This window comes from Hibiscus syriacus, unplaced genomic scaffold, assembly GCF_006381635.1.
Source record: "Hibiscus syriacus cultivar Baekdansim isolate YM2019G1 unplaced genomic scaffold, ASM638163v2 tig00015426_pilon, whole genome shotgun sequence".
Taxonomy (NCBI): Eukaryota; Viridiplantae; Streptophyta; class Magnoliopsida; order Malvales; family Malvaceae; genus Hibiscus; species Hibiscus syriacus.
In genome coordinates this window covers 1,085,735-1,152,356 of record NW_024062362.1, presented here as the reverse complement: position 1 = coordinate 1,152,356, position 66,622 = coordinate 1,085,735, and the positions used below count along the sequence as shown (strand labels likewise).

At 35.6% G+C, this 66,622-nt stretch overlaps 4 protein-coding genes across 4 annotated transcripts in view; 1 reads left to right on the top strand and 3 right to left on the bottom strand.

Annotated features, from left to right (window-relative positions):
- Positions 1-10,041: 10,041 nt before the first annotated feature.
- On the bottom strand, positions 10,042-14,223 carry LOC120207832. The gene is made up of 5 exons (XM_039207252.1): positions 14,128-14,223; positions 13,705-13,815; positions 11,207-11,255; positions 11,042-11,135; positions 10,042-10,419 (listed from the first exon to the last, which is right to left on the bottom strand). Exons 1-4 carry the CDS (start codon positions 14,185-14,187, stop codon positions 11,077-11,079), a joined length of 279 nt encoding a protein of 92 aa, XP_039063183.1. The 5' UTR covers positions 14,188-14,223; the 3' UTR covers positions 10,042-10,419; positions 11,042-11,076.
- A 4,301-nt stretch (positions 14,224-18,524) lies between these two features.
- On the bottom strand, positions 18,525-21,423 carry LOC120207808 (single-stranded DNA-binding protein, mitochondrial-like). Its single transcript, XM_039207235.1, has 4 exons — positions 21,152-21,423; positions 20,574-20,800; positions 19,562-19,662; positions 18,525-18,690 (listed from the first exon to the last, which is right to left on the bottom strand). Exons 1-4 carry the CDS (start codon positions 21,398-21,400, stop codon positions 18,611-18,613), a joined length of 657 nt encoding a protein of 218 aa, XP_039063166.1. The 5' UTR covers positions 21,401-21,423; the 3' UTR covers positions 18,525-18,610.
- Positions 21,424-22,842: 1,419 nt separating this feature from the next.
- LOC120207870 lies at positions 22,843-47,671 on the bottom strand. The gene is made up of 8 exons (XM_039207283.1): positions 47,554-47,671; positions 47,216-47,429; positions 46,841-46,964; positions 46,401-46,741; positions 45,083-46,141; positions 44,890-44,989; positions 23,373-23,575; positions 22,843-23,129 (listed from the first exon to the last, which is right to left on the bottom strand). The coding sequence occupies exons 1-8, from the start codon at positions 47,622-47,624 to the stop codon at positions 23,046-23,048; spliced, it is 2,196 nt and encodes a 731-aa protein (XP_039063214.1). The 5' UTR covers positions 47,625-47,671; the 3' UTR covers positions 22,843-23,045.
- A 17,127-nt stretch (positions 47,672-64,798) lies between these two features.
- The window catches only part of LOC120207869 (polyadenylate-binding protein, cytoplasmic and nuclear-like), a 5,684-nt gene continuing 3,860 nt past the window's right edge, over positions 64,799-66,622 (top strand). The window contains exons 1-2 of the mRNA XM_039207282.1: positions 64,799-65,386; positions 66,298-66,622. The exon at positions 66,298-66,622 is cut by the window's right edge and continues 103 nt beyond it. Of these exons, the coding sequence (XP_039063213.1) occupies positions 64,900-65,386; positions 66,298-66,622 (812 nt within the window). The 5' untranslated portion in view covers positions 64,799-64,899. The remainder of the gene's footprint in view (positions 65,387-66,297) is intronic.

Genomic DNA, 66,622 nt, shown 5'->3' with positions numbered 1-66,622 from the left:
TGCATGGTTTCCTGGTGGACAACCGACGAATTTGATATTCAATGGCGTTCAGTTGTTTCAGAGTTCAACGTCGAAAAGCATCCATGGGTGATTGAGAAGGGAAATATTCAGCACTTATGGGCACAAGCATATCTAACCGGTCATTTCTTTGCTAATATTTGCTCAACACAAAGGTGCGAGTCTATGAATGCTTCACTCACAATTGCATTGAAACACTAGAAGACATATTTAGATGTTGTTCGTGCAATTGAAGATGGAATTAGTAGAATGCGTCTGAACGAGTTGAAAGCGTATTACTTAAGTTCCAGACGAAGCCCTTCCTGACCACAAAACTGGTTGAATTTGAAAGTCATGCTTCTGAGATTTATACGCGCGAATCTTTTTGTGCGTTCCAAGAAGAACTTCAACGGGAGACATTGTACCGGATTCAGGAAGAGATTGAGTCATTATCATGTGAATGTCAATATTTTTATTTGAAAAAGTACAAAGAAAAAAATAGGACATTTGAAATTAGTTTTTATTCTCGTACGGAAACCCTAAATTGCTCATACAGAAAATTTGAGACAATTGGACTTCCATGTCGCCATCAACTTCACGTTTTGAAGCACTTGGATTACACATATTTGCCCGGGTCTTTGATTCGAATTAGGTGGACTAATGATGCGAAGGCTTCTGCACCCAGTTTTGTTGATTTTAATGTGCCTCCAGAAATAATGCAAATGGCAAGGTTTGCTTCTCTACGTGCAACAACAAGTATGTTATGCTATGCTGCATCAATGACAAACGCGTCTTTCAAAACCGCAAGAGATAAGATGAAAAGATTAACAGAAGAATTTGAGAACTTGTTTGGTTTGAATGATTCAGTCAATCAGAGCAGTGTATTAAACAACGTTCGCGACCCTCAACGAAAACAACGCAAGCGAAAAGAAGTAACAAAGAACAAGGTCGAGAAGAAAATTAGGCGATGTGGGTTCTGCAACGGTGAGGGACATAACAAACTAATATGTCCTCAAGTCAAGCTGGGTTTGAATACAAGCACGCAGCCTACTTCAACTGATTTTTTTGAAGACGAAATGGACTGGTCATTCAGTCCCGCACATGATGTTAGAGACATTTGGAATAATGCTGACAACGATCTCCATATATCCTAAGTATCAACATGACTCCTACTGTGTATAGGAAACATGTACAACAACCTATTGTTATTGCAAATTAACCACATCATTCAATCATGTTTGAACATTACAACTATATTCGTATAAAATTAAAAACAATTCTTCAACAACTGAATACAACTATTATATGTAATGTTCAATCATGTACTCCTTATGTTGTAGGGATTCAGTCTCTAAACCCTTAAAAGAAAGCTTGTCTTACCAATTTGTAGCTTACCATTTGGACCCTGAAAGGGTGTTTTATTGGCTATGCAGTCAACATGATTTTGAGCTTCCTTTATCATTTTGCATTCAGTCAGACTGTAGAGATTTGAAATTTGTAATGAATTAAAAGATCTTAAACACTTGAATCCAATTACCATTTCAAGAACAATTACATGAATACATTGATACTTACTAGTCGCTTTCGATTTTCTTCAATGTTGATACGATGGGGCTCCATTTGAAGGTCATCACCGTCGGAGTGGAAGAGTTCTCTGCCTTTAGGGTTTTTTCGTTTTGGGTTTTGTATATATAAGAAAAAAACACGCGTAATTTTCAAAAGTATCGACACTAATTTAAAAAGTGTCGATACATTCTGTAGACCTATTTTCTCATAAAACCGGTAAATTTAAACCGGTTACATTGTAAAGTGACCCATTACATTATAATTACGGGTTTCGATGTTTTTAGGATCGACACTTTTTCTAAATGTATCGACACTTTTTCATGAACTTGTTTGGAAAATTTATTATGGACATAAAGTGTCGACACAAATGTATAAAGTATCGATACATTATGTATACCTTTTTTTAAATAACCAGTATATTTAGACCAGTTACATTGTTATGTTACCGATTACATTATAATTATGTGTTTCGATGTTTGTAGGATCGACACTTTTTATAAATGTATCGACACTTTGTTCGTGCACTTGGTTTGGAAATACACTCTGGACAACATGTATCGACACAAATGAATAAAGTGTCGACACATATTGTAGACCTATTTTCTCATAAAACCGGTAAATTTAAACCGGTTACATTGTAAAGTGACCTATTACATTATAGTTACGGTTTCGATGTTTTTGGGATCGACACTTGATATAAATGTGTCGACACTTATTTGTGACCTTGTTTTGTTTGGAAAACACATTATAGACACAAAGTATCGGTACAAATTTATAAAGTGTTGATACTTTATGAATACCTCTTTTCTCATAAACCGGTATATTTAGATCGGTTACATTGTTATTTTACCTATTATATTATAATTACGGATTTCGATGTTTTTGGGATCGATACTTTTTATAAATGTATCGACACTTTGTTCGTGCACTTGGTTTGGAAATACATTCTGGACAACATGTATCGACACAAATGAATAAAGTGTCGACACATATTGTAGACCTATTTTCTCATAAAACCAGTAAATTTAAACCGGTTACATTGTAAAGTGACCTATTACATTATAGTTACAGGTTTCAATGTTTTTGTATCGACACTTTCAATATATCCGGTATCTTTATACCGGTTTTATCATTTCAAGACCTCTTTTGTCATATTATTACCGTATATATTACTATGGATTGATATATTTGTATAAAGTATCGACACTTTTCAGGCGCTATAACTTCTTCTCTTTTAAATTACAAAAGTGTCGATACTTATATTAATTTATCGACACTTTCAATATATCCGGTAGCTTTTTACCGGATTTATCATTTCGAGACCTGTTTTGTCATATTATTATCTGTTATATTGCTATGGATCGACACATTTTTATAAAGTATCGACATCTTTTAGGCGCTATAACTTCTTCTCTTTTAAATTACAAAAGTGTCGACACTTATATTAATTTATCGACACTTTCAATATATCCGGTAGCGCTTTACCGGATTTATCATAATGACACCGGTTTTATCATATTTTTACATGTTATATTGCTATGGATCGATACATTTTTAATTTGTATCGACACAAACCGACAAGCTAAGTTTGCCGGTTGCCAAATTTTTTAATATTTTCTTCATGATTTCCACCTACAACATTGTTATTACTCGATATTTCAGGTAACGCTAAACTGAATTTTTTAAATATATTATAATGTATCCGGTAACGCCGTATATTAGTCCGCCTTTCCTAAGACAATCCCCATTTTTGGTTATTTATTTGTAGTTATATTTTTGTTTGTTTTGCAGTGTATAACAAAAGAGAAGGGGGAAGAATCAATGCATACAAAAATAGGGAGGATGACAGCTTGAAATGGGGCATGGGTGCCCCCCGAAGAGGATGGGCAATGTCAGTTGTAGGACTTATTTGAATGCTACTTTGATAACAGCTTTTTGTTACTATTTTCTAATTAAAATCTTCCTTCTTTGGGTCTCTTTTAGCCATGTAATACCCAAATATCGGGTCGATGACCACAGTGAAAGGATTGAAAATCTGGTGGGTTAATTTGAATAAATTGAAAAGTACAAAGATTTATTTAAGAAATTGTGTTTAAGACTTATTAGTAAGTATGAAAGAATAGAAGGACATTATGGTCCTCTAAAGGGAAATGAATTTAATATTCATTTTATTAATAGTTAAGTAAGGAAAAAGATGATAAGTCTGGGAATAGTTCTCTACTATTCTTCTTCTTCCCATCGCCCCTTGCCCACCATAGCTAAGGTAAGGATTCTTCAATGTTGGTTTTTCCTTTCATTTTTGGATTGGTTTTAAAACCCTAAGTGATATAGAGGCTTAAATAAAATTCAAGGAGGATTAAAACTAAGAGATGAAATTTTATTTAATATTTAATAAAATGGGTTTTTAAATGATTTGATGATATATGGTCAGTTATGGAAGTTTACAGGCATTTTTGACTTGTCAAAGAAGTGAATAAAAGATTTGGAGCCTTAGAAGTGATTAAAAACATGTTTGAAAAATTGGTGTGATTCTTAATTTTGAGTGTTCTTTGGAGATTTTAGATGTTATAAGAAGATTTATATATGTAAGTTAGTTGGATTAAGTAATGATGAGTTTAATGGTATGATTGGGGATGAAAATAAGAGATTTAGGCGAAAATGTGGTAAAAATCGAAGTGAAATATGTAAAATATGGGTAAAGATATCGGTACTGAAAGAACAATAACGATACTATAGGGTTAAATTTGAGGAAAAAGGATGAACACGATGAACAATATCAATACTTATGCAAGTAGTATGGTACTGAAGTGGGGTATCGATACTATTATTGAGAAATGGATTCCATAATGCAAAAATAGTATCGATTCTGAAGGGAGTATCGATACCATAATATAGAAGTATCGATACCATAGAATGGGTACCGATACTAATCAGCCTAGAATTTTAAGTTAGGATGAACTTTAATAGAATTCGAGAATAATAGTACTTTTGAGTATTACTATTTTGTATAAATGTTAGAAATTATACTAACATTTGTATTGTATGTGTGATTATGGATGCTTGTATAGATCGTAATCAAGCTCCAGAATCAATCAAGCAAAAAGACAAGGATAAAGTTGCTGAATAGTCGGACATCAGTAAGGCATAATAGTGAGGCTTACCAGGTGAGTGTATTTATTATGTACTTATATGTTATGATAGTCATAGATGCGTTTTGTTTAATGTATATGTTGAAATTTCCGTATTGGCACTATGTGTGCAACCTCACGAAATTCATAACGAGTTTATGAATTTCCATATTGGCACTATGTGTGCAACCCCACGTAATTCATAATGAGTTTGTGAATCATCGTATCAGCACTACGTGTGCAAAACCACGAAATTAATAATGAGTTGAAATATTCAATTTTTATTCGGATAGTTATGATATACGCATGTTTAAAATTTACCTCATTATTATTATGCCTCACTAGGTGATTACTTAGTGTGTGTTGATTTCACGCGTAGGTATTAGTACGAACAGAGTAAGGAGTGCATCTGATATTGTCAATCAAGGGTCGCCTCATCAGTAACTGTACGATAACTATGTCTACTTTTGATGTTGTTAGTTGGCATGTAATAGATTTATGATAATACTCTTAAAAATATTTGACTTATGATGATGTAAAATTAAATATGTTTGAACTTTAAGATTTGTTTACATATTATAAGTTAATGAACGTTTTATTTTTATTAAATTAAAATATTTTATGATTGGAAATAAATTTTTACTGTTTTTCAAAAAGAAAAGTTTTAAAAGTTATATGACATCTACGACTCGTGTATAGAAACATATACGGGAACTGGGTGTTACAGACCAAGTCTTCTGCTTGTCTGTGCATGAACAAGGAGACATGACCTCATGTTCTAACTAAAAGGATAGATTTCCACACCATGTAGGTTTAGGGTCACATATTAGGTGGCAGGGACGAAGCTACATAGTGACTTGGAGGAGCAGGGACGGAGTTAGGATCAAATGTTGAGGGGATAAAATTGTTTTATATTAAAAGAATAAGAATCTATTAAGTATTTAAATCTAAAAATAAGGGTAAAGACCTTATTTGACTAATGTTTAAATTAAAAAGGACCTAAAATGTTATTATACCAAAAATTTTGAGAGGGACAATAGGCCCTCCCAATCCTTATGTAGCTTCGTCTCTTTGGAGGACTACCGTCCCTCCTAAAATTTTTGATATACTTGCATTTTAGGTTTTTTTAAATTTAAAACTTGGTTAAATAAGACTTTTGCCCCTCCTAAATTTAAGATTTAAATACTGAATAGATTTTTATTATTTTGACATAAAATAACTTTACTTATTTAACATTTTTTTATATATGTTCATTGGTTGTTTCATGGTTTATGTTCCGTTAACATTCATGATTCGATTTTTTTCGAGATTGGATTGAGGACATTACACCATCGACTAATGTGCGTGTGCACACTTTCATAAACAATAACTCAATCATTGAGTCGTCAATTCAATTCAAGTGGAGACGATCTCATTTATTACTATATTACTTGTTTGATATGTATTCTTGTATAACCGTACATCTTATTTATGGGTAACAAGTTTTTAGCGCCATTGCAAGGGATCGACAATTGGTAACCATTTGGTTTTATTATTGTCTTTTCTTTTAAGTTTATTTGATTCATTTATTTTTATTTTTATAGGTTTGCTATTATTCATGTGCATAGAGGCACTTATGTAGTAGAAGAGTGTCCCTTGAACCAAAAATCGAAAAAAAAACATTCAAATGATAGAGACAAGAGACGACAATCGGTGTATTAACCAATCATGATGAGCGATGACCGAAATCTGAGTTCAAGAGTTAACCTAAAAAAAGGAAAGAAAACATAGCATTAGGGTGACAAAAATATAAAGTTCGAATCAAGCGACCTCAATGGTTAAAAGATTATTGTTATCTTCTCGGGTTCGAACATCACGTATGCAAGAGTATGAGCGTTCGATGTTAAATGATTTAGAGTATCGTGTTCACCCTAAACTAATAAAAAAATATCTTGCTAGTGAACTTCAGTGTGAATATGCTGACTTCAAAGTTGTAGCTAAACTAAAGTAAGGTCCACATGGATGTCTTAACTAAAGATGTTTCTGAATCTGTCCAAAACAAATCATGTACTTGAATACAACTTGTGGTTAAAATGGAAAGTGTGTTTTGGATAAAAGAAGAAGCAGTGAAGTGCCACTAGCTTAGCTGTTTACTAATAATTGTTGCAGTCTTGACCATGCATCCAATCCAACTAATTAGTGTGTTACCAAGTTTTTGACCCATTTCTTGTTATCATAAACGGACATAATATTTTATGTTAAAAAATAAATTTATAAAATTTTAAAAGAAAAAATAAATTATTAATAGAAAATATAAAAAAAATATCTAAATTATATAATGTTTTTAAAATTTTAGAAGACGAGATCATCCTCGCCAACTCTCTTGATCCATCCTCGCGCCACAATATTAAATTGACTATTTTACATTTAAAAGTGTAAATTTCAAGGGTTATTCATATGTATGGTATATCTTGCTATACAAATTGAGGATTAAAGATTATGATAAGTAAATAAAACCAATATCTCTAGATTCTTATTAAAATATTGTATCAAAAAAATTGAAATTCAAAAATAATTAAACATGGATCAAGTTACCTCAGTGGTTAAAATGATAGAAGTCTCGAATTTGAGCATAAACTACTATGGGATATTTAAACGTTTATCGTTAAATGATTGAGTGCCTCTAGAACAGATACTACTACTTATAATCATCCATGTAATTTTGAGTTCTTAAATTCAAATCATGCAATTTGGATACTTTAAAATTTATTAATATGTAGATATAGATATTAAATTGGTAGTCAAGTTATGATGGGAACAAACTTCTCTATTTAATTTGTTTCTATTTATAATGCTAAAATTCAAATATTTAACTTTACATAAAGAATTTACCACTCAAGGACAAAACTAAGATCAAACATTAGGATTAGGGGTGTTTAAAATTCGGTTTTAACCGAATTAACCGACCGAACCGAATTAGTTCGGTTAATTCGGTCGGTCACCAAATTAGTTCGGTCGGGGAACGGTTAAGGATTTTTTTGGAATTCAGTTAACGGTTAATTCGGTTCGAAATCGGTTAATTAACCGAATTAACCTTTAAATATAATTATATTAAGAGACTTAGCCGGCTCAATCCATTTAAAACCCAAATCAATATTAATTAATTAATATAATCTCAATACTAAATGTAAAATGTTTGAATCAAATTAATTGGATATTATTTGTAAAAAAAATTTTAATTAAAAAATATTAAATTATAAAATTATAAAAAAAATCGGTTAATTCGAAAATTAACCGAAATTTATTCGGTTAGGTTAATACTTTCAAAAAAAAGTTCGATTCGGTTAACGGTTAAAGAAAAAAAGTTCGAATAAGGGTATTTTGGTTTGGTCAGCCACCATTTTAACCGAATGAACACCCCTAATTAGGATGAACAAGAATCTACTAAATATTTAAATCAAAAGAATTAAAAGAGAAAAAAATTTTTATTTCATTAAATCAACATGTAAGAAAATGATGATTCCAATATAATTCGAGATAAATTACGCATTTAGTACTTGAATTATTAATTTTTTTTCAAAATCATACTTAAAGTTTAATTTTTGTTTCATTTTAGTATCTCATTCAAAATTTAATGTTAAATTTTGAAAAAGGTTGAAAGTTTAGGTACTAGAACAAACTAAAATTGATAGTTTAAATACTAAATGAATTAATTTTTTAACGGCAAGGCACTAAAACAAAACAAAAACTAAACATTAGATATGGTTTTGAAAAGATTGAAAGTTTATATACTAAAATGGACCAAAACTGATAGTTTAGATACTAAATATGTAGTTTAACATATAATTTTTACGTGAATTTGCACTAATTTAATTCGATCACTGATCGAATTAACCATTTGAACACGTTTGAACACCCCTAATAACAGAAACCACCCCAACTCCTAGTATGAGTTCAGTTATAACGGTACAACTATCAATATGTACACATGAAAATACAACACGATATATTTTTCTTCAGTAGCAGTATAACACTTCTCAAAGATCATATTTTCAAAAGAACAATGAATAAAAGCAGTCAAGGCCATGCACTATCATCATTTAGCGACCTTTGAAAGAGTTGTCCGTTCTAAATCCTCAATATCCCTTAATTAATCTTTCATTCTCTTGATTCCCATTCTGTATCTCAACATGTAAAACTGCATGGAACAAGAAAATACGACAGGTCATATGTCGTCAAAGAAATCTTGAAGAATTTTGGCAACCTACTTAGAGTGAATGACTGTTTGTCATCTCAATAAATTTCTACACTAGCATGCATCTTTCACGAGGAGCATTTCTTTTGATTGATATCAAAGCATTTCATGAACATCCCCGGAACATATCATTATATATCTTGTTGCTTCAGGGAAATCAATACAGTTGATACTTCTGTCAAGAACGGAGTTTACTTGTTAATTTTTTTATGGCAAAAGAGTAATTTTTACCCTTGTAGTAGACTTAATTTATCACTTACACTTTTATCGTATTTTCGCATCAATTTAGCCCTCAAAATTATTCAATTGCATCATTTTATACCCTATTCCTAACTTAAAACCCTAAATTAGGTTTAGAATTTAGGGTTTGTGGTTTAGATGTTATGTGATTTGGTTTAGGGTTTAGGTTTTAAGTTAGGGGTGAGGTATAGAATGATGCAAATGAGCAACTTTGAGGGCTAAATTGATACGAAAATACGATAGGGGCGAAAGTGATAAATTCGGTCTACTACAGGGCAAAACTTACCCTTTTGCCATTTTTTATCTATCTGTAATGCTCCCAAACAGAGACGAACACATGATTTTATGTTAGGGGACTCGAATTTATAAAATTTCAAGGGGACGAAAATAACTTTTTAATGGAAAAAGTCTAAAATTTATGATAATTTTGAATTTTCAAGGAAAACAATTGCCCCATCTGCCTCTTCGACTCTTCCCTGCTCCCAGTTTCTTATCTGAACTCTATATATTGAGGATACTATGGGAATTCTTTTCTCAAATACAACAGTTGTATATTTCTACTTTTCATTAATTTACTACGTTCCCTGATCCAATAACAAAAGGGGAGAAATGTATATCAATGTGGTGGCGATGGTGCTGTGGTATAAACACTGGCTTGTAAATAAAAAGTGACCACTAACAATCAGAGACGTATCGAGGGAGCGGATGAGCAGGGATGGACTTAGGCAGGGGCAGTCACTCCCTGAAAATTTTAAATTATTATATATTTTAGATTTTTTCTATGTATTTTCTATTGAAATTCTGTTTTCACCTGTCTAAAATTTTACAAGTTTAAGTTCGCTCTCCTAACATAAAACACTAGGTCCGTCCCTGATAATAGTAAACACCAGGAATCAAAAAGATGAAAGGAATAACATGTAGTCCAAACAACGGAGAGAAGGGAAAATCATGCATCTTCTTCTAATTTCTAATCATGTATGAAGCTAACTCTACAAGCACTGCCAATCCTTAAAATTGGAAGCTCAAACAAAAACAATGGGATACAGAGTATTACCAGTATTTGAAGTATAAAGGTCCTCAAGAACTTCTTCCACAAAAGCGGACATCGAATTTCTGAAAGCATTATTTTTCTTATCCAAGAGATGAATTTCTTTCTCAAGACGCTCTTTCTCTGACAGCAAACTCACCATCTCATTGTTTTCCCCATTGTCGATCTCCCTTTGAAATTCTAAGCACAGTTTGGTAAATCCTTCTCTGTAAAACGAATAGTAAGAATTTCATTATCTGAATAAATTATTACAATTAGCAAATCGAATTTTATATAAATATTTAATGCCTTAATCACAATTATAACATGTATATGACTCTATGAAGTTATGATATAAATACACTGATTGCCAAGTTTATAAATATATAGGAATGTATCCTACATTTATTCTTAATTACAATACCCCTTTTATTCTAGTTGCAAACTTGAAAATAATGTTAAGAAACTGCTAAAGATGATACATAAGGGATTTAAATAAAGGTCGAGTAGTGGAATAGCGGCTGCTATATAGTAATCGGGGCCTCAATTTAACGGGTAGTGACAATAGCAAGTTTCTGTTCTCGTTAATGTTTTGTCACGGTAAAACTAAAAAGAAATCCCAACATTTCATTGCGACAATTAAAATTATTATTTTTTACAATAAATTATGTGAAAATTTTAAAAAAGGTTCACATTGAGATACCTACAATGACCGTAACAACATTAATTATGTACGTAAATACGGTAAATGCAACCTAACCGAAAATGCAACCACAATTTAACTCCATCTGATATATTACATCATAAATTTATTCAGATCAATAACAAAGAAGATAACCCAATACATACCGTTTCTTTTCGATCCTCTGCAGCATCTCATCTCGTTACGTTGTTAGACAACTCAACTTATCCTCCACAAATTTTAGCGAATTCTTTGAACCGGCTATAACCCAGAGAATCATATTTCAACCGAATAATCAATGACAAAAAAAATGTAAAAAGTAGAAGAAATACCGGAGACGGAGAGCAAGCCATCGATTTCGAAGTGAGAAATGTAAAGCGACTTGGTAAGTGTTAGTTTTTGGCAAAAATTGGCCAAATCCCACATTGGAAATGAACAAATGATGAAAAAATTCTTAGCCTATAAATAGAACATTTCCCTTTGGTTAAATGTATGTCAATCACCAAAATACAAGTGGTGTACAAGAAAGCTATTAGCTATACTAGTAGAGAATTTAAAGGGAAATTCTCTTGGGGTGTACTTTAGCTTTTGGGCATGTGTGAGAGTTAAATATTTTGTAGTGTGATTGTAATAATTTTTCACATAGTAAATATTTTTTTTCTTGGTTGTCTTTTGACAACGCTTGTGGTTTTTCTCCATTTGGGAGTTTTCCACGTTAAATTATTGTGTTTTCTCTCTTTTATTTTTCAAGTATTTTTGTTAATGTTGTGATCTAAAGGGATTGTTGGATTACAAGGGGTCTATTTTCCCAACAATTGGTATCAGAGCAAATGGTTTGGTAAAAGATAAACTTCAAGGCAGGGTAAGAATTTCTTTAAAATTCTTAGTATGCTCTGTGGTTGCGGCTTTGTCCGATCTTCTACATCAGAAAAGATTTTTTAGAAATTGTTGTGGTCCAACTGGAGGTCCTTTAAATACGTTATTGTGTTTATTGAGTGTGGTATTGTGTAAGTGCAGCCAAGAAAGTTTTGTCACAAAGGCTATAATCGCCTAAGGAGGTTGGGACTTAAGCGGTACCATTTGTGTCCCCCCCAATCTTTCCTGGAAACTTTCTTAGTGCATTTTGTAGACACAATTGTTTTACTCATTATTCATGTGTGAGATCACTGGAGCATTGTTGAGCAAAAATGAGTTTCAGATTTGATATTGAGAAATTTGATGGGAGAATTAATTTTGGGTTGTGGCAAGTACAAGTCAAGGATATACTAATCCAGTCTGGATTGTATAAGGCCTTAAAGGGAAAGCCAACTTCTTTGTTCGAAGGAAATGAACCAGATAAACCAAGTGACAACAGTGGAGACAAGGGAAAATCCAAGATGAGTGAAGAAGAATGGGAGGAGTTAGACATGAGAGCAGCAAGTCAGATTCGTCTCTGTCTAGCAAAAAATGTTCTTGCTAATATTGCTAGATGGTCATCAACGAAGGAGCTTTGGGAAAAGCTTGAGGAAATGTACCAAGCTAAAAGTCTTTCAAATAGGTTATATTTGAAGGAGAAATTTCACAAATTGCAAATGGAGGAAGGTACAAAAATTTATGACCACCTTAGTGCACTCAATGGGATTGTTTCTGAACTGGAATCTATTGGAGTGGAGATTGATGATGAAGATAAAGCATTGAGACTTATTTGGTCTCTTCCATCTTCCTATGAGCACATGCAAACCGTTTTAATGTACGGGAAAGAGAATGTGAATTTTTCAGAAGTGACAAGTAAGCTGATTTCGGAAGAAAGAAGGCTGAAAAATGGAGAGAACAAATCTTCTGAAAGTGGAGCATTGTCGGTTTGTGGAAATAGGAAGAAGTATAAAGGCTCCAAAAAGAAAATTATCTGCTGGGGATGTGGGCAACCTGGACATCTAAAGAAGGATTGCAAACACGGTGGAGCTAATTCGGCTAATGGCTCCAAAAGTGATGCTACTAATGTAGTCGTCTTTGAAAATGAAGACGATGAATTTGTTTTTTAAAGTAAGATATATATCCTCATGGCATGATAGCTACCAATTGAGTTGCCATGGAAAAGGATGTATGAAAAAGTAGCATGTCTACATTTACACATGGGCATTGGTTGACAGTTGATGCAAGGTGTGTGGTGGAATTGATGTCGATGGCTAATGAACTTCCTAGAAAGTCAATATTGGAAGTTGCACCATAACTTATTAGCAGTTTTTCGACATGAACTGGTCGAGGTAAAAATTCTTGGAGTTAGTGAATTCCAAGTGTGTATACTCTTATGGTGGAGTATGACAATTCTTGTTTTTAGAATTGTGACTATCATAGCTGATGATGTTATTGAGGTAGCTGTTGTTTTTATGGTGAAGAATTGTATGGAATTTTTGCCAAGGTGGAGATTTGTTAGTTTTTGGCAAAAATTGGCCAAATCCCACATTGGAAATGAACAAAGGATGAAAAAATTCTTAGCCTATAAATAGAACATTTCCCTTTGGTTAAATGTATGTCAATCACCAAAATACAAGTGGTGTACAAGAAAGCTATTAGCTATACTAGTAGAGAATTTAAAGGGAAATTCTCTTGGGGTGTACTTTAGCTTTTGGGCATGTGTGAGAGTTAAATATTTTGTAGTGTGGTTGTAATAATTTTCCACATAGTAAATATTTTTTTTCTTGGTTGTCTTTTGACAACGCTTGTGGTTTTTCTCCATTTGGGAGTTTTCCACGTTAAATTATTGTGTTTTCTCTCTTTTATTTTTCAAGTATTTTTGTTAATGTTGTGATCTAAAGGGATTGTTGAATTACAAGGGGTCTATTTTCCCAACAGTAAGTTGAGATTCTCTGGTAGTAAGAGCAGCTTCGAACTCCGTACACTTGACCATATCTGATTCTATCTCCTGCGTTACTTGAATATTGGATTCGATTTCTTCATTCACCTAACGAATAATAACTGGCTAAATTAAAGAAAATCGTTGGATTCTTCACTAGAAATTCCAGTAAATTCGGTGCGGCCGATCCACAGCTCTAGAGGATGAGAACATACTAACTTTGAAATCCGATTTTTTTCCAGTTAATCATATATATATATTTTGATGATTTTAAAATTTTATTTTTGACTATTTCATTCAAAAATTGTGTTGTTAATATACGTGTTCATCCTCTAAAATATTTTTCGGATCCATCATTCATTCAAGAACGAAAAAAAAAAAACGTCACTAATTCGAAAGAGAGAAAGAAAGAGAGAGCACCTGATCGAGCATTTCCTTGAGGCATGAAATTTGGTAGAGAATTGCTCCGGTATCCTCCATCTCGATTTTCTTAATCCAAACTCCAAATTGTTGATTTGAGCTTGAGCAAGGCAAAAGTGACCTGAGAGCGCGCGCCAAGACCTCAAGTCTCCCAAACTGATTTTGAATTTGGCTCAATTTGAAATAAGTGTTTAAACTATACCGTTGTTCTCGAATAGGTGTCTAATTTTTTTTAAATCATCCAAGTGTCTAGCGTTACAAATTTTATTATTTTAGGTGTCCGGGATTTAATTTTCGATAATAAATTTAGAAAATATTATATTAAAAAACTTATTTTAAAAAAAAGTATAAAAAAACCCAAATCCCTAAACATTTCATATCCATAACCTTAACCTCTCTTGTCAAGCATGGTCACAATCACCAACACATCCCTTGCCATCTCTCTGGTTTGCCATCGGCTCTATTGTTGTCGTGTTCATTGTGGGATCACAATCACCAACACAATCACAATTAGGGGTGCATAAAAAATCCGAATATCCGATTTTGCGAAAAAAATATCCGAAACCGGATTTGGGAAAAACCGGTTTTTTTTTAACTGGATCGGATTTTTTTAAACCGGTTATTTTAACCGGTTTGGAGAAAAAAACCCAGACCGGTTTTTTTACCGGATAAAAAACCGGTTTGAAAAAAACCGGTTAAAAAACCGGTTTTTATCCGAAAAAAAAAACCCGGTCTGGGTTTAAAAAACTAGCCGTTAATATAGCCGTTTGTGCCCGTTTTTGACCTTTTTTTCTTTAAAAAATTACCATTTTACCACCCTAAACATGTATAAATATGTTGGGGATGTATTTGGTTGATTACAACTTTCTCAAATCTTATTACACAACACTTAAACATCTCTCAAATCTTAGTTTTGTAATTTTTTGTTCATCATGAGTAACACTGCTGAATCTTCCGTCGGGGGAAACCTTGAAGTCGTGAGAGTGATCGAACACACTCGAAACAAAGATATTTGGGATCACTACGATTTATGTGAGATGTCAAATGGCTCGAGGAGGGCGCGTTGTAAACTTTGTCTAAAGTTTCTTGCATCGGAAGGAAACACAACGTTGAAGAACCATTTGACAAAATCATGCAAGGCACTTCGCTCAAGATCGGATCCTAGTCAATCGAATCTTACACCGCAAGGTGGTGTTTTTGTTTACGACAACGAAAAATTACGAGAAGCGTTTACAAAGTTCGTGATTACAAAAGCATTGTCGTTCGACCACTTTGATGATGAAGATTTCACGACAACAATTCAACAACTAATGCAACCACGTTATACTCAAGTAAGTCGTACTACCCTTAGAAGAGATGCTATAAAAATGTGGCGTACGGCGAGGGAAAAAATGATTTTAGGATTCCAAGAACACCGTTATGGTGTGTCGCTTACATGTGACGTTTGGAGTTCCCCTCATAATACCGGAAATTCTTTTTTAGCCGTTACGTCACATTGGTTAGATCAAGATAATTGTCAACTGATGAAAAGAACAATCGTGTTTGAATTATTCGGTGAGCCGCATACCGGTGCTAATTTATTTACACTTTTAAAACGGGTAATTTGTCTTTATAAATTAGAAAATAAAGTTTTTTCTATATCCTTTGATAATGCATTGAATAATACAAACGCGGTTCCAAGATTGAAAATATTACTTTCACCGATTTTAGACGGTGCGTTTTTTCATACCCGTTGCGTTGCACACATAATTAATTTATCCGTGCAAGCCGGTTTGGAGGTTATTGAGCCAATTAGATTAGAATTTAAAACAATGATAAAATCGATTCTTTGTAACAACAACAAAAGACTAAATGATTATAAACGATTTTGTAAGTCTGTTAATAAAAAAGCTTTGGGTCCTAATTTGGATTGTCCAACTCGTTGGAACTCAACTTGGATGATGATGCATACTGCCTTAAGGCAAAGGGAAACATTGCAAACATTTCACGATCGGCTTTTCGAGAGGGGTCATGTCCCAAACATTTATCCGGATTCGAGTTGGGAAACTATAGCCAAAATAACCGATTTGCTTGAGGTTTTTAAAAATGCAACAACTTTTTTATCCGGTGTTTATTACCCTACTAGCCCGTTGGTTCTTAATCAAATATTTTTATTGGCTACCCGACTAAATGACTTTGAATTTGAAACCGAAGTTTTTCAAGAAATTGGCTTTGCAATGAAGGAAAAACTTTTAAAATATTTTAAGGAGATTCCCCCCATTTTTACTTGTGCCGCCGCTTTAAACCCAACGTTAAATGTTGGTGGGGTTGAAACACTAATTGAACAAATTGCGTTTGCTTTTAATCTAACCGATGATGAACCCAACTTTGTCCAAAACCAAATAAATTATTTTAACAAATGTTTTCGAGACATGTTTGCAATTTATTTAACTAAATACGGATCAAGTAGTGTAATACACGATCAAATGAGAATGAATGCGGAATCATCTAGTAGACGTCCAAGTAACATAAATTTGAATCTTTTTAACACTCTTGTAAATTCCCAATCCAAACGATCACGTACTACCACCCCAAGTAGCGAGTTGGGAAATTACATGTCATGCGATTTTCTATCAAAAATGACATTTGAAGAGTTTGAAAGTTTGGATATTTTGGCTTGGTGGAAAGAAAAGGAAGCACAATTTCCGATTCTAGCCGCCATGGCCCGTGATTTACTAACCGTCCAAGCTTCTACGGTAGCTTCGGAATCCGCTTTTTCTGTTAGTGGCAGGGTTATATCACAACGGAGATCAAGACTAAGTCCCGAGTCGGTGGAAGTATGCATTTGTTTAAAGGATTATTTGGATGGAGCGGCTCGTAAGCAACATATCACCACCCTAGAAGATGCAATTGATGCCGATTTGGAAGCAAACTTAGTCGAACTTGGAATATCCCCTCCAAACGAAGAAGGCGAAGATGATGAAGAAGAGATGGCAATGTAGTCTATTTTATAACTTTATTTCAATTATCGTAAACTTTGTTTCAATTATCGAACTTGAAGTTTTTAAGTATTTGAATTTATCGAACTTGGAAGTTTTTAAGTATTTGAATTTATCAAACTTGGAAGTATTTAAGTATTTCAATTATGCTGAGTTAATTAAGTATTTCAATTAAGTATTTGAATTTATCGAACTTGAGGTTTGATGCTTTCTCTTTGATTCTCTCTTGATTCTAGTTGCTTGATGTTTCTTGTCTTTGATCAATGGCTTCTAAGCTTGCTTAAATACACCTTGAATCACTTCTGAACGTTAGTGATAATTAATGAAGATAATATAGCCGTTTAAGTGTGAAAACATTTAATAAAAATGCTTGGAGCATGGGGGAATCGGTACCCTCTCATAGGGAATCGTTTCCTCTCATAGGGAATCGGTTCCCTAAGTGTAAAATTCAAATATTTCGACCGTTGAATAGGGGGGAATCGGTACCCCTATGGGGGAATCGGCTCCCTCCGAGCATTCTGGAAATCTCGGAGCCAAACCATTCAGTGAGGAATCGGTACCCCCTTGGGGGGGAATCGGTTCCCTATGAGCAATCTGGAATATTAAAATCGGTTTTTTTATAACCGGTTTTTTAAAAAAACCGGTTTTTTTAAAACCGAAACCGGTTACACCGGTTAGGATATCCGACCCTCCAAACCGGTTAGAAACCGAACCGGTTATTTTATAAACCGGTTTTTTTTTCTATGGGAAAAAACCGGATCGGATAAAAATCGATCCGGATCGGATTGAAATCCGAATTATGTGCAACCCTAGTCACAATCACCAACACATCCCTTGCCATCTCTCTGGTTTGCCATCGGCTCTATTGTTGTCGTGTTCATTGTGGGATCATCTGGGTGTCACAAATTTGGGGATTCAAATTCACCGGAGACATGATTTTGGGTCGTGATTTTACTGTTTCCTTCGTCACGAGATGTAATGATTATGGTCAAATTTGGCTTCGTTACGTGAGTTTAAGAATTGAAATTAGAGTTTTTAAAATTTTGAGTTTTTTTAAAAAGTTTTACAAAATAAATTATTTTTTTAAAAAAATATATAATTTTATTTTTTTAATTTAAATAAAACTTTCAAAAATACCATAATATGATACTAGTCACTTAACACTGAAATTTAACCGTCGTTACGGTGCCCAAACTTTTTTTTGAATATTTCATGTGCCTAACGTTTAATATAATACTCTTATCTTATTATATATATTTATATATTAAAACTTCTAAAAATTTAATGACAAAAAAATCATATTAACATAGTTTAATATAATACTCTTATCTTATTATATATTTATATCCGAATAAACCTAAAACAACAACTTATCAAAATCATATCAGCATAGTTTAAAACAATACTCGCATATGGTAGTAAACTCGGCTTCTCCAAATAACTACGTTAAAGCAATTCTTCCATCTCAAACAAAATTTCATTTCTTCAACTACCACTAATTCTTTCTAGTAAAAACCAGCACCTTTCATTTCTCCAGTAGTCGGTCCCTGGGCGTTATCGACATTTCCCAAAAACACAATCCGACCTGCAAATTTTGCGGCGAACGTGAGAAGTCATGTACGAGCTCATTTTGTTAACTGGCCATCACCCCAACCACGAAAAAGACAACTAAATCCTCTCATTTCATCCATGAAGCAAAACCCGAGACCAGGAAAAATAAGGACTACCAGTAAGCCAGAAGATAATCAGTTCCACCCATGCATGGACACACCATTCATAAAAAAAAACAGAAAATTTCAAGCAAGAGAACATATTGTTCTTATAAGCACTACCTATGACCTTTTTCAATCTTATACAGGTTGATGGCGGTCTGGCACAAATCGGTTTGTTCTAATGTGGTACCTCTACTTTCAAATTGTCTAATTTGGTACCTGAGGTTTAATTCCGGTTATCAATGTGGTACTTGTCCCTAACGCCCTTAAAATTTTAGCTAACATGGCATGTTAACAAAATAGGTAATGGCATGTTGCAAAGTCAGAAGCATAAAATCCTAAAATATATAATATCAAGATACTAAACCAAAAAAAACGACTATTAATCATAAAGTCCTACCTTGCTTGGACTCGGGTATGAGTCTAGATGTCAGACTCAAGGTTACAGCACAAAAAGGTTCGAGAGGATGTTGCGAATGCACATAAAGATAAAATCACTCACCCATTTGACCATATAGACAGATTTGAATTTTTGGTTTTGTCACATAAGGAACAAAACGCGGCATGAAATATTAATCAAAATTGCATCCATATCACTCATGTCAAAACATGTAGCACTAAAAATATGTATGAACAAAATATTGGCAGGACATGATGGTGCCTTCATTTTTTTTAGTTCAGTAGAGCTAGTAAAATACTAAAGCATGTAGCTAGTATAGAACAAAAGAAAAGTAATATGCTTACCTTTTCGACGAATGGAAACCTCTCTCAATCGTCGAACCAGACCACTGATAGGATCAACAAAGATTTTTGTCTCCAGATTTCCCTCCAAATATACAATTGTACTACATCACCCAAAAGGAGAAAAAAGAAAAGATTATTACTACAAAGATCAAGAATGAAGAAAATCAACAGTTGATATAATCAAGATGAGGAATTGCAGTTAAAAGGCATCAGAACATGCTAAAAAGCAAGATTACTATAGCATTAAATATCCCACTCCAACCATTCCAAGAGAGAGATTAGACACCTCATTTTGAATTTCATGCATAACGTAACTAATCACCCTATGTTTATGTACTGCAAACAATTCTATCTGAAAAGCTGCTATTCATAGAAACGACCAAACTATAGTTCCCTCACCCAATGGCCAATATCATGGAATACACAAAAAAGCCAAAAGCTATCTAGAATTCATAGGTTAATTAGTGGTTCATTCAGTCCTTCAAACTATAAATAGATCATCAATTGAACCATCTTCCAAGACACTTTTATGGCTAACCTTTCTAATGAGCATCTCTGCAGTCTTTAAATATACAGCATGTAGCATTTTTAGTTATTTTCTAAATCTTAGAGCTGTGCTGGAAAAGAAAGATCTGCAAATGAAAACCTTGCAATGGAATAGAGGTTGCAATGAGATCATGCATCATAAAAACAGCATCCATTAAAGATGGCTCATTAGCAATTCTAAATGTAATACGTTACAGGAGCATCAATAAAATTGCCTAATAACTTTAAGGATTTACTCATATTAGGGCATTCACTCTTACTCTTTCACAGCATGTTTATGCTTCCAAAACAAAAGAAATAACATTAATTAACCCTTTCGGTACCTTTTTACAAAAATACAAAGGGCCAATACTAGAAATGGCAACAAGGAACAAAATTAAAGGATAGGAAAATGGGATAATCTGAAAATCAGAAGCAGCATTTCCGAATATCAGGTAGACGAAATATGCTTCGAATAAAACGTTACCCAGGAAGAGCATGCTTCAGGACAAGACCTCCCAATCCCTCTTGGTAAACACAAACTCGATGCCACTGAATAGCACAGCGATTAGCATACTCTGCAGGTTCCTCATTCTCATGAGGCCTCCTGTTGTTTCGAATCCCACCTGTCCCCACAGAAAACATTGTAACCGCCATACCATTCTTCAGCTTCTTCTGAACTGGGGTTTGGCCCACCTGCCCAACCAAAATTGCCTACAAACAGGAAGACCACCCAAAAGCCCAAGAACCATTTCCAGTTAAATTTCAAAATAGAGTTCCAATACTAAAGATTTCTACGCATAAATTGCTTACAAACAGAAAAACCGGTCAAAATCCCAAGAACCATTTCCAGTTAAATTTCAAAACAGAGTTCCAATACTAAAGATTTCTACAGTTAAAAGTCCATCCCAAAAGCAACCTAATACGAAATTTCATCTTCTACTTTTACTTTTAACTTCTAAGTTAGCTAATGCTCAGAATTCTCTAAACAGAAACATTGAAATTTGAAGAATATCTTTTAAAAGAAGACAAGATGCAAAGCCATTAGAGTGAAAATGAATGGACCTTGTAAATGCCCATATCGAGTCCATTCTCAAGCGGGCGGTCGTATAAACGACTCTGATTGAGAGAGTTCTTGGCAGATTCAGAGGGCGTTGAGTTGGGAAATGGATCAGAGTCGGAGCCGGAGTCGGAAGTTTCAGCCGAGGAAGAAAAGGTAGTGGTGCATAGGGGCATTGAAAGTTTAGGAGTTTTGGGTTTAGCGAGAAGAGATCGATAAACACTTCTAGATAAATTTGCTATTGAATTCGCCATTTTGGAGTTGGGTTCCTGTTGAAAATGCGAGGGTGGGTTTTAAACCAAACTTAAACCCTAACACTACTAGTATAATTTGTTTTGTTACTATAATTTATGTGATTATAATTAGGGTGCGTTTGATTTACTGAATGTAAAATTATTAGGGGAATAAAAGATTATTGAGGAATAAGATTACTAAGAACGTTGTATTTTGTGTTTGGTTGGTTTAGCAAGAACGTAAGATTATAGTATTTGGTTAAAAAAATAAAAGATTATTCGAATGTATATTTTACGAAATTATCCTTGTTATATATTTGTTTTTTAACAAGTTGAATTCTACTATAATATTACTATAATTAATTTATATATTTTCTTTAAAAATTTTAAATTTATAAAATTTATATAATTTTTTTTACAACATTGAAAAATTAATAGGTTTAATGAAAGGATAAAATTTTATTTTAACCCCTGAACTTCATATAAAATTTTAATTATAGATTTTTAAATCTAAAATAGTTTAAGGATAAATTTGTTGGATAACCTTCGTAGAATTTTTATTATTCAGCGACAGAAGAAGAATATTTTTGAAGAAAAAAAATTTAAGGGCATTTTAATTCAAAACATCGGTAATTCAACAATACCTAAAGGAAGGGGTAATCACATTCCTGATAATATATCCCAAAAAATTCACTATTGGTAAAAAGATTACCGGGAATAGGATTACTGGCCAACCAAACGGGGAATGAGAATTCCATTCCCCTGGTAATTTCTTATGTCGTGAACCAAACGACCCCATAGGGTAATATATACAAATAGTCTCCCGATTATGTTATGTTACTTTGTTGAGACTCCGACTACCAAATTCATCATTTTCCGTTAAAAAATTGATGGCACTGTGAGTTGAATTAGTATGTTGTTTGAGATATGATAAAATATGATCCTATAATCTCAAACAACTATAATATATCAGACAGTAGATTAACATCTCAGACTGTCGTTAATTTTTTAACGAAAGATGACGAGTTTAGAACATAATGAATAATCAACTAATCATTTTGTAACATTTAATAGTTAAGAGACTTAACAAAGCAAAATCATATAATCATGGGACCATTTGTATACTTTACCCTTATAATTATTTTATCATTATTTTATGCAATAATTAATGATAATAAGTTAAGAGTTATCCACTTACACAATATAAAATATTTTTAATTTTACTTATTTTTATTTTTTTAAATGAATATCCTATTATTTCTTATTGTCAATCTTAACTGTCCATTTTTACTCATTTAATAATCGTCATATATTTTAGTTTAGAAGTAATTATCGATATCCAATCTATCGAAAAGTTTTTGATTTCCTTCTTTTTATTTTAACTTTCTCTAAATCAAATAGGTCTTATAAAATAGATGTTAGACAAGAGATGCCAATTTTCTTATAATATCCTCCTACCATCTTAAATTTCAATCCCTCAAAATTGACTTCTAAATATCATTTTCATTCAATTTCATCTTTGCTCTCACCAATCATTTGGCTGTAAACTGGACTACCATTTCACAAAGCCTGAAAATGAATACAACCAGTCTATATATCTATGTTTGAGATGGTACAAATTTCTATATTTGCCTCGACTCTTTTCACCATAAAAACGCCGGCAGGTTTAGCCTGGTTCTCGGCTGATCTTCATCCTTTTGGCCACAGGAGACGAGAAAAGCTTTCTAACCGAGGCAACGGGATCGTTAACCTGCAGAATAAAATCTAGGATGATTACTATCCTCTAAAGATGATAAAACTAAGGGTGTTAGTCCAGCAAAAACAAGAGCCTACAAATTTTCTTTTCATTATCATGGATAAGAAACAGTTCCTCAACGAATTGCTTTATGGATTTCGAAACCTTAATGCCATCAACAGATTCGGAAATTAAGTAAAACTGAGGATATACTTCCATTTCAGATCCATTACTTGGATAAGTAACATTTTGAATTACCTTAATCATGGAGGCAAATGGAGGAGGAGAACGCGCCGGTGAAGAACGAGGACAATCATTCCCACATAGCAAAGCAGATAATGTTTGTTGCCATCCGGGTGCCCCGCCACTCATCGATGCAATCCATGGACAAAAATGCCTGTGCTGCCTGATTGGATCAAACTCTGATGTTTTATCCATGTGCAGTTGCTTTAGATCCTTTCCTGGAAAATGGAGGAACATTAGTTGATCACCCCTTGTAGTTCAACTGACAAAACTCGTGAAATCGGAGACAGGAATATAAAAAATGCAAATACCACAGAGCCATAAACCAGATATAACTTACATATCAAGAAGATATATTTTTATTACCAATCAGCTAGATGACAAAGTCCTACTGAGGAATTAAGAGAAGGGGAATAAAAGACCAGTAGCACTGAGAAAAATCGAAAAGCTCCGAGCTGCTCCAAAAAAAGGTTTAAAGTACAACAAACATACTTGGGACATTATTACGGAAGCAAAAGAAAAAGAAAAAGAAAAAAATATTGAATTCTAACTTGTGGCAACATTATACAAAAGGACACTATTGCAGGTTAAAACTATCAAGAGAGGTTAATGTCAACGAATATAAATGTGCCATCCCAGTGGCTATGAAGTGTTTTGAGTGCAAACATGGTTCATTATTGCCTAATTATCCTTGGATCCCTGTCCTCTATCAGTCCATTATGGACTTTAAACCCTTATGTTGCAAATTCCAAGATGAAAATAAAATAAATAGAAATGATATTAAACCCCATCACCATAATCTGAAAGCAACTCCAGAAGATAGTCTAAACTACCGACATCAACATGATTATTCCTTCCATGTAAGAACATTGTTGCTCACTTTGGGCCTTAGTGTACTAGGAAAGTTGAGTATGGAAACAAGAAGGCTTATATAACAAATATGTATCAAAAGTACATCATCTTTTTAATTGAAGTACCTAAAGTATTTTTGGTCAAAATAAGTATCTAAAGTTATATTTTTTGTCAAAATAGGCACCTAAAGTATTTTATGTCAAAATAGGTACCTAAACTATTCAATCTTTGTCATCGAAGTTCTAAAAAAGTTGACATGTGGCATTAATTAATGAATACTTTAGGCATTTAGATGAAAACAATTGAATACTTTAGGTACTTAAGTTAAAAAGATGATATCCTTTAAGTACTTATTTGTTGTATAAGCCAAACAAGAATCACTTAATCACACTAACAGAAAAATAGAATTTTCACAGAAAAGATACCGTTAAGGCAAAAATATAAATTAACATCCTAATTTAACTTCTGAACATAAGATAAGAAGCATATTCCTCCAATCGAAAAAGCGTATGTAATTTGACTTCATAATCAAAAAACAATAATCGGTTAAAAGCATAGCAGCATAACCCTAAACAAAGGGAACTATTTAACAACATAGAAAATATTAGGGGGAAAAACAGGCATATTGACAGTATAACTTTCATTTTTTTTTATAAGAAATGGAGGTCTCGTTAAAACCCCCTTCATAATTTCTAGAACACCATAGGGTATTCCAGTAAACAACAGAAGGAGGAAAAGAATGCCTCAAATTTTATTAATTAAAAGAACAATACAAAGCATATAAGTACAACCAAACTTTTAACCCAATACAGTAAACATAAAACAAAAGATGAGAAAAAACAAAACCCAATCAAAACTCCCTATCTTAACCTATTCCTGCCTTAGCTAAAACGTCTGCCTCTAAATTTGCTGGCCTAGCTATCCAACATCACCATGACGCTTGAATAGTTCCCAAATAGCTCTTCTAGAAACCCTTCTGCTGAGATTATCGACAAAAACCACCTATTCTGAACCACTAGAAAGTGCAAAGACTCTATGACTTTTTGCTTCAGTGGGGAGCGAATCGACTCTAGACATTTTTTCATCATCCTTATTTCTATTGATTTGCTCCTGCTTTCTGTCTCAACAGCATAACTTTCATTTTATTTTTAATTTCTTGGTTTGATAATTTTTGTTACAAGGCCATCATCAAACTAAAATTGAGGGTATTTTAATTTAAATGATTTTGTTGAGGCTTATTGATCTTGTTAAGCATATTTATGAACCAATTGATAAATAAATGGAAAGGATGGAAACATAGTTGGATGGTACCTGTCATGAGAGAAAGCGCGAGAGTAAGTGAAAGAGAGAGAGAGAGAGCAAGAGAATTCGAAAGGACAATCTCCCTCCGGCGAGGAATGGACAATATTCGTGGATAATCTGAGCAAGAGTGTTACAAGGAAAGTGTTAAGAGAACTCTTCCATTACCATGGTCCAACCGTGAGGGTTTTTATTCCGAGTGTTATGAACAAACCAAAGTACAAAGCTTATACTTTCGTTTTTGTCCAGTTTGCTAATGAGTCTGGTATGAGGAATGCTATTGCGAATGTCAATGGTTCGTGGATTGATGGGAGGAAAGTCTCTGTGGGGGTTGCTAAGAATCAGAAGGTTCGGAAAGTAGTGGCCAACGCAGGTAATGTCCAGGTGGAAGCAAGAAAGTCATCTGAAGGTGGAAGGTTGATCAGAAAGAGAGTAGAGTCTCCGAGGAGTTTAAGGGATGATAGATCTTACAAAGAAGTGGTGGTCTCGGAAAAAAGGTTGGGGGGTGAATCTGGGACAGTGGTGGACAAAGGGGATAATCGGTAGGTTGCTTCAGGGTTGAGGAATGTTTGGGAGATGTGTATCCCTCCAAAAGAGTCGAGTTGGATGAAACATTCTTTAACAGGGATCATAAAATCTTCCTTTGAGCTGGAACTGGTGCAGAAGGCTCTTTCCAGTGATGGTCTCGAAGCAAGGGTCGCTAGTTGGGGCTACGCGTGGAATTAATGTATTATCACCTTCAGATCGATGGAAGTATTATCGGAGACGTGGGAAAAGAAGATGAGTTGTCTTTCTGGTTTGAATGGCTGGCTTCACTTCTGAATGATGGAGTTCCATTAGCGTACTGCTCGATTGAACTTCATGGAATCCCTCTATTGTGCTGGCATGAGTCATTCTTGGAGAGGCTTGCTGGAAAGTGGGGGTCGCTAGTATGCATTCAAGAGTCTACCAAGTATAGAGAGGACTTGTCGACGGCACGATTGCTGGTGAGAGTGGCAAGTCCATTCGACGTTCCGAGTGTGATTACTCTAGGTTCTTATGGGAGATCATTCAAGGTGAGAATTAAGTTGGGTTCGGTTTTTAAAAAGCCATGTGATGTCATGGGGAAGTCGTCGGAAAGAGTTTCAGATGATGGATGGTATGAAGGTTCATCGTCGGAAGATCTAGGCGGCAATCGAAACGAGCTGTTTGAAGTGGAAAATGAACAGTCACTCGAGGAGCCAACAAACAAGGTGGACATGTTGCTTAAATAAAGGAGAAATGCTATTGAGGAGGATGCTTTGGGTCAATAATCATTGCTGCCGGAGAAAGGAAATGGTGATATTAATGACCAGGGGACAATCATCCTCAGTAATATAAGAGAATTTATATGTGAATATGCGGGTTTGGGTTTGAGGAAGGTGGTGGATTCGAAATATAATGAACAGCCCCAATCAGTTGATTCAGATGAGCCCATTACTCCTAATTTTAGGATTTGTCCTAAAGGGTCTGTAGTAAACATAACCCAATATGGGTTTCCTAAGGAAAATGATATTGGGGCCCATTCACAAGTGGACCTGGAGCCAGATGGACGTGGGAAAAGTCTAGTGAAGCCATCTTTAGTGAGGAAATTAGGTGGGAGATCTTTGAGGGATTTTGTTGCGTCCCTTTCTAAAGGAGTGGCAGGTGGTATTCTCAGCCTTTGGGCTGAGAGTTGGTTTGAGATGAAGGAACAATTTATATTTAGTAGGTTTATAGTAGTGAATGGGAAGTTTAAAGACAATCTTGGGGACTGTTGCTTTGTTAATAAGTATGGCCCGGCTGTGGAATCAGAGAAGGAGGCTTTATTTGAAGTGTTAGATTTTTTAGGACAAGTGGATTGCCCAGTTTGTGTGGGAGGGGATTTTAACGCATATTTGAACGAGGATGAGAAGGAGGGGAAGTCACAAAATTGGAACTTGATGAGGTTATTTACAGATTTTGTGTTTCTGGTGAAGTTGGTCAATTTACCTTTAGCTGGAGGTAGCTTTACGTGGTGTAACAACAGGAACTCTCATTCCTACGTTAGACTGGATCGTTTTCTGATGGATTCCAATTTCTTAGTAGCTTTTTGGGACATTATTCAAATATTACTTCAGAAGTCGTTATCAGACCATAATGTTATTTTACTGGAAAGCTGCGAGACTAATTGGGGGCCAAAACCGTTCAAATTGTTCAATTATTTGATGGAAGAGAAGGATTTTCAAGAAATGGTGGTGTCGTCGATCAGTGAGTTGAAGAAGGATAAAGAGAGGATGGGAATTGTGAATATGCTAAAAGAAGTTAAGCAAAGGATTAAGAGCTTGTCTAATAACAATCACTTGAAGCTGATGAAAATGATTTCAAAGTTGGAGAAGGCCATCTCGGAAATGGAGCTAGCTGTTTAGCAAGGATCTAATTCTGTTTCGATGGAATCAATGGTGAGAGAAAAGTAGAGAGAGAAAAGTTGAAAAGGAAAATAGATTTCGGCGAGGTCTGGAAGGCGTTTGTCGATAATCTTAGCAGGAGAGTTTCTCGACGAGAGCTTAGGGATATTTTTTCGTCCCATGGAATTGTGGAGAGAGTTTTCATTCCGAAAGAAACCAAAAATCCAAAATACAGATTTTCCACTTTCGCCTTTGTTCAGTTTGAGAGGGAATCTTGTTTGAAGAGGGCAATCGATATGTTGAATGGTTCACTGATAGATGGGAGAAGGATTTCTATTGGAGTTGCAAAATACAATGATGTTCGTCCAAGGAATGTGGTAAAGAAGAGTCCAGTTAAATTGGTTCAAGATTTGTCCACAGCAGGACCCTCTAAGTTGAAAGAGGCAGATTTATCCAGTAGGAGTGTTAGAGATGACAGAAAGTACAAAGAGGCTTTACTTACTGAGGATACGAGGATGAATGCATTGGAGTTTAGGGAGAAATATTCCGAAGGGAGTCTTAGGGAGAAACCTAGGAAGAGTGTTATGGAAATGTATATCCCATCCGAGGGTCAGAGTTGGGTCAGAAGATCTTTAACGGGGATTATTAAGCTCTCTCTTGATTTTAAGTCAGTTAAAGAGTTTTTCATTAGGAACTGTTATGAAGTTCAGATTGCTGGTTGGGGTTATTCCCGTAATTCCTGTGCTATCATCTTCAAATCTCAAGAGGTGATGACGGAGGCATGGACAAAGAAGAGAGATGAAATAGGCTTTTGGTTTGATAGATTAGCCCCTTTACTGAATGAAGGAGTGCCAATGGCTTTCTGCCAACTCAAGTTAACTGGGGTTCCTCTGTTATGCTGGGATGAATCATTCTTGGTACGAGTTGCTAGGAAATGGGGGAATATGGTAGAAATCCATGAGTCCACTAAGAACAGGGACGATCTCACGTCTGCAAGAATTCTTATGAGTTGTTATTCCTTTTGATGTTCCAGAATTCATTACTCTTGGTTCCTATGGTAGATCGTATAGAGTTACCATCAAAGTAGGATCGCCCAGTGAAGATTCAAATCCTTTTTTCAAATTTTCTCCGATGGCCGGAGTAGTCGGGGAACAGTTTAGTGAGATGGGGTCTGAGGAAGGCGATAATAGGGAAAAGTCAGATTATGAGGAAAGTTCAGTCAAATCAACTGAGATATTCAGACAAAAGGTTGACTTGTGGATTGATTAGGGCATGTCTTTTGGCTCAATAGGTACTGATGGGGAAAAGCACTTTCCAAGACTTTCTAAACATGGGAAAAGCATTAATAAAGGAGTGTCAGATGATCAGAACGTTGGGAATATCAGAGGTGACTTTGCAGGTCTGGGTATCAGATTTTCAAATAGTTCGGCTGATGGGCCGGAGGCCCAATCTGATGACATTGCACTGGCTGGATTGGAGGCTTCTAACATAATTCCTTCTGGGCCAGCTTATACAATCAATAAATTTGGTAAATTGGTTCAGAATAGGGGAATTGCAGAAGCTAGCTGTGCTAGAAAACAATATAAGGGGTACTGTTCTATTCCAGGTTCGTCAGGCAGCACAGATTGTGAGGTTAAAAAAGCTAACTCTAAGCTGATAGTCCCTAATTCAGAATTATCAAAGAGTTTCTCTAGGGGTAAAAAGATGGTTGTGCATAGAAGTTCCCTTTCTACAAAAAGTGAGCCTTTTCAGAGGAAAATGGCCAGCTTCAGAAGAGTATACAGAAGATGTAAGGAGAGGAACTACTGGTATAGGAATGACCAAAAAAGGAAATAATGGTACAGAGGATGATCTAGGTCCAAAGCAGTCTAACGATCAGGTTTGCAAGAAGGTTCAACAGATTTCTACAACAACAGAGACTAATTTACAGGGCAGTGAGGATCCAAATTCTGTGGATAAAGTTGGTGTCAGTAGATTGGTTGGAGAGCCTGAGGGTTGTGCTATGAATAAACATTTGTCTAACTACAATTCTGGCATTTCTAAGAGAAGGGCAAAAAGAATTCTAGTCAGAGAAGCTCTAGAACATGTCAGTATTTGTACAGCTTCTTCTTCAGGTTTCTCGGAGCTTTGGATGAAGCAGTAACTACATGGCAAGTTAGTCAGATTCTGGGGGTTTCTTTTACACAGGGGAAGGAACCTTTCTTTGATAAAATCATTGAGTTAGAGAAAGGGCTGAAGATGGCAAATTGAGTTGCCTTTTTGGGAAATCATATTCTTCATCAGTTAGTATGAAGGACAAACTAGCCATAATTTCATGGAATGTTAAGGGTTTAGGAAAAAGAGAAACAGAGAGCAGTTCAGAGATTAGTCTCTAACTCTCATCCTTCTTTTCTTTGGTTACAAGAAACTAAAGCAAAGAAGATACAAAGGTCTTTTTTTAGAAGGAATGGATTGAATACTTTTTTTATAGGAAGTTAAGGCCTCGTTAAAAACTCCCTTCATGATTAACGGAACACCAATTGGTGTTCCATAATCAGCGGAAGGAGGAAAAGAGTGCCTCATAATTCATTAATAAGTAAAAGATTACATAATGTTTAAAACAAAGAAGCCCCTTACAAAAACAACCCGAAACACACCAAAGAACACATCTTTCACTCGATTAAACAATATCCCAACCCAACAAACAATAACTACCCAATACCAGCCTTAGCTAAGCTATCAGCTTCTTTGTTTGCCGTTCTGTCAACCCATCTGATAGCTCCTTCCAAAACTCTTATCATGGCAACAATATCTTTGACTAGATGAAGGAAAACACCAGGACAACTATATAAATTCTTAACCCAATCCACAACAAGTTTGCTATCAGATTCAACAATCCATCGATTCTTAAACCTCTGAAGAATATGCTCAAAGATAAGTACACCCCTCTTGATGGCAACAAGCTCCAGAAAAGTTGGAGGGCCTGGATCTACAGATTCTTTAAAAGAACCCATAATCTTACCAGCCTCATCTCTTAGTAAACCACCCACACCGCTCTTTCGCCAATCATTGCAAACTGCTGCATCTACATTCAGTTTTAGAAAACCCTTTGGAGGAGGAATCCAACACACAATTTTAGTACCCGAATTTCTGGAAGAAGAACAAAAATCTGCAATAGATGGATCACTTATCAGGGAGTCTTTAGTAATAGTAACCTCGTTGAACTTAGCTAAGAACCAAGAAGCAAGCCTTAGCCTAGCCATGAAAAATAACTCAATGTGATCCAAAGACCTTCCTTCAAACACCACGACATTCCTAAATTTCCAAATGGTCCAAAGCACTACCCCCGGAATTAAGGACCAAATAGAAGAAGAAAACATCATGTCATTCCAAGCAAGTAAAAATCCTTGTGCATTTCCATGAAGGATCAAACTAATATTCCAAAAATTCAAAAACTTATTCCATAGGGACCATGCCACCGTACTAGAGAAAAATAGAAGAGGAATAGATTCAATCTCTCTTTTACACAACGGACAAGAAACATCAACAATCCCCGAAACCCCTCTTTTTTGAAGCTTAAACTTAACTGCCAATTTCTGATGGGCTACTTGCCACATAAAATTTTCTATTTTAGAAGGCACCAACCCCTTCCAAATACATTTCTCCCAGAAACTATCTTTTACCGATTCAACAAAACAAGTCTTCATACAAGAATTAACAGTAAAAATACCTTCCCCATTCCCTCTCCAAATCAGACCATCTCTTGAATCTTGGGATGGGCTGAAATTATGAATGATGGCTAGAAAATTAGAAAACTGTTCTAACTCCCAATCACATAGGCTTCTTCTCAACTGGACATACCAAAACCACCCCAATGAATTGAACTCACCAAATTCCTTAATTATCCCAAACTGATTCAATGAAAGAGCATATATCCTCGGGAAAATAGTCTTCAAAGGATGATCAAGAGCCCAAATATCTACCAAGAACCTGATTCTCTCCCCATTACCCACTTTGACTTGGAACATGCTACGTATCTTGGCACCAAACTCATCCTCTTTAAAATGATTATTAACCACCGATTTCCAAATCCAAGAAGCATTTGTAGGATATTTTTTAGAGAAAGAAATCAGATTATTGTCCTGATTATATTTGGAACTTATCAACCTCTTCCAAATTGATTCACTGTCATTAGCAAACTTCCAAAACCATTTTTCTAATAAGGCCCTATTCATAAAATTAAGATTCGGCACACCCAAACCACCACAACTTCTTGATTTACACACTGTTATCCAGTTGACCCGGTGTATTTTCTTATATTATGCCCCTCCTCCCCACAAAAAATTGGCCATGATGGATTGCAACTTAGTATTCACTGCTGCTGGAATTTTAAACATAGACAAATAATATGTAGGCAAGGAACATAATACTGATTTTAATAAAATCAGTCTCCCTGCCAAAGAAAGAGTTTTTTCCTTCCAACCCGACAGTTTCTTGAAGAATTTCAGCACAACCGGATCCCACAGAGCTGAAGAGTTCTTTTTTGCTCCAAGCGGCAGCCCTAAATAATCAGAAGGGAAAGTACCAATTGCACACCCAAGATCCCCCGCCCACTCCTTGACCTCTTCATCGGTAATATTAATGCCAAATAACTTACTTTTGCTTAGATTAAGCTGTAGACTGGACATAATTTCAAAAACCCTTAGAACTCTCTTAACATTTAAAATATCCGTCTTAGAGGCATTACAAAAAATAATAAGATCGTCTGCAAATTGCAAATGGGATAGCATGTAAGAACCTTCTTCTTTGCCGACAACCAAACCATTAAACAACCCCGAAGATACCGCCTTGAGAAGCAATTGATTAAGTAGCTCTCCTATAAAATTAAACAATAATGGGGAAAGTGAACAACCCTGTCTATGACCTCTTAACATTGAAAATTCCTTTGTAGGCACACCATTAACCAACACTGAAACTGATGTTGTGGTCACACACTTTCTTATCCAGCTGCACCATTTTATGCCAAAACCCATTTTGTCCCTTACTTTGAAAAGAACATCCCAATCCACTGTATCATAAGCCTTCCGAAAATCTACCTTAAACACACAACCCTTCAAGCCTTTCTTTCTCCAAAAATCTATTCCTTCATTAGCTATAAAAGAACAATCCAAGATTTGTCGACCAGGAGTAAAAGCAAATTGTGAAGCACTAATGACATCGTTCATGCAACATCTCAACCTTCTTGATAGACATTTCGAAAGGATCTTATACAATCCACATACTAAACTAATAGGTCTGAAATCATCTAAGCCCCCAATGTTTGAACCCTTAGGGATGAGGGATATGAATGTGTGATTAATGCCATGCTCCCAATTTTTTCTCAAGTAAAAATTATGAAAAAATTTCAGAATATCAAATTTCAATGTGGACCAAAACCTTTTGAAAAATCCCATGTTAAACCCATCCGGCCCTAGTGCTTTGTTGCTATCACATGAATTCAAGGCCTCCCAAACTACTTCTTCCGTAAACCTCTTCTCTAAGCTTGTACTCTGCTCTAAAGTTCTTCTCGAAAAATTCAGCTTGATATCTTCCACTTCCAGGGTAGACTTGAAATTAAAAGTTTCAACAAAATGATCACGAACACTTGCCTTGATGAGAGTCGGGTCATAAATGATTTCATCTTTCACTTTGAGAGCATTTAAAGAATTCAACCTCCTCCTAATTGAAGCACAAGTATGGAAAATTTTGGTATTTCGATCACCTTCTTTTATCCATTTCACTCTTGAATTTTGAATCCAAACTTGCTCCTCAATCCTGTATAACTTCCACAATTCTGATCTTAAATACCGCAATTCTTCAACATTGTCTGTACCCCTTACTACCTGTTGTGACTGAGGATTCTGCTCTAATTGGTGAATCTTCCCTTCTAAAGCAGAAATGGTTGAAGCTGGAAACTGATCTCTCCTTCCAGACCAACTTTTAATAGCTGATTTTGAACTTCTAATGATGCTCAGAATACCTGCTTTTCTATTAACTCTCTTACAATCTTTAATAGCTGTAACAACCTGCTCATCAAACCCATCCTCATTCATCAAATAGTTGAACAACCTGAAAGGTTTTTTACCCAAATTATCACCCCCTGTCTGAAGCAATATTGCATTATGGTCAGAAATAGATCTCGGAAGTAGGAGCTGGGTGATATCCGAGAATGCAGATGAAAAATTAATACTCAGCAGAAACCTATCCAATCTGACAACAGTAAGATCTTCCCAATTGTTACCCCAAGTAAATCTTCCCCCCGTTAATGGAAAATCAATTAAGCCCGAATGATGAACAAATTGCCTAAAAATCTCCATCGAATTTCTGTTTTGTGCTTTTCCATCCTTCTCATCTTTTGTTAAATAAGCATTAAAATCCCCTCCTACACAAAAAGGAATACTAATACCATTAAAAAACAAGCTGAACTCTTTAAAAAATCTGCTTTTTCTTCCTCCACCGAAGGTCCATATACATTAATAAACCCGCACTGAAATTGATTCATTTTGAACTTTCCTAAAATAGCAATAAATCTCCTATGAATCTGCCCATCTTCTACCTCAAAAACATTGTCATCCCAACAACTAAGTAATCCCCCTGAAGAACCTTCTGCTGGCGATTCAACATACCCTTGAAGATTGTTCAGTCCACTTCTTCTCAAAAAAGACCTTGGACATGCCTCCAATTTTGTTTCTTGCAAAAAGAGAAAGGATGGTTTCTTCTCGGAAACTATATTTTGAACAGCTCGCTGCTTTCTTTTTTCCCCAAACCCCTGACATTCCATGACAATATTACTATCTTTGTTTTCATGGTAATATGCTAATACCAATCTCCTCCCCAGCTTGACAACCTACTCAACTGACCCCACTCAAACCTTCCTCTAATTTCATGATTTTATCCAAGAAAGCTTCCTTCCCTTCCTTAAATGATATACCCAACATCTTGCTAACTTCCCAAGTTGTAAGAGCTTCTTTTAAAATCGAAGTAAAAGCAGTGGATGAAATAGGGGAAACACTAACCTTTTCTAAGGCATCCTTAATCAAAAATCTTTGAATTCTCCTTTTAGATCTTCTAATCCCCACATCTTCACAATTCTCTTCTGAGTTTTGATCATCCTCTGGAAATTCAGATTGTGCATATCTTAAAATGACAGCATTTTCATTCTGTTTGATTGAACCACCCTCTGTTTGAGATAAGAAATCCTGCTCACTACTTCGCCAAATGTTCCTCACCCGAGATCTTTTTTTTTGATAGAATAAGGCCTCATTAAAACCCCCCTTCTTATCCTACGTGTTACAAACATAACATGAAGGACATTGGAAGGAGGGAAAGAGTGCCTCTAACTTTTATTAATGAGAACAATAATACACCTCCTCACCTAACAACAACTTACAAAACAGAACAACCATGATACTGAAAGCAAAACACCCTAATACACCCTAAATAGTAACAACCGAGACATAACACCTTAACAATTACACAATCCTAAAGTCAACCTATGCCAGCTTTAGCTAATTCATCCGCTTCCCAATTAGCTGCTCTCGAGATGTGCCTTGTGATAATACCCTTCCTCTCCACAGTAGAAGCTATATCCTTCTTCCCACCGGAGCACTTTTCATAGAAATATTCTCTGTTGGACGATTCTGAAAAACACCCCCCACAATTAACAAATTATTACATTCTGCAGACCTCACATTAGCTGAATTCAATGTTGTAAAATTAGAACCACCCTCCACTATTATTTTACTAGATTGAATCCCCTTATTTGCTGCTTCCTTCGGACTGCTTGGATGAATGAAACACTGATTATTTAATGGAAACTGAAGTCCAGATATGAGAACTGTTGGACCCTTAGGAATTAACTTTTTTATTGGGGAAATGGGCTCACTACTATCATCTGTTTGGGCCTGAGAATTACCATTTGAATTATTCAAATTTCTTAAACCCAAACCTGCAAACTCTCCCTTTTTAAAACTCCCAATACTGTGCAAATCTGACATCCCTTCATTAATGCTTATCCCATCCTTGCTTCTTCTAGGAAACTGATATCCTCTGTCAAATTCAACAAAAGCGGAAGTAGTTCCCTGCTCCATCCAGCTATCAACTCTCTTACGTGCTTTCTCAACCAACCGAACAATACATGTCTTATCAGTTGACTTTGAGCTGTCAACTTTCATCTCCGACGACTCTGATGCAGTTTCACTTTCATAGGAAAAATTTTCCGTCATGGAACTGGAGAAAAAACCAGAATAGATAGAAGTCGAACCCAGCTTAATTTTCACCTTGTAGGACCTTCCATACGAACCTAAAGTGATAACTTCCAGAACATCAAAAGGGCTTGCCACCCTAATCAGAATTTTCACAGCCGAGAGATCCTCCATGTTTTTTGTCGAGTTCTGAATACCATCTACGATCCCCCACCTCCCCGCTAGCTTTTCTAAAAAATCTTCTTGCCAACATAGTAATGGAACACCATAGAGCTCCACCAAACAAAAAGCCATTGGCATACCTCCTTCATTCAACAGAAGTTCCAGTCTATCAAACCAGAAGCATAATAGCTCACTCCTTTTCATCCAAGCCTCCTTCATCTCCTCGTCTGACTTAAATATAATGACACAAGATTTCCAAATGTGACCCCAGCTTGCAATATGGACTTCGAAACCTTCTTTGGCTAAAGCGCTTTGCACCAACTCCAAATCAAACTTTTGTTTAACAATGCCCGTGAGTGATCTTTTTACCCAGGATGATCGATCAGAAGGAATATGCATCTCCCAAATATTCTTCTTTCCTTCCCCCTATCTGAAGCATCATTTTTATTCTCTACATCTTTCAAAGCTCTTCTATGCGGGATGTTCACCAACAAAGCATCCTTATAAGACCTATCATCCCTTATGCTTCTTGTGTGCTGAGCTCTCTCAGTAAAATTGGTATTTCCTTCTGTTATCTTCTTTGAAGCACCAGCTAGAACCTTATCTGACCCTCCATACCTTGAACGATCTTTCTTATATTTTGCAACTCCAACAAATATTTTTCTCCCATATAACCATATCCCATTTAAATTTTCAACTGCATTCCACATTCCTACTTCATTACCAAACTGAACAAAGGCAAACAAGTAGGATTTATACTTTGGTTTGTTCGTCTCATTTGGAATAAAAACTCTAACCACATGACCTTGAGAAAGAAATAAATCTCTCAACTCTCTTCTAGAGACTCTCTTGCTAAGATTATCAACGAAAACCGTCCAACTCTCACCGGAAGGGGATTGACCTTTCTCTCTTTCTCTCCCTACTTGATTGACTCTCTCTCTCATATTTTCTCTCTAACACAGATATCTTTCACATTACAGCTAAACTATTGAGAAAAAATATCAGTAAGATCTGGGTTGACAAGTGTGCATGGATTGAATTGAATACTTTTCAGGGGGTTATCGAATCTCCAGCTACTGGTTCCTCAGGGGGGTTATTATTTTGATGGGATGACAATGTGTTTGATATGGAAAATCACAGCATTAACAGAAGATTCATTGCGGTTGTAGGGAAATTCATACTTAATCAGTTCAGAAGTGTTCTCATCAACGTTTATGGTCTTTCAGTGGAAGAAGAAAAAAAAAAGTTTTTTTGAAGAACTTAGCATGTTCATTTCTGGACATAATCTACCGGTTTGTGTTGGAGTGGACTTTAATGTTTACTTCTATGAGGATGAGAAGGTGGGCAGAGCTCAGAACAGATTCTCTATGAGAATTTTCTCTCAGTTTATTCAGTCTTCAGGTCTAATTAATTTGTCATTGAATGGGGGAAGGTTCACTTGGTGCAATAACCAAGATGATCCAACTTTTGTTAGGTTGGATAGGTTCTTGGTGGATGGATAATTTTTGGATGCTTTTCTTGAATTAATTCAGTCTATTATTCCTAAATCTATTTCAGACCACAATGCTATTCTTTTACAAGATGGTGGTGTTGATTGGGGGAAAAAGCCTTTCAGACATTTTAATTATTTGATGGAGGAAGAAGGTTTTGAGGAAATGGTTTGTCATACTATAGCAGATTGTAAGAAGGCTAGGGGAAAAGCTGGAATCCTAAGTGTTCTGAAGAAGTCTAAGGTTGCCATTAAAAAGTGGGCAGGGGAGCTTCAATCTCAGATCTGGAAAAGAGAATTCATAAGCTAGAGGAGGATGTTCAGCAATTGCATGATAGTTCGGTTCAGGGGAAAATCGAGGAGTTAAGTGTTTGCAGATCAGAGTTATGGAGACTCCTTAGAATTGAGGAACAGATTTGGTATCAAAATTCTAGAAAGAAGTGGATTAATGATGGGGATCGAAACACAAGATTTTTCCATACTTGTGCTTCAGTTAGAAGAAAAAGAAATGCGTTGAATGCTTTATTCATTGATGGGAATATCACTCATGATCCAGTTGTTATCAAGGCCACTGTTAAAGAGCACTTTTTAATATTTTCAATAATCGGTCTACTTTGGATGTTGAAGACATCGGGTTGATTTTTCCTAGAATTTCCGTGGATCAAAGCATTCTTTTAGAGAAGAAATTTTCAGAAAAGGAGGTTTGGGAGACTTTGAAGTCTTGTGATAGTAATAAAGCTCCGGGGCCCGACAGATTGAACTTGGGATTTTTTAAAAGGTTTTGGTCTGTTCTTAAAGGAAACATCATGCAATTCTTTCACAGATTCTATGTGGGGAAGGATTGGGAACATGGTATTAACCATACCTTTATCACCCTTATTCCAAAGGGTTCTAACATTGGGAGCCTAGATGATTATGGACCTATAAGCCTAGTAGGAGGGGTATACAAGATTCTATCCAAGTGTCTATCCAGGAGGATTAGAAGCTGTATAGGAGATATCATCAGCCCATCTCAGTTTGCTTTTATACCCGGTCGACAAATTTTGGATTGCTCCCTCATTGCTAACGGGGGCATTGATTATTGGAGGAAGAAAGGGCTAAAGGGTTGTGTTCTCAAAGTTGATTTTAAAAAGGCTTATGACACGGTTGATTGGCCTATTTTGTTCAAGGTGATGGAAAAAAAGGGTTTTGGTTCGACTTAGATAAGCTGGATCAGGAAATGTATCTCTACAGCCTCCATTTCAGTGCTAGTCAATGGGGCTCCAACCAAGGAATTTTCTATGGCCAAGGGTCTAAGACAAGGATGTTCACTCTCACCTTTGTTATTCAATCTAGTAGGGGAGTTGTTGAATCTATTAATACTACGGGCTGTTTCTGAGGGATTATTTTCTGGTTTGACAGTTGGCAAGGAGGAAGGATCTTTTAAGCTCACACACTTACAGTTTGCGGATGACTTAATCATTTTCTGTGGAGCTTCGAAAACACAGATTATGAATGTGAAGAGGGTGCTCAGAGTTTTTGAGGTTATGTCAGGGCTGCAACTAAACCTTAAGAAGAGCAGATTGTTTGGGATTAATATTTCCCAAGATGAGGTTCAGACTTGGGCAGCTTCTATTGGTTGTTCTGTTGGGAGTTTCCCCTCTAATTATCTAGGTCTCCCACTAGGGGCCACTAAGAATGCTTATGTTATTTGGGAACCACTGGTGCAGAATTTTCATACTAAATTAGCGGGATGGAAGGCTGCTATTCTCTCATTAGCAGGGAGACTGGTTTTGATCAAATCGGTCCTTTCCTCACTGCCTACGTATTTCTTGTCTATGTTCAAGATTACAGCTTCAATCCTTAAGGCTCTCAACTCGATTATGTCTAATTTTTTATGGGGAGGGGAGGGGGAAATGGTTCAAAAAAGATTCACTGGGTTAAATGGGATGATGTGTGTAAACCTAAGGATGAGGGAGGCTTGGGAGTTCGAAACCTGACTAGTATGAACAGAGCATTGCTAGGGAAATGGTCTTGGAGATTTGCAAATGAGAGAAATTCTGTGTGGAGGAATTTTATTTGTAGTAAATACAACATTGATTCTTCAAGGTTACTGTTTGATAACAAGATTTCTCCTCAATCTTCTTGGCTTTGGAGATCAGTGGTTAACAATCATTACAAGCAAGATTCATTTGGATCTAAGTTTTGAAGTTTGTGTAGCTTTCATGTTGGAAATGGTAAACTTATTCGTTTTTGGCAAGATAGTTGGGCTGCAGACTATTCGCTTCAGTTTCTTTTCCCTAGACTGTTTTCGGTTGCTTCTAACAGATCTGGCAAACTTTGTGAGTTTGGGGATTTCCTTCCATCTAGTTGGGTTTGGGATGTTTAAGTTAGAAGAAATTTAAACGATTGGGAGGTTGAACAATGGTGCAACTTGGTGAGTATCATCTCTCCCTATTCTTTGTCTAAAGATTCCAGTGATGTTTTACTTTGGAAAGGCAGTGGGGATGGTGTTTTTTCAGTCAGCTCTTGTATAAAAAGTTGTGCTTCAGGCTCAGATGGAGTTTGTTTCTGGAATAAAAATATTTGGAGAGGTTTGGTACCCCTAGAGTTGAATCTTTAATGTGGCAGGTTGTGCTTTGTAAGTTAGTTGTTAAATTCGAAATGATTAAAAGAGGTATTCAAGGTATTGAGGATGATTTTTGCCCTCTCTGTAAATTGGCTGAGGAAAATTCCACGCATTTATTCTTTACCTGTTCGGTTGCATAGTCTTTGTGGAACAAATTTTTAAACTTTTGGAGGTTTAGTTTTGTGTTTCCTGTTGATGCTATAACCTTTCTTATCGCTTGGGATGAGCTGAAAGCTAATTCTACTATTTGGACTTTCATTCTGGGGGCTATCATTTGGACCATTTGGAAGACAAGAAATTTTATTGTCTTTGAAGGGGGAAAGCTTGATCAGATAGAATTATTTTTCTTATCAAGAGTTAGGCTTGCTTCTTAGTTTCTAGATAAGAATAAGGATGTTTCTATTCATAAGGATTCTTTGATTACTGATCCTTCATTAACAGATTCTTACTCGCCCTACAGTTTATTGAAGTTTTCTTCAATCCCGTGGGTACCTCCCCCTGCTGGCTTTTTTAAATTGAATGTGGACGCGGCCATTAGCAATGATTGGAAGAAATCGCGTATAGGAGGTATTTGGAGGAATCATTCAGGTACAGTCCTAGGTTCTTTTCAGGAGTCAGCTGGTCCGAGACCTCCGACTTTGCTGGAACTTAAAGCTATTCAAAGGGGTATTTCTTTCTTTGCTTCTGCTCAAGGGAGGGTTAAAGATAGGCTGATTGTTGAGAGTGATAGCAGGGTTGCAGTAAACTGGATCAACAATGTCGACTCATGCCCAGTTGTTTATGCCTTTGTTGTTAGAAATATAGTTGATAATCTTAGAATTTTGGGGGGTTATTAATTGGGTTGCAAGGACAGCTAATATGGACGTTGATGCTTTAGCAAAGACTGGAATAGGCTAATTTTTTTGTTGTTTGCATTCTAAGTTGTCTTTGATTCCTGTTAGGGTGGGTTTTGTTGGTTGTTGTAAGGGTTATTTCGAAGAGATCTCTAGGCTGTAATTAGTATTTTCTTTAATGAAAATCTAAGGCACTCTTTTCCTTCTTCCGCTGATTAAGGAGCCGTTTTCAAGCTCCATTAATCAAGAAGGAGGTTTTTAATGAGGCCTTCAAATCTTATCAAAAAAAAAATTGTGAAAGCAAATAAGGATCTATGGGATCTGTACAAAAAAGAAGAGCAAATCTGGTTTCAAAAATCCCAGACAAAATGGATATCTGATGGCGATCGAAACTCCAGGTATTTCCATCAGTGTGCGTCAAATAGGGTAAGGATTAATGCTTTAAAGATCTTGAAATTTGATGGCAGCATGGTTTCGAACCCGGATCAGATTAAATCCGAAGTTTTTGGATTTTTCAAAGAGGTATACAATTCGAAGCATACCTTAGAGGTGGAGGACATGGATCTGGAATTTGCGAAACTCTTTGAGGCTCAAGTTTCCTTTCTTGAAAGGAATTTTTCGGACGAGGAAATTTGGGAGGCAATTGCTTTGTCGGAAAGTAAAAAGGCGTCGAGCCCGGATGGGTTGAACATGGGTTTTTTAAGAGGTTTTGGCCACAGTTGAAGGAAGATATAGTTAAGTTTTTTAATGACTTCTATTTGGGGAAGAAGTAGGATAAAGGGGTGAACCATTCATTTATTACGTTGATTCCGAAGAAGTCCAACCTGGTGAGTTTGGAGGATTACAGACCAATTAGTCTTGTTGGAGGCTTATACAAGATTGTGTCCAAAGTATTAGCGAGAAGACTTAGGATGTGTATTGATTCCCTTATTAGCCCAACTCAGTTTGCTTTTATTCCAGGTAGACAGATCCTAGACTGTTCGTTTATAGCCAATGAAGGCATTGATTATTGGAGTAAAAAATGATTGAAAGGTGTGGCTTTCAAAGTGGACTTTAGATTAGCGTATGATGCAGTGGATTGGTCGATTTTGCTGAAAATTATGGAATATATGGGTTTCGGGCAAATATGGCGGTCAGTATTAGTTAATGGATCTCCCACGGAAGTTTTCGAGATTTCTAGGGGTCTTCGCCGGGGCTGTTCATTATTGTCGTTGCTATTCAATCTCGTGGGAGAGTTGCTCAGTCTCTTGTTGTTTAAGACGGTAAAATTGGGGCTCTTTAATGGGTTTCAGATCGACAACTCTAGTAGGTCATTTTTGCTATCACTTCTACAGTTTGCTGATGATTTGTTAATTTTTTGTAATGCGACATAGGGTCAATTGAAGAATGCAAAGAGAGTTGTGCTTATTTTTGAAATGTGCTCAGGGCTTCAATTAAATTTAACGAAGAGCAAGATCTTCGGTATTAATGTGGAAGAACCTATTATCAAAGATTGGGCAACTTCGATTGGTTGTTCGGTAGGTGTTTTTCCGACGAATTATCTTGGGCTTCCCCTTGGTTCCAAGAAAAATTCAGCTAGCCTGTGGGAGCTGATTTGTAAGAGATTTTACAAGAAATTGACGGAGTGGAAAGCAAACACGTTATCTCTTGCTGGCAGGGTTATTTTGGTGGAATATGTGTTAGATGTTCTGCCTATATATTATATGTCACTGTTTCGAATGCCATGCAGTGTTCGAAGGAAGCTAAATTCTTTTCTGGCCAATTTATTATAGGGGGTTCGGCTTAGAGAAATCGAAACCATTGGATTAAATGGTCGACATTGTGTAGTGCGAGGACTATGGGGGTTTGGGTATCATTGATTTAAACCTTATGAATAGGGCTCTTCTTGGGAAATGGGTCTAGAAATTTGGGAATGAAAGGGATTCTTGGTGGAGGAAGGTTATGTGTTGCATGTATAATCTTGATAATAGGTTGATCTCTCTGAATAAAATTGTGCCTTCTAATTCATCTTGGCTTTGGAAGGGTGTGCTCAAAAGGTTTTGGTTGAATGATGCCTTTGGGTCATGTTTCCGTAATCACCTCCAAATTCAAGTGAGGAAGGGAGACTCCATTCTTTTTTGGCATAAGTGTTGGCTGAGCAGTGTTCTTTGAAGGTAAGATTCCCTAGGCTTTTCGCAATCTCCGTTAAGAAGGATGGAGTTATTTCGGAGTATGGTTTTCCCAGCTTAGGGGGATGGCATTGGGATATTCCTTTGAGGAGGAATCTACTCGATTGGGAAGTTGATCAATGGATTGAGTTATTTTCGTTGTTGGGGAATGTCAACATTGGCTCGGGTGGGGTTGATTGCTGCTTATGGCGTGGAAATGGGGATGATTCATTCTCGGTAAGTTCATGTATTAAATTAGTGACTCGTCTGTCCGATTCTGATATGTCGTGGTTGGATTTGGTTTGGATCGGGTTAGTCCCTCCTAAAGTGGAGGCATTTCTTTGGCAAGTTCTCCATCATAAATTGGCCGTTAAAACCGAACTTATTAGACGTGGTGTCAATGGGATTGAGGATAATCTTTGTCTTTTGTGTGGTCTTCAGGCTGAAACTGTTTCACATCTCTTTTTTACTTGCAGTATAGCGTGGGGTTTATTGGTTCACTTTTTGAATTTACAAAATTTGGTTGTTGTTTTGCCTAATAACCCAAAGGATTTTCTGTCCTCTTGGGCACTTTTATGTCTGAAGTCAGTATTATGGAATTATATCCCAGGGGTTGTTTTGTAATCGTTATGGAAATGTCAAAATCATTTGGTTTTTGAGAAGGGAAGCTTGGATCAGACTCTTTTATTTTTCCTATCTAGATATAGAGTGACCTTGTGGTATTTGGAAAAGATTTCTAATCCCTCTGTTTAGCTAGACTTACTTGTTGGGGACCTATCTTTAGTTGATCATTGCATTTCTTCAAAAATAAGTCATCCTCGTCATCTTAGAACCCCTCGCCTGCTGGTTTCTTTAAAGTAAATGTTGACGGGGTTGTTAGCAGGGACTGGAAGAGTAGTGGCATTGGAAGCCTTCTCAGGGATTTTGATGACAAGTTGTTGGGTTCTTTCTCGCTTCCATTCGGTCTTGGCCCTCCATTATTACCAGAGCTAAAAGGTATTCAAGTTGGATTATCTTAGTTTTTGGATTCGGAATGGGGCGATAAGGGTCGGTTAATCTTGGAAAATTATTATGCTAATGTGGTGGATTGGATTAAGGATCCAGGCGATTGTCAGACTTTTGTTTCTTTCCTATTTAAGGATATTGCTAGTTGTGTTAAGGAGTATAATTTGATTGTTAGGCACGTTAAGAGATGCTTTAATTGGGAGGCGGATAGCCTAGCCAAAGCTGGCATTAGGTAGTTGTTTAGTTCTTGATGTTATGTATTATGTGTCACGGGTGAGGGTAGCTTTAGTCCTTTGGAATTGTCTTGTAATTGCTTGGTTGTAGCCTTGGTGTACTTCGTGTCTTAGCAATAAAATTATGGGCACTCTTTTCCTCCTTTCAATATCCGTTAGGTTACTCTTGTAGCTCGACGGTTATGAAGGAGTTTTTTAACGAGGCCTTTTTTCTTATAAAAAATAATAAATAAAAAAATTTCAAATACCATTGAGAATTAAGCTTATAGATTAGAAATGATAATGCCTTAATGCTCACCTTTGTGACAGGATAAGCCCTTATTGTTTTGTGCAGTCTGGACTTCAGCGATCACCCCTTCCTCACTATTGGCACAAGTTTTGTCTTCTCTTGAGGTCATCTTGTATGTGCCATTAACATTTAAATCAGCTTCCAAGCAAGAGGCAATATATGTCGAGTCTTGATTAGCTAAACAAATTTCTTTATTACAGGCTTTCTCTGCTTCTGCAGTTTGTTCTGGATGGCACTTTTTAGATGTAATCAAAACTGATGAATCATTAGTTCCTTCATTTCTAGGGGAAACATTAGCACCTTGGGTCGAAACAGAAGATCTATCATTGTCTACCTTTTCAAGAGAGTTATTACTTTGGCAAGAATCTTGGACTACATTCTGAGAACTCTCTATTTGAACCCCCATATTAGAATCATCAGTACCAGCATAAGGAGAAATTTCTTTTGCAGTGACGTTGGTTCCTTCCAATGGAGTGACATTCCTAGAATTGTCATCTCTTGCACAAACATCATGGTTTGAACGAGGAGACTGATCATTGCTTTTAGAATTACAATCAACTTCTCCATCTTTTTTGCCATTTGAAGTTCTCAACTCTGCCAATGGGACACCTGACTCACTAACACTATTATTACAACAATCTATTTCTCCCTGAAACTTGGATTCTACTGGAGTATTTTCTTGATTACTAAATATCTGATCTCTAAACTCTGGATGATACAAAAATCTAGCACTTAAACTCCGGCCAATAACAGGTAAATGTATTCTTGCTTTAAAGTTTTGTCGTGTTGGTGGCGGACCTCCGGCTATAGTAAATTTTAAATTTGAAGATTGCTCCATAGATGACGACCCACCATTTGAAGGAACACCAACCCCACCATCACAGCCATTCTTTTCATGGCCAGAATCATGGGCTCCAGGATTGACTTCTTCACATCCAAATAATCTGAAGAACTCTACAGGCTGTTGAACAGTGGAGAAAGCCCATAATCCAACACTTGCGCCACAGAGTCTGCAATCTAAAACAACAGATTTGGGATCACACTGCAATCTAAAAGAATTCTCAAAATCTTTATTTGCCTCCAAATTTTCATTTTCATCAGCTGCATGGAAATTGAGACACAAATTTAGTCCATGATCAGCTCCCTGGGGTGAAGTTAAAATTTCAGCATCTTTGGCAAACTGATTCTGACCATCCTTGCAATCAACTACGTACGGTAGTAAACGTAGTTCCCAGCCACTGAGACTTATAAGCTTTTGAGCCTGCGAAATATTCAAATTATTTTGTCTTCAGCATCAACAGGAATGCATAAATGATAAAACCACAATCACCAATGCGGGACATGTTATACTCGTACAATCATAAATTGAAGAAATCATTGGATTATTATCACTCTCTGTTACCAAAGCAGTTGGAATGGAATGAAAACGCAGTACAGGAAAGTTTCAGAAATCAACATGTACATGTACCAGCCCTACTGTACTTGTAATTGCAAACCACAATGAGAAACAAGTTTCGTACCTGATAATACAAGTTAGCAGAATCCACATCAGATCCAAGTTCTATACTTTCTAATTGAGATAACTCAACATTCTCTTTCAGACAATCCACCATTAGGGGTTGTCTGAGAAATTCTTCAAGCTGAGGGCTTCTCATAAATTCAATGGCCGAAGATGAAATTACTGGAAGAGCTGTAAGTTGAAAGAGTGAGTTGGATCTCGCCCGGAATTTTTCAACTAAATCAGAAGGCACAGTGGGAGGAAATTCAGCCAGTCTTTCATCACAGGCATTGTCAATCCAAGGGCAAGACAATTTGTGTCCACTATCCAGCTTTAAGCTAAATACAGAGGCTGCCTTCTCAACTGAAGTGTATAGAAAAATGACATCTAATTTAGCCTTGTAAATACCAGAATTTACGTACTATTTGTTCAAAGTTAAGCAATATTAGATGCAAAACATGCCTTGCTGCCGTGTCCAAGAAGGTGGAGTAGAAAACTGGAGACGTGCTCCGCATGATTCACAGGCCAGAATGTCCATATCCACATTGACCCAACCTCTAGTGGCACAATTCACAGCACTTACCACCTAAAAAGAATGGGAAAACATTATCATCTCTTTATATATGGGTTGAGATTAACTTATTGCTTCTTTTTCCAGCGAATATCTCATCTCCTGCTATTTATCTCGGTTGTCTATTTCCATTCATATAATCCTAAATCTGTGTAAGACTAAAAAAAATTATACTCTGTAATTGGATCATATATATATATATATATATATATATATATAACTTAGGAAAGAGCGGAATCAGATTATAGAGAATATAAAATAGAAACCTTGGGCTTAGCAAACCAAGTCATGGATTTGAAAGTTGATAACCTCCTGAGAAAATCTCCTCTATCCCATGGTCTGCAAATTGGAGATTCACTCGCAACTAAGCAATGCTGCTTCTCTTCCGCTATTAAAGCATACGATGGATTCGGCCGTTTCTTCGATCGTAATAGTCGTCTTTGTTCTCCCGTTCCCGTTTCCAGTGGCGAAGGCGGCAGACTACCAATTAACCACAAACATATTTATAAATAAATAAACAAACAAACAGCGGTTGTAACGATATTTGATACAAAATTCAAGTTTCATCAGCTAGGAGGAAACAAATCAGTAGTTAGAAGGAAACCTGGAGGAGGAAGGGTCTTGGAAGAGCTTGTCCATGATCAAATGAAACCTCTTCTCTGCATCGTCGGCCATTTTTCCTTTTATCGAAGAAACAATATCTTTGCTGTACAAGAAAACGAAACCGAAGAAAGTTGTTTAACCTTTTGCCGGTCCTACAACGACTGGGCTCTTCTAATGTCTAACCATCGGCTTTCTTCTCGCCTAGCATCATTGGATAAGTTCAGGGCCAGGCCGAGAGAACAAAATAATGAAGATAGAAGCGGGTCAATTAGTAGGCCCAAAATAAAAAGGCTCCAAGGATTAGAGACAGAGTAGGGATGGTCGGGTCGGATTTTCAGTCAACCTGACCCGACCTAAAAATATATATCTTTCACTCAAAATTCGATCCAACCCGAGTTTAGGCTTGATTTCACCTGACCCGATTTTTTGAAATAAAACTTGAACCTGAAATAAATATATTTATAAAAATATATTATTTTTATTCGATAAAAATATAGATCTAATTGGAAAAAATATATAGAGGGTTATTTTTATAATTATTCCTAAATATAGAAGGTAAATTTATATTATTTTTTGAGTTAGATATTTTTTACCCTAAACTCAAACCCAAACATATTATCTAAAAAAACCTAACCCGACCCGGACCGAAAATTTTTTATAAAAAAAACTTGATTCGATAGGATCAGATCAAGTGTCTCGTTCTCATCCCTAAGAATACCCTTGTTAATAGATATGAGGACAATTGCCCCCATGATGGTCTAATTACATTCTAGGTCACTAGTTTAAAACTAATTTCAATTAAGCATTTGTCCCCCAAAATTTTTAGTATAATTATTTTCGGGATAGTGTCAATTTTAAAATTAATGGAATTAATCATTGTCCTTAATTACTTAAACCCTTCAATATCTTAATTTTATCATTTAATTACTTTTTAGAACCCTATTTATGTTAAGACTAAATACAAAAATAAGTGTTAACACTTTGTCTCGAAAAATATTTTAGTGCCTAAAAAAAATTTCGCTGAAAATAGGTGTCTCATGTTTCTAACGTTATACTTTTAGGTATCCGCCGTTAAAAATCATCATTAAGTGACACTTGTCATGTTTTTTGTGATTTTGAGAATTTATTTTAAAATAAAAAAATATTTTTTGTAAAAAAACGCACACACCCAGTAAAACCCCAAAAACCTTCCCCCCGTGCCTTCTCCCCTCCCCCACTCCCCTCTTCTATGCCGGCCGACGGTGACCATCATCGGCACTGGCATCGACCCTCGTTGACCTTTCGTCGTAACATGCCACCGTTTGTCAAAGATAAGCGTTCAAAGGTTCATCGATTTTTAAACCACTATCGCAATTCTTTGTTGATTCCGATCGATTTCGATGTCCAGAAGCCACATCGCTACCACCATTCAAACCACCATCCAATTCCGATCAAAATCAAACCATTCGGCAACGACGATGGTGGTCGGAGATGGTTAACGACCATTTTAGGGTTTTTTTTATATTTTTAGTAAAACGTTGGGGTTTTTTGTAAATAAATTAAACCTTTTTTATTTTTTTTCTTGTTTTAATTAAAAAAAATGTTTTTATTATTAAAAAATTAATCAATAAACACCTAAAAGTATAACTGAGAAAACGTTAAGCACCTATTTTTAACGAAAAATTCCTTAAGTACTAAAATATTTTTCGAGACAAAGTTTAGACACTTATTTTTGTATTAAGCCTTATTTTAAAGCTAAACAACTTGACCCCTCGTAATTTAATCTTACTTCCATCTATGAAATGGACGATTATCCCGTCAATCCATCCCGGAACACGAAACCTATAATGGAGTTAAAAAATAATATAATTACATGACATACAAACATTTAAACACGGTTAATACATGATTTGAGTGTAATCATATTTCATGGAAAAATGAATGTGGTAGGAAATGCAAGTTGATTGGGTTGTTTTGTAGTTTTAGGGTCATTGATAGTTCCATGTTGTTCCAAAAGTCCGTACAATGGACAAAGTTGAGCCACTTCTTGGTGATGGGATTTATTACAATATCTGTGACCTAAATATCTTCACTTTCTCATCAACTTCAACTCATTCAAAGTGTTGCCATGAACTGTGAAGAATCTAGATGATATTCCAGGTCAGCATCTTCGTTTTTGCTTCGCTTGCCGCTGTTGCTGTTTCTCCGGTCACCAGAAAGCACCGCTTAAAGAAGCATCATTCTCTCCTATCCGGTCAGTTCATACATACATACATACATACATACATACATATATATGTATAGAATATGTATGGATGGTTAGTCTAAAGCTAATTTATTGGCATGCATTTAGGAAATGAAAAGAGAAAGCTCCTGCAGGAAGAGGATATGCAGGATGAGGGGACTGAAGTGTTCAACAGCAAGAACATGGAAATGGAATTAACCCCAAACTTGATTCATAAGAGAATCGATGGAAAGCCCAAGCATTCCCGAATCTTGTAAGCGAGTTAGAGACGGTGAAATCGAGCCTCGAAACGAAACTGCTCGAGTTGTATAGTCTGAAAGAAAAGCTATCCTGCATTACTTGCTTGCAGAGGAATTTAGATGACAAAACTGCAGAAATCGAAAAACTCGAATTCACGATATTTTCCCTTAGGGATGAGATAAAGGATCTTAAAGAGATTATAATACAGGGCGGTAGCTTGGAGGTGAAGCAGCTAGAGATGGAAACGCAGATGAAAAATGGCAATGCTAGCCAAATGAAGAGGCAAATATTTGTTCTTCAAGAGCAATTATCTGGATTTGCAGACAATGAAACCTCGGCTCAAGATGCTTCAGTCTAAAAGCTGCTCGAAGCCATTAAAGATATCAATTACATGTCCTTAAGATGAGAAAGATAAACAAAGAACTTGAGTTAGAAAAGAGAAATGTCGGTTAAGTTATATGATGCGCATGCCAAAGTATATGTACTTTCTGACACGAAAGGGGTAAGTTTAAGTTTGGATTTCTTTTCTTGCTAACTGCAAGTTTCACTATTAGCAATTGCACAAATTACTCATGTTCGTGTTTGTGTTCATGTTTGGTCCACGAAGTTCATACTTGAAAGTGTGATGCAACTCAAGGCACAAAAATTAGAATACACCATTGCCTGAATCTGAAAAGTTTTCATCTTACCTAGTGTTGTTGTTACAGATCAAGACTATTGCCGAGATTAGTGAACTGAGGCATGCCAATGGGGACCTCTCGAACGACTGCAGAAGAGCAGATTCGCCATGGATGAGGAACTAGTGTACCAACGCTGGCTCAATGCTTGCTTAAGGGCTGAAATCAAACATCAACAAGAAAAACCTTGCAATAGCAAGTTCGAAAAGCTTCAGACCCTAAATCAAGCAAAATAGTTACACAATTCCCCGACACGAACATCGCTTCGTCTTACAGCTCTTTAACCGGTACTGAAGACACAGATAATAGCACTGTTAATAGCTTCAAATAGTAATTCTGGCACAGGTGAGAGCGACTCCCAGAGAAGCATCAATGATCCTAGTGTTGTTTCATCACCAAACAAGTCCAACACAAGTCCTTTAGACAAAAATGGCATCATACACAAGCTTTCTACTTCAATGGTCCCTTCAAACACATCAATGCTAAGCACTAAACTAGGTGGTATATATAGCAAGAAAAATATTCCATCGGCATCAGTAGAAGGGGTATTAGATGAAAAGCCAACCGTTTTTTTAGTCACCGAGGATCGATCAAGTGTGAAAACCGGTGCATTGGCTGGTGAGAAACATGAATCTCTGTCGTCTGAGATCGTTCTGATAGAGCCACACCAGTCAAGTGGTCACTCAAATAGGAAATCCATTGACAAGGATGTAGGTGAACCCAAGAAGTTAGAAGGGTAGCAAATGCTCGACCTGAAGGGAGGCTGCATTCGAGCATTTCCGATATTATTCCTACTGAAAGTAAGACATAATCTCCCATAAAACCTTATATATTTTCTTTTATATTATGTGTATTTATTTTACTCCTGTGTTTTCACATCTTTTTGCAATGATATACTAATCTTGACATATTAATGAAACATAAAATGGTTGTTGTTATATATGAATGAATGGAAGCTGAAACTAAAATACATATTCCAACTATCTTAGTTTGGTGGTATTTAATTTTAGGGTAAACTCTGTTGATAGTTACTTATGTTTTCGCTATGACCGATTTTGGTCACCGAAAAAAAAATTAGGGGCAATGGTACCTAACATTATAAATACGTTCGATTTTAGTCTCAAACGTTATCGATCTATCCAATTTAAATCCCTTTTCCGTTAACTTCCCTTAACTCGTTAATAAAATTATCATGTGGCAATTAAAAAATAAAAAATCACATGGTTCCCGCTGCCCCTTCTTCTTCTTCTTCTATTCTTCTTCTCCCCCATTAACCACCCATTGTCTCCTTCCAATGTTAAAACCCCCATGTCGCGACTTTGGTTCTTGGTCATTCTCCGACAAACATTGCTACACCTTTTCTGGTCGAAACATCTCTAACGTGGTGTAAGCCGATGAATGATTGAGATGAATCAAACAAGAGGTTCCTTAAAGAGTAAAGAGTCTCGATTTCATCTTTATTTACTAGTAGTGCATTTTTGGCCATCAAAATCAAGGGTTGAACCTGAACCCAAAACAAAAAAAGGAGGACATCCAACGTTTATGTTTTGGACAACTTTAGCTTTGGTTCCGATAGTACTTAGAGAGAAATGATTTACATTCCAATGACTATGATAATCTTCTCAGTTTTTTGATTCAAAACCTTAAGTTTTCCGACGCGATGATTCTGAAGTCGGTGGTTATTATCTTGATAGAGATTAGAGTGTGGTGTGATGGCTATAGCAATAAGGTACTTCGTGGGATAGCTAGCGATAAAGCTCCATTTGTTATTATAATAGCGGGTTTTGGTGGATATGATGATGGAGACGACATGGGTGGAGGGCTGTGAGTATCTTAAAAGGTTTTGTTTTATTTTTTTAATTGTTATAGGTTTAAGCTCAGGAGGAGGAGGATGAAGAAAAAGAAAAAGAAAAGATTTTTCTATTATTTTTTAAATGCCACATAAGATTTCTGTTAAGGGGTTAACGAAGTTAACTGTAGATGACTTAAATCAGACAAATTTATAAAGTTAGGTACTATTCCCCTTTATTTTTTTCGGTGACCAAAGTCGATCATAGCGAAAACATAGGAGACTATTCACATAGTTTAACTTTAATTTTATAGACATAATGTGAAAAAGTCTTTCACGTTTGATTAAATAGTCACTTTGACCAATTAATGGGTTGGTTTAAATGGTAAGCAACTTGATATCGCTTAAGCACGTCTCGAGTACGAGTCATTATGTATGCAAATAAATCTCGTTGGGAGAATCAATCACCAAAATTAGGAGTGCGACACAAGTCAGCCTGGATTAGTCAAGGCAAAGCCTTGAGGAACTAAGAGGGCAACAAAAAGAAAGCAACTTGATATTGCTTAAGCACGTCTCGAGTATGAGTCATTGTGTATGCAAATAAATTCCGTTGGGAGAGTCAACCACCAAAATTGGTGTGTGACACGAGTCAGTCTGGATTAATCAACGCAAAGCCTTGAGAAACTAAGAGGGCAACAAAAAGAAAATAGTCACTTTACCCCTATTCTATTTTTTGAAAGTTTTTGGCTTCCAATGCTTTATTTTAGGCAAAAAGATTCCTTTATGGATGAAAACTATAACACCCTCAACACGTACCCGACCCGGATACGAGTCTGAGATGTCACATTAACTTTTAAAAATGGTATTCTTACAAAATATCAAAACATTTGAACTCATTTTAAGAAAATATGATGATGTATTATTAAATTATGTCCATTATAAATTTTTTGAGTCAAAAACGTATTTATGAATAGTGTTATACTTTATGAACAGTGCTATATTGTATGAACAGTGTCGTGAACAGTGCTACAGTGCATCGATACACAAAATATCGAAGCAAAATTGTGTATCGATGCATTGCTACAGTGTATTGATATACTGCTACAATACTACTACATTACTGCTACAGTACTTTCGTAAAACGTATATAAAACTCGTAAAATTTAACCGTTCGTTACTATACATTTATATTTACATAAATATGTTTAAAACATTATAAAAGTCGATCAGAACGTTCGTACTAAAACATATCTTACATGCCAACATACTATATACAATCAAAATACATACTTTATCAGTTACTTCTGATATGATCTTCTATTAGTGTTGTTGTCCTTGCCACTCCTATTTCCGCTATTCTTGGTTCTTGATACCTATGTGTAAATCACTTACACGCTAAGTCATAGACTTAGTGAGGCATAATAAAATATATAAAAATGAATTCATAAAACATGCACTCTTACCATTCAATCGTAACATTATAACATGTATGTATTCATTACACTACAACATATATGATCATGCAATGCATATATGAAATTTATCGTCTTAAGCAAGTTTCACTTCACTTTATCTTTGTATTGCCCATGTACATTATTGAGAATATGAGGTAAATGAGTACACTAGGTTGTGCACGAATGCTGTCACCACAGCTCGAATAAATTCCCACTAGGGGCACTGAATATTTGTCCCGAATGACCAATATGTCTCGAATGACCACTGTATATCCCTCAACTCTTGGTATGCCAATTATACTTACAACTCTCATATTAAATAACATGGGCTTATATATGAATACATTTCTCATTTACATATCCCCTTCATCACTTTTCCTCCAATACATAATTCACTTCACATGCACATTTGTAATCACTTTCATTATTTCACATACCTGGATTATTTCTCTGACAATTGCATTTTTTTCATATAATATCATATTAAAGCATAAATGAATTATGCATGAAATCACTGTATCCAATATATATATATATATGAATGCATGTACATGAATATGAAATCATGAATTCAACTATAAGAGATAGACTTATCGCAAGTCTTATCTCCATACAGTTCTATCTAGTATGTACACTCACCTTAGCCTTGCTTACTTTGACTTGATTCTAATCCTTCGATTATTCTGGAACAAGATTACGTTCTATATCTACATAATAATACATTGATACATATTAGTATACTAATTAATATATTCTAACTATCACTTCTTAGGCTAAAAGAAAGGATATTTTTATATTTTAATGAAGGTATGTATCGATGTACTCTATAGTGTATCTATGTATCCCTAACGTGTGTATCGATGCACTATATATGCATCGATACACAAATCACATTCGATGTTTTCATCTTAAGGGGGTGCATCGATGCACTCCTTATGCATCGATGCACTAATTGCATTCGATGTTTATTTAATTGAGAGTGCATCGGTACACATTGAATGTGTACCGATGCACACAGCCCATAAATGTTATTTGAGCACGAAAATTCCTTCTTAATCCTCTCAACACTTCATATTTCACCTTCTTTTATATCCCTAACTTACATACACATGCTTAGCCTCACTAATATTCATTTATCCCATCTTTAACCTCAATATCCTCTCCTCTTTATGAAATTCAAGAATCATACACAAATTTACAACATGTTTTAAATCTAATTCTAACACTCCATGTTCCTTAATTAACCTCTTGACAAGTCAAAAATCTTATTCAAACTTCAAAAACTCATCCATATCAAAATTTCACTTTTCCACTTCCTATCTTTAATCCTTCATAACTTATAAATCTTTGAGTTTTTATGACCCTTTTTATCTCCATCATCTTTCCTAAAGCTTCATGAATCAAACCCATGCTTGAATTTGAAGGATTAACCAAAAGAATCAAACTTACCTTGAGCTTGGGTCTTCACGTTGGAGAAGAGTAGAAAATGAAAAAGATGAGAATTGTCTGGAAACTTTGTTTCCAAACATGCTCCACATGGGTTATTATAATACCCATAAATTCTTATTTAATTATTTTCTTATCCAAAGACGCATTTGCCCCTTAATTCCTTTGATAATTACAAATAACTTTCAGGAAATATTTCCAAATAAATCATTGAACTATTCAGCTATTCTACTTTTATTACCAAATTCTGAAATTTTACAATTTAGTCACTAACCCGGTATTGAGGATGTTACAAATCTCCCTTCCTTAAAAAAATCGTCCTCGAATTTTCATTGTACAAATAGATGGGGGTACTGTTTCCTCATATCCTCTTCACGTTCCCACGTTGCTTCCTTTACCTTGTGATTCATCCACAATACTTTGACCAATGAAATAGTCTTGTTCCTTAGTTGTTTCACCTCATGAGCTAATATTTGAACAGGTTCTTCCTCATAAGTCAGGTTAGGTTAAACCTCAATCTCTACTGGTGTCATGATATGAGTAGGATCAGATCTATATCTTCGAAGCATTGAAACATGGAAAACATCATGAATCTTTTCCATTTCAGGTGGCAAGACTAGTTGATATGCCACTGATCCCACTTTCTTAACTATCTCATAAGGTCTGATGAACCGAGGACTCAACTTTCCTTTTCGGCCAAACCTCAAAACTTTCTTCCATGGAGACACTTTTAAAAACACTTTATCTCCAACTTGATATTCTATCTGCTTCCTTTTTAAATCCACATATGATTTATGTCTGTCTGCTGCAGCTTTGAGATTACTCTGAATTACTTGGACCTTTTCTTCTACTTCTCGAATCAACTCGGGACCAAGGATTTCTCTATCTTTAAGCTCGAACTAATTCAAGGGTGTACGACATCTCCTCCCGTAAAGAGCTTCATAGGGAGCCATTTTAATACTCGACTGATAGCTATTGTTGTAAGCAAATTCGGCAAGTGGCAAATATCTTTCCCACGATCCCTTGAATTCTATTACACAAGCTCTTAACATATCCTCCAGAATTTGGATAGTTCGCTCAGACTATCCATCTGTCTGCAGATGAAATGTTGTGTTGAAATTCAGTCGTATGCCTAATGCTCCATGCAAGGTTTTCCAAAATCTCGAAGTAAAGCGAGGGTCTCGATCATAAATTATAGAAACAGGTACACCATGTAATCGTATAATCTCCCTGATATACAACTCAGCATATTTATCCATAGAGAAATCAGCTCTTACCGGAATAAAATGGGCTGACTTAGTCAATCTATCTACGAACACCCATATTGAATCTCTTTTATTTGGAGTTAAAGGTAGCCCCGTTAAAAAATCCATTGTTACGTTCTCCCATTTCCACTGAGGAATCGACATTGATTGTAATAGTCCCGATGGAACCTAATGCTCAGCTTTAACTTGCTGACAAATCAAACATTTAGATACGAATTCTGTAATGTCTTTCTTCATTCCATACCACCAATATCGACTCTTGAGGTCCATATACATTTTGTTTCCACCTAGGTGCATCGTTAATGGACTACAATGAGCTTCCGTTAATAGATTAGTCTTTAACTCGTCATCATCTGGAATCACTAGCCTCCCTTGATAATATAGGTTCCCATCAGCTTTCATCTCATAATCTGTATACTCTCTATTCCATATTTTTTGTAGCTTCTTTGAACACTTTTCATCACTAGCTTGCAATTCTTTAATTTGATCTAGCCATGATGGCCTGAGAGTTAATTCCGCACATATTGTACCATCTCCACTTAACGATAGTCTGGCATCCATAACTCGTAAGGCTGCAAACGTTTTTCAACTTAAGGCATCCGCTACCTCATTTGCTTTCCCCATATGGAAATCAATCACTAAATCGTAATCCTTTAAGAATTTCACCCATCTCCTCTGTCTTAAATTCAATTCTTTCTGAGTCATCAAATACTTTAAACTCTTATGGTCCATATGCAAGTAACATCGTTCACCATACAAGTAGTGACGCCAGATCTTAAGAGCAAACACTACTACAGCCATTTCTAGATCGTGCGTTGGATAATTCTTCTCATGTGGTTTTAGTTACCTCGAAGCATAAGCCACCACTTTGCCTTCTTGTATTAACACGCATCCCAAACCGTTATGAGACGTATCACTGTACACTACAAAGTTCTTGCCAGATTCGGGTTGAACCAAGACTGGAGCTTCTGTTAAAATCTTCTTTAACTTTTCAAAACTCTCTTGGCACTCCAGAGTCCAAGCAAATTTTACCTCTTTTCTCAATAACTTGGTTAGGGGTAATGCTATTATCGAAAAGTTTTTAACAAACCTTCGGTAATAGCCAGCTAATCCCAGAAAACTTCAGACTTCTAACACATTCATTGGAACTTCTCACTCTAAAATAGCTTTAATATTTTGGGGATCCACTCGAATTCCTTCGGAAGAAATCACATGCCCAAGGAACGTCACTTCCTTCAACCAGAATTCACATTTAGATAAAGCTTCTTTTCTCCCAAAGTCTATAGAATAATTTTCAAATGTGAACTATGCTCTTCTTCTGACTTTGAATATACTAAAATATCATCGATGAACACCACTACGAATTGATCTAAATAGGGTTGAAATATTATGTTCATGAGATCCATAAAAGCAGTTGGTGCATTAGTAACTCCAAACGGCATCACGATAAACTCATAGTGACTATATCTCATTCTAAATGTCGTCTTTAGGATGTATTTCTCTTGAATCTTTCATTGATGATAACCCGAACGTAGATCAATCTTTGAGAACACTGAAGCTCCATTTAATTGATCAAATAAATCGTCAATTTGGGGGAGTGGATACTTGTTTTTGATGGTCACCTTATTAAGCTGTCTATAATCAATGCAAAGACGCATTGATCTATCCTTCTTTTTGACGAACAACACTGGAGATCCCCACGGTGATACACTTTGGTCTTATAAATCCTTTATCTAATAACTTCTGTAACTGTATCTTTAACTCTTGTAATTCTTTTGGAGCCATTCTATATGGAGCCATGGTAATAGGTGCAGTTCCAGGCATTATTTCAATATGGAATTCTACCTCTCTGTCTGGAGGTAACCCTGACAACTCTGCAGGAAATACATCGGGAAATTCTCTGACTATGGGAATTTCTTCAACTATTTTCTCCTTGGTTCTAACATCCAGCACATTAGCAATGAACCCTTGGCATCCCTGTAGCAGTAACTTCTTTGCCGTCATCACTAATATTACATTTGCCAATGGATTCCACCCTTCACTAAACACCATGACTTTGATCCCTTTTAGACTTCTCAACGTTACTCTTTTCAGTCTACAATCGATATTAGCGTAATAATGATATAACCAATCCATTCTCAATATCACTTCAAATTCTTCGAAGGGTAATTCCATCAAATTAGGAGGGAATTCAATTCCCTCAACCCGTATGGGACATCCTCGACACATCATATTGACCCGAGCACTGTGTCCTAACGGATTAGTTACTATCTCCTCATTACTAGTAGCTTCTAACTGAATATTCAATTCCATCACTAGCTTACTACTAATATAAGAATAAGTAGACCCCGAATCAATCAATACAAAAATATTCTTGTCATACAATTGAAAGATACCTGCTATTATCTTCGGGTCATCTCGATCCTCATTGGTTTTAAGGTTATACGCTCGAGAAGTGGAGCGTATCTCCTGTTGAGCAGAGGACTCTAGTTGACTTCTTCCTCGTCCTCTACCTATTCCCCTCTGAATTGTCGAAACATACCTATCTAGCTGTGCAAATTCATTGGCTATCATGGGACAATCTCGAACAAAATGCCCGGTGTCCCCACACTTAAAACAAGCTCCCAAAATCATTCTGCATATTCCTGAGTGATTTCTTCCACAATGTAGACATTGTCTGACTTGACTTTGATTAGATCTCTCAGCTCCAGATCCCGTTGACTGGGTTTATCTGACCCTCATCGGATTTAATCCTCTAGCAGAGGATGCCACTGATTCTGATCTCGCTTGGGGTCGAGAACCAGCATCTCTGCCTTTTTTTTTATGGTGAAGCACTCGATGATGCACCCGATCTTTATGATGGCTGAGCTCAAAAATCTCCGAACATCTCATTCTGAGCTCTTTCTAGAGCTTTAGCACGATTCACCACTTCTTGAAATAAAGATAAATTCAACACAATTAACATCTCTTTCAGCCGAGGACGCAATCCCTCTATAAACCACTCGCAAGCATCCTTCTCCGTAGGAATTAACTCAGTAGCGAAACGACTTAACTTGTTGAATTCATATTCTTACTCATACACTATACGGTTTCATTGCATCAGGTTCATGAACTCTTGCTTCATTTGTCGGATGAACTGATCTCCGATGTATTTATGCTTGAATTCTTGTAAAAATAAGGACCAAGTTACTTGATCACCAGATATTCTCAATGTAACGTTTGTCCACAAAATCCTTGCTTGCCCTCTCAGCAAAGAAACCACTCCATTTAGTTTCTCAGCATCGGAATAATGAAGTCCCTCAAGCATAATTTTCACATCCTTAAGCCAAAGATCCGCAACAACAGGACCTTCTTCGGCTTCACCTTTAAACTCTGGAGCTCCTAAACCCTTCAACTCCTTTGCAACATTCATTTTCAGAGTTGAAGTAGCAGGAGGTTTGAAACGTGTCAATACCGTGTCTAATATCCTAAAGAACACATCTTGATCAGCTACAGGCACTTCAGAGGGTGTATGTTCTTCATCTTTCCTGGCCAGGGCATATGAATTACTGCTTTCAGCGGGCCTATCGTCTCCCGCTTCACTTCTAGAACTACCATGTCCAGACATCTATTAAGACACAACCATATCATTTTATTAGCAACACAACATACTTATTATTCTATCTGATCAGAAGTTTTCACTAATTTGTTGGCATGTATACATTATAAGACACTCTAGACTTCGGTTTATACCGAGAATCGACTACACCATAGCTCTGATACTATTAAATGTAACACCCTCAACACCCGACCCGGATACGAGTTCGAGATGTCACATTAACTTTTAAAAACGATATTCTTACAAAATATCAAAACATTTGAACTCATTTTAAGAAAATATGATGATATATCCATTATAAAATTTTTGAGTCAAAAACTTATTTATGAACAGTGATATACAGTATGAACAGTGACGTGGACAGTAATGAACAGTGCCGTGAACAGTGCTACAGTGCATCGATGCATAAAAATGGAAGCAAAATTATTTATCGATGCACTGCTACAGTGCATCGATACACTACTACAGTACTGTCGTAAAACGTATATAAAACTCGTAAAATTTAACTGTTCATTACTATACATTTATATTTACATAAATATGTTTAAAACATTATAAAAGTCGATCAGAGCGTTCGTACTAAAACATATCTTACATGCCAACATACTATATACAATCAAAATACATACTTTATCAGTTACTTCTGATATGATATTCTATCAGTGTTGCTGTCCTTGCCACTCCTATTTCCGCTATTCTTGGTTCTTGGTACCTACGTGTAAATCACTTACACACTAAGTCATAGACTTAGTGAGGCATAATAAAATATATAACAATGAATTCATAAAACATGCACTCTTACCGTTCAATCGTAACATTATAACATGTATGTATTCATTACACTACAACATATATAATCATGTCATGCATATATGAAATTTATCGTCTTATACAAGTTTCACTTCACTTTATCTTTGTATTGCCCATATACATTATTGAGAACAGGAGGTAAATGAGTACACTAGGTTGTGCACGAATGTTGTCACCACAACTCGAATAAATTCCCACTAGGGCACTGAATATTTGTCCCAAAGGACCACTATGTCTTGAAGGACCACTGTATATGTCCCGAAGGACCACTGTATATCCCTCAACTCTTGGCATGCCAATTATACCTACAACTCTCATATTAAATAAAATGGGCTTATATATGAATACATTCTCATTTACATATCCCCTTAATCACTTTTCATCCAATACATAATTCACTTCACATGCATATTTGTAATCACTTTCATTATTTCACATACCTGGATTATTTCTCTGACAATTGCATTCTTTCATATAATATCATATTAAAGCATAAATGAATTATGCATGAAATCACTGTATCCAATATATATAAATATGAATATGAAATCATGAATTCAACTATAAGAGATAGACTTATCGCAAGTCTTATCTCCATACAGTTCTATCTAGTATGTGCACTCACCTTAGCCTTGCTTACTTTGACTTGATTCTAATCCTTCGATTATTCCGAAACAAGATTATGTTCTATATTTACATAATAATACATTGATACATATCAGTATACTAATTAATATATTCTAACTATCACTTCTTAGGCTAAAAGAAAGGTTATTTTTATCTTTTAATGAAGGTATGTATCGATGTACTCTACAGTGTATCGATGCATCCCTCAACCTGTGCATCGATGCACTATCTATGCATCGATACATAAATCACATTCGATGTTTTCATCTTAAGCGGGTGCATCGATGCACTCCTTATGCATCGATGCACTAATTGCATTCGATGTTTATTTAATTGAGAGTGCATCGGTACACATTGAATGTGTATCGATGCACACAACCCAGAAATGTTATTTGAGCACGAAAATCCCTTCTTAATCCTATCAACACTTCATATTTCACCTCCTTTATATCCCTAACTTACATACACATGCTTAGCCTTACTAATATTCATTTATCCCATCTTTAACCTCAATATCTTCTCCTCTTTATGAAATTCAATAATCATACACAAATTTACAACATGTTTTAAATCTAATTCTAACACTCCATATTCCTTAATTAACCTCTTGACAAGTCAAAAATCTTATTCAAACTTCAAAAACTCATCCATATCAAAATTTCACTTTTCCACTTCCTGTCTTTAATCCTTCATAACTTATAAATCTTTGAGTTTTTATGACCCTTTTTATCTCCATCATCTTTCCTAAAGCTTCATGAATCAAACCCATGCTTGAATTTGAAGGATTAACCAAAAGAAATCAAACTTACCTTGAGCTTGGGTCTTCACGTTGGAGAAGAGAAGAAAATGAAGAAGATGAGAATTGTCTGGAAACTTTGTTTCCAAACATGCTCCACATGGGTTATTATAATACCCATAAATTCTTATTTAATTATTTTCTTGTCCAAAGACCCATTTGCCCTTTAATTCCTTTGATAATTACAAATAACTTTAAGGAAATATTTCCAAATAAATCATTAAACTATTCAACTATTCTACTTTTATTACCAAATTCTGAAATTTTACAATTTAGTCACTAACCCGGTATTGAAGATGTTACAAAAACTGTTAGCTAACAAATGATTAACACTCCAAAATAAAGATACTTTTTACTATAAAAATAAAATGTTGGGGGCCAAAATGCTCAAAAAAATTAAGAGCCAAAATGATTATTTTGCCAAACATTATAAGCCTTTTTATCTTAAAATGTAAAGATAAAATACTCCAAAAAGAATGTGAAATTAAATATTTTTTACTAAACATTTGAAGACTAATTTTTTACATTTAGCCTTAATTTTAATATAATGTTACTTTATTGTAATTGTTTTTGTTCATAAACAATAAAAATACTAAATATTGTAATACAATTTGTTATTATTTACTTTTATATGAAATAAAAATCTTAGTTTATTTGATATTATGTATAAACTTTTACAATAAAATAGTATGGTTGTTATCAATTTTACAAATATTTTTGAAGAATAATTTTTTAAGTAAATAAAAATAATAATTTTTATATATTATTTTCAGCCTATTAAATATATATAATATATATTGAATAAATGGGATATGATCCACTTACTTTAGTATATTTTTTTAATTTTATATATATTTAAGATCGTTGGATGAGAAAAAATAGACTATTAAGACTACTCCTTGCTTTTCCTAATGAAGATTTCTTCATTTTTCACTGTTAATCTCAATCGTCTATTTTTACTCCTCTGACAATCCCAAATCTTATATAAAACTAAAAAAAATTAAATTACATAATTAATCCTATCATATACCAAAAAAATCTATAAAAGTTACATAATAGATATAGTTGTTCAAACTCAAATTATATATATATAGATATATATATATATATATATATATATAGGTTTAGTTTAGATTATAAAATAGGATAAACTGCATGTTTAGTACTTAAAATATTAGTTTTGATTCGTTTTAATACATAAACTTTTAATTTTTTAAAATCATACCTAAAGTTTAGTTTTTGTTTCATTTTAGTACCCTCATCGTTAAAAGCTTTAGCTTTTGTTTCATTTTAGTACCCGTTCAAAATTTAAAGTTATGTTTTGAATTTTTTTTTGAAAGTTTATGTACTAAAATGGACCAAAACTGATAGTTTAGGAACTAAACACGTTAAGTTTTTAATAACGGGTACTAAAATGAAATGAAAACTAAACGTTAGTTATAATTTGAAAAAATTGAAAGTTTAGTTACTAAAATAAACAAAAATTGATAGGTTAGATAATAAATGCGTAGTTTACTAAAAAAAGGCTTAATGACTAAATAAGTGTCCAAATTATATATTTTGTGTCAAATAAGTGTATACATTTTTTGGCACATCATGGTGTCTAACGTTATAAACGCAACACGTGTCACAATCTGGTAATTTTAAAATTTTTATATAAAATAATTTTTTTTACATTTTTAAAAAAGAAAACACATAAATTTGGAAATAACCCATAAACTTTGAAAACCTTCATTTCAGCCCCTAAACCCACACCGCCCGCCGCCCTTTGCTATCGGAAACCAAAACTCCTATGAAATCGTGATCGGTTGATGACCAATCGACGATTTAAATCTCGCGAACCCTAGTATGAAAATCTCGATCCAATGCGATTTCGACAGTGAATTGGCAATAACTACGACAACATATAACTATGATTATGACAAGGACTACGTTGGCGGCGGTAATTGTGGCCGGAGGGGGCGACGACAACATATTAAGTTTAGGATTTTGGGTTGTTTTATAATATAAGAAAAGTTAGGGTTTTTTATAAATATAATAATATTTTTAATATTTTTTAAAAATAAATTTTAAAATTATCAGGTTGTAACGCATGTCACTTAACGAAGAAAACTAACACTATTAATTGCTTGGGCACATAAAATGCTAACGTTTGTAACATTAGACACTCGAATAAATAAAAAAAATATAGTCACTTATTTTACAAAAAAATAATAATTTGGACACTTATTTGGACATTAAAAAAAATATTGTGCATTAGAATATCAAGCAATCTGCATTCCACTGTGGTTATGACGTGCTACGGTGCTAGGGCTAGATTACTATTATATAATCCGACTATTCCCCCCTTTTTTTTCTTGCAATTTTCAGTCAGAATCGTTGGAAAAGGTTGTTGGGAGGAATTCCTAAATTTAGTCAATCATGCGTCGGAGGAAAAGCAGAGCAAACCGGCGAATCGCCCCATCGAGCGATGAAGACGAGGCGGGACTTTCGAAGGTTGCCGTGGACGCGGCGGCCGGGGGTAATAACGAGAGTGAGAAGGCCGTTAATCAAGAGATTGATTGTTTCAAAGAGGAGTTTGAAGAAGTTGATAATGTGGTAAGTGCTGTCATGGAAATGGACTCCATTCAACTCGATCAAATAAACAACGGCGACGACGTTGTTGAAAATAAATCGAATTCTACTGAGGCAATTATCGGTAAAATTGAATTGAATTTGGAATTAAATTCTTTAAATGGTGTAGGAGAGAGTGAGGAATCGGATAATTTGGATGTTAGTTTGAAGTGTAGTAAATTTGAGGATGGGAGTGCCAGGGGACAAAATTTGAGTACGAACATCGAAGTTGTTGATGTGGATTCAGGGAATGAAATTGAGGATGGTGAGGAAGCCAAGGATCATGGAAATGAAGGTAATGACAAATCATTTTCCCTAGAAGTTTTCATTTCAATTCGTTTCTAGCTATTTAGCTGACCGTCACTTGGCTGTTGGTTCCAGTATTAAGTATATGTTAATTGATTCATATAAATAAACATGTTCTTATATATAATAATAGAGAAGATTGAATATGTTAATTGGTTCATTTCTAACTTGCAGTTTATATAGCAATTTCTGCAAATCAGTGAGACTAAAAAATGGTGGGCCTTGAAGCTTTTGTCATAATTATGAAATGTCTAGATATTTTAGGATAGGAAATGGTTGTGGCTCTTATTACAGTTAAGAACATGAACACAATAGTCTTGCTCACTAGCTAGAAACAGAAGGCATAAATTGTTTTGGTAAAAATTGACAAACTCAAATTGAGCAGTTCCATTATGGGTGTATCTTTTGAACATTCTCCAGTAAGGAAATAGCAGCTTATTACTTTCCATGTTTTCTTTTTTGCGCAATCTTAGTTTAGTTTCTCGGTCAAATCTTTCTGGCATGATTTGTATACTCACCCTAAACTAGTGTGCACCACAATCTTTTATGTTTTCTCACGCTCATTAAAGTTTTTAGTTAGAGAAAATATTCAGCATCGCTGTAATAGAACATTAATCTTTTATCGCAACTTGTTCGTGGTATCTAATGACTTGAAAATCCATGCATGTCCCTGTTTGTGAGACCCTGGTTTATTATGATATTTTTGGATGTTGAAATCTTTGGTTTTCTGATATATGCAATTGCTACTAAGCTCATTAAGCATCCCTACCCCTCCCTGCCCTTTCCTTTTAGTTTCCTCTAAGAGGAAGATTTTAGCTTTGACTGCTTTCCCCTGCAATATGTTAATGCCATTATACGTTTTTAATGTCAATCATATATGTTGAGCTTTTGTTGGTGCAGAACAGAAATCAATTGAAGGAGAACCTTTGGCTGCTAGAATTACAATCACGGCATTAGATGGGCATATCAATGATTGTTACAGCAACAAGGATGGTAATGATGGCGAAAATGAGAAGGAAAGCAGAGATGACTGCCAACAGAATGAAGACATTGAAGTTAGTGATGTCAATATAGTGCCTCAGGTACTTAACCATGACTGTCTAACCAAGCAAAGGAAAGAAAAGACTTTGGAAATACATGTTGGAGGTCTGCATAAAATGACAGTTGAGCAGGACTTGTTTGAAATATTTGGAAAGTTTGGGGAAGTCCAAAGTGCAAGGATTGT

Excerpts from the sequence above, each read along its gene's own strand:
- LOC120207870 (XM_039207283.1), bottom strand. The coding sequence starts at position 47,624 with ATGGCCGACGATGCAGAGAAGAGGTTTCATTTGATCATGGACAAGCTC. Across the intron at positions 46,742-46,840 it reads TTCTTGGACACGGCAGCAAG|TTGAGAAGGCAGCCTCTGTA; the intron begins GCATGTTTTGCA and ends TATACACTTCAG. Across the intron at positions 44,990-45,082 it reads AAACTGCAGAAGCAGAGAAA|ATGACCTCAAGAGAAGACAA; the intron begins GCCTGTAATAAA and ends GGCACATACAAG.
- LOC120207808 (XM_039207235.1), bottom strand. The coding sequence starts at position 21,400 with ATGGCGAATTCAATAGCAAATTTATCTAGAAGTGTTTATCGATCTCTT. Across the intron at positions 20,801-21,151 it reads TCGATATGGGCATTTACAAG|GCAATTTTGGTTGGGCAGGT; the intron begins GTCCATTCATTT and ends TCCTGTTTGTAG. Across the intron at positions 19,663-20,573 it reads CTGAAGCATGCTCTTCCTGG|TACAATTGTATATTTGGAGG; the intron begins GTAACGTTTTAT and ends TGGGTGATGTAG.
- LOC120207832 (XM_039207252.1), bottom strand. The coding sequence starts at position 14,187 with ATGGAGGATACCGGAGCAATTCTCTACCAAATTTCATGCCTCAAGGAA. Across the intron at positions 13,816-14,127 it reads TCAAGGAAATGCTCGATCAG|GTGAATGAAGAAATCGAATC; the intron begins GTGCTCTCTCTT and ends ATTATTCGTTAG. Across the intron at positions 11,256-13,704 it reads CCAGAGAATCTCAACTTACT|TCGCTTTACATTTCTCACTT; the intron begins GTTGGGAAAATA and ends ACACTTACCAAG.